General features: G+C 32.9%; 5 protein-coding genes across 12 annotated transcripts in view; 2 read left to right on the top strand and 3 right to left on the bottom strand.

Moving 5' to 3' along the window:
• Positions 1-4,505: 4,505 nt before the first annotated feature.
• On the bottom strand, positions 4,506-14,910 carry LOC145065721 (uncharacterized). Of its 4 annotated transcripts, none has more exons than XM_079012778.1 (4): positions 14,727-14,910; positions 13,148-13,232; positions 12,741-12,785; positions 4,506-7,764 (listed from the first exon to the last, which is right to left on the bottom strand). In XM_079012778.1, exon 4 carries the CDS (start codon positions 7,658-7,660, stop codon positions 4,709-4,711), a length of 2,952 nt encoding a protein of 983 aa, XP_078868904.1. In that variant the 5' UTR covers positions 7,661-7,764; positions 12,741-12,785; positions 13,148-13,232; positions 14,727-14,910; the 3' UTR covers positions 4,506-4,708. The 4 variants fall into 4 exon arrangements, 3 of the variants coding, with proteins under 3 accessions (XP_078868904.1, XP_078868905.1, XP_078868903.1); XR_013688517.1 differs by lacking the exon at positions 4,506-7,764 and adding an exon at positions 9,876-11,357; XM_079012779.1 differs by lacking the exons at positions 12,741-12,785; positions 13,148-13,232; positions 14,727-14,910 and adding an exon at positions 12,537-12,717.
• Positions 14,911-30,168: 15,258 nt separating this feature from the next.
• On the bottom strand, positions 30,169-38,442 carry LOC145065527 (uncharacterized). 3 transcript variants are annotated; one of them, XM_079012527.1, is made up of 5 exons: positions 38,261-38,442; positions 36,618-36,702; positions 36,211-36,255; positions 36,007-36,077; positions 30,169-33,824 (listed from the first exon to the last, which is right to left on the bottom strand). In XM_079012527.1, exon 5 carries the CDS (start codon positions 33,718-33,720, stop codon positions 30,676-30,678), a length of 3,045 nt encoding a protein of 1,014 aa, XP_078868653.1. In that variant the 5' UTR covers positions 33,721-33,824; positions 36,007-36,077; positions 36,211-36,255; positions 36,618-36,702; positions 38,261-38,442; the 3' UTR covers positions 30,169-30,675. The 3 variants fall into 3 exon arrangements, with proteins under 3 accessions (XP_078868653.1, XP_078868654.1, XP_078868650.1); XM_079012528.1 differs by lacking the exon at positions 36,007-36,077; XM_079012524.1 differs by lacking the exons at positions 36,007-36,077; positions 36,211-36,255; positions 36,618-36,702; positions 38,261-38,442 and having other exon boundaries at positions 30,169-34,186.
• Positions 38,443-53,117: 14,675 nt separating this feature from the next.
• Positions 53,118-60,953, bottom strand: LOC145065499 (receptor-like protein EIX2). Of its 3 annotated transcripts, XM_079012493.1 has the most exons (5): positions 60,801-60,953; positions 59,158-59,242; positions 58,747-58,791; positions 58,543-58,613; positions 53,118-56,653 (listed from the first exon to the last, which is right to left on the bottom strand). In XM_079012493.1, the coding sequence occupies exon 5, from the start codon at positions 56,544-56,546 to the stop codon at positions 53,532-53,534; it is 3,015 nt and encodes a 1,004-aa protein (XP_078868619.1). In that variant the 5' UTR covers positions 56,547-56,653; positions 58,543-58,613; positions 58,747-58,791; positions 59,158-59,242; positions 60,801-60,953; the 3' UTR covers positions 53,118-53,531. The 3 variants fall into 3 exon arrangements, with proteins under 3 accessions (XP_078868619.1, XP_078868620.1, XP_078868618.1); XM_079012494.1 differs by lacking the exon at positions 58,543-58,613; XM_079012492.1 differs by lacking the exons at positions 58,543-58,613; positions 58,747-58,791; positions 59,158-59,242; positions 60,801-60,953 and having other exon boundaries at positions 53,118-56,881.
• A 6,331-nt stretch (positions 60,954-67,284) lies between these two features.
• Positions 67,285-71,436, top strand: LOC145066386 (TMV resistance protein N-like). The gene is made up of 3 exons (XM_079013616.1): positions 67,285-67,450; positions 70,098-70,652; positions 71,052-71,436. The coding sequence occupies exons 2-3, from the start codon at positions 70,162-70,164 to the stop codon at positions 71,434-71,436; spliced, it is 876 nt and encodes a 291-aa protein (XP_078869742.1). The 5' UTR covers positions 67,285-67,450; positions 70,098-70,161.
• Positions 71,433-72,089, top strand: part of LOC145066385 (disease resistance protein Roq1-like) — a 9,561-nt gene continuing 8,904 nt past the window's right edge. Inside the window, exon 1 of the mRNA XM_079013615.1 lies at positions 71,433-72,089. This exon is cut by the window's right edge and continues 51 nt beyond it. Coding sequence (XP_078869741.1) covers positions 71,613-72,089 — 477 coding nt within the window. The 5' untranslated portion in view covers positions 71,433-71,612.

Raw genomic sequence — 72,089 nt, 5'->3', positions numbered from 1 at the left:
ACCTCCTTCAGGTACCACACATGGGAGGAGCTTTGACGGTTCTGAACATGATAATCAATTTTCCCGAAGTTGGCTGACCACTGACCAGAAACCATTCCAAAATTCATCCTGAAAACTAACGAGCAGAAAGAACACATAATTTATATCAAGCGATTCTTTTTATATATTGAACTTCAAGTTAAATTTCCATGGGACTCTAAAACATGGAACGAAAAACATTTCTGTAAAATTTGATGATCAGAATCCCTAATAGAAAATCTCAATTTGTTTATACCTAAAATAGAAATAGAGTGATTATGTTCGATGAGAAACTAAACGGACAAAAGACACAATCGAAAGAAGGCATCGAGAAATTGAGGAAAATGTTAGAAATAACTGAATTGAAAAGGAAAGAGATGTGTATGAACACATGCGTCTCCTATGTACGCGTTTCCTAAGTACTTCTTCATTGATCTTCTCTGTATGCACTAGAGTTTTAGTAATGGGGGAGGCAGGGGATGAAACTGAGCAATGTGTATGTGTGTGTATGTGTGCGCCTTTCTCTTGCCTTTATCTCCACATATGGGAAGACTTTATAATTGTTATCCGTTTATCACTAAACCAACCGCCATATGATTGATATGTAGATGAAAGTTTGATAGATGGGAAGACATTAGAATGACGAAGCTACATGTCAACACTTTCTAGCCAAATAAAAAAGCCAAATAACAAACCTAACCGGTTATAATGGGTTTGTTACATAAATTAACCGGTAAAACACAAGTTGATTCCCTTCATATGCAAAATAATAATAATAATAATAATAATAATAATAAATAATAAGATGACAAACATTTTAAAATAAAACTGATAAATTGGTTGGGCTAAAGTGACAATGAAACAAACAGGTTGGGAGCACGTTGAAACTTATCCAAAGTGTAATCTAATACTTACAATCTCTTGAAATGATACACGAAATTGTAAATTTAAATATCGGTATTATGATTTCAATATATCTAAGTCGGAAATGAGATACACGGACTTGTGGATTTGTTAATAGGAAAAGGGAAAATGTCATGTTAGCCTAACGAACTTGTCAAGTTTGTTTTAAAAGGTCACCCAATTAATCTTTTTTGTACATTAAGGGAACGACATATAAATTGACCGGTTGAAATGGTCCCTTGACCTGTAATAAAAAGTTTCCATGACAAATCAGTAAAAAAACGGTGAGGTGGCTGCCAAGTCACAGCTGATGTGGCAATTGACTCTGGTCCACAGTTAACCCTTGTTCCCCATGATTGGACACCCCCTTATATAAATAAAGCGATGTCCTAATGAGTTTATCACGCCCACTTTGTTACCCTTATTAGTCTCTTCGTTTGTTCTTCCTTTCGTTTCCCACTTTGTGAGTCCATCGAACCACCACTTCGAGATCTGCAAGCATTAAAGAACACAACCCATAAATGTTTATTAGAATAATTGCTACAATGCACGTGATGAAACTTAATTGTAAAAAAAACATATATGAATGGAACAAGAATGGTTTGACTTTGACTGTAGATAGCAACTAAATTACAACATAACCTATATATGGTATGTATCTAATACTGACTAACAAAGTATGCAAGTACAACCAGGGACACCCTTTATACCAGAAATGTAACTTCTAGCAACCTTAAAACAGATGTGAGATGAAATATAAGTCATAAGATGAAATGAAGGCATCACCTGAGTGAGTATATAATATTTCTCTTTAAGACTAAACACACTAGGTTTATCAAATGAAGGCATCACCTGAGTTAGCATTCACACACATATCGAGAAGCTGCAAAACAAAGAATCAAGCCAATCAATGCATGATTTTGGGTCAATTATAAAATTAACGACCATAGCTAAACGTGGTGTAGAATATCACCAATCAATGCATGATTTTGGGTCAATTCTTGATTATTTCATCAATAATTGCAAGTTATTGAGCATATTATGGTTTACACATGATACAATTAACATCCACCTAAAAATCCATTACCGATAAACACCAGTATGTCGGTTTATGTATCTGAGTAAAAGATCGACAGAACATAAAAACTCGCAAGGACCTTGAAATAGATGTAATCATCGGCGTTGAAGCACCTTCATAAAGATGAATATAGTACCAATTATTGATTGAAAAATGGAAATTTTCAAACTTCATGGTTGGATTCACAAAACAACCACCATGCTTTTTTTACAAGAATTAGTATACAATACTTACCTAGTTCTTCATGATGTTAATTGGGTCATAAGGGCCTTGTAATGACCGATTGCTTCTTGTAAAACAGCACCCATTTGCTAATTTGTTAGTTATTCCAAAATCAAATGATTTTCGTGAAGAAAAATCACGAATTTACTTCAGAAAGGGAAGAACAGAATATTATCCATAATTGAATTTATTACCCACCCATGTTCAAGGTAAGCTTTTGGACGTTGTACATTGAAATCAAGATCCCATCTTTGCAAAGAGATCAAGGAATTCTACCAGTGAAGTTGTTTTTGTTGAACCTCAAAACTACCAAATATGTAAGTTTTTTCCCGATACATTTGGGAATATTTCCACCGAGTTTATTGTCACCCAAATCTATGACTTCCAAAACTTGTAGATTCCCTAATTCCCAAGGAAGTTTACCAATAAAGCTATTGTTGTTCATAATCCTCTCTAATAAATGAATGTTTTTTTTGCCACTTGTCAAATTCTCAAGAGTTTTGCCACTTGTAATTTTATGGGAGTTTTAGAATTATTATTTTCCACTTGTCATTTTTTAGGAATTTTCATTTTTTTAAAATAAAATTTCATATAAGGAAAGAGAATCATTAATTCTATTAATTTGATAATAAAGTCTAATAAATGCTTTAAAGAATATTTGATTTCTTTTATAAATATTACAAAAGATTATATTATGTTATGTAAAAGTATTATTTTATAAAATATTTAATGATTAAATATTGATATTAAATTTTTATCTTTAATAAACTCGTGTAATACACGGGTCTCACACCTAGTTTAAGCTATATAATAATGAATTACGAGCAATTGAACATGGAATAATACTAGAGAGCTGATTTGAGCTTAATCTCATGGTAGATTCCAAACACAATTGGTAATTTTCTCCTGATACAATAGACAAATTTAATAATTTATTGTTCCATTAAAAATATAACCAAAACTGCAAACAAATTTAATAAAAAGAATGTTCAAAGGCATTTTAATATATATGAACTTACAATATTTTTAGATAAAGGGTAAGATGGTAACTTTACTTGGAACATGACCAAAATTGCTATAAAACATCAAAATAACCACCAAAACTGCAATAAATTCATTTATTGTTTTGGAACAAAAATGCTTTGTTGAGGATAACTAGTCAAATCTATTCATAAGAAGTCTAATTACTTTCACGGTAGACCTCACATATGAATTTGAAGTCGATAAAGTAGCCCCCAAAGTTCACATATTTGTTCTATTATTATTTTTCACACTGTATTAAACCTTAAACATTGGGCTCCTTTAACTGAATGCAACATTTATTTTATTTATTTGTTTGTGTTTATTATTTAATCAGGCTGTGGTATATATTAGACAATGTGTTTTCAAATTATATGGTTCAGGCAAAATATTTTATCCACTTGAAGCAATTCAAAGTACACAACAAAACTCACCAGTAATTAACATGGTTTAATGGAGGAGAGGAGCAATCATGAAGAGCCATGCGATGATGCACTCAAAATGATCTAAATTAAGAAACAAAATGTATAAAGTAAACAACAAGGTTACGCATGATACAGTATATGAAAAACTTAAAACACATAAGTAGAAAGGGGGATGGGTCAAGAAAAATCCAAAATGAAAAAAAACTGACAAAATATCATAAACTTAGAAATAATATAGTATCAGAAGTGACTTTATGACCCTCTTTAAATCTATTGTCAATGATGATATGCCTTGTGGAGGATTACATAACATAAATGATGATGAGAAAAACATAGCTATCTTATCCTATCCAAAACCAACCTACTCTTCAGGAAGGGTAAAATGGACCACCAGTTTAATGCAACAAATACATACAATACAACTTCATGTTGGTCAGAGTGATTGTCTGAATAGACTGAACACCATACAAACAAACACAAAAATATGAGATTAACCCTAATCTAATCTCATAACTTGCAATCTCATGAGAATATAATCAAACAATCAACCAAGATCACTGCCATTGCAGATTCATACTAGACCATAGTCTTATCTAAAAACCAAATCCAACAAAAAAAAAACTCCACCTTTCACCCAAACATCCTCTTTCTATACATGAAAAACTAGAAATTTTACAAATGAAGAAAATAAATAATGAGTCAATTACATGGTTCTTACTTACTTGGACCAATGCAGATGAAAACCGAGGGATGCAACAGCATGTTGGGAGTGAGAGCAGCAGCAGAAGGTCGAGAATTAAAAAGAAAAAAAAAATCTACAACTCAAATACATAGTAATCTAAATCTACAACTTGATCATGTATAAATACCAAATCCAAAAGAAATTTTGTAAATTAGCACCTCTAAACAACACTGATATCACAAAGGCCATACAAATACAAAATCCAAATAGTAATACATTAGAATAAGCATATCTCAAAAGCAAAACTATCACTGATAACATGCATTCAAGAACTACTTGCATTCCACATGATCTATGCAGCTATTCTCTTCCTCTCTTGAACTTGGCAACTCTTACCACAACTGCAACGTATATCTTATCCATGGTTTCCTCAGCAAACATGAAAAGTTTATGTCTCCACTGCTTCTTGAACATCAGAACTCCAATAACACCCCAAAACCCTGTTCCAAAACCACTCATTATATCCACATAAAACAACCATACCTCCATCTTCTCATCAGCTGCTTTGTATTTCTTCTTGCTTGTTGTTGTTGGATCTTGATGATTTGAGCAAGTGTTTGGCAATGGAGGTCCACATAGATGTTTGTTCCCAGCATATATTGATGGATCAGTAAGCGTCTGCAGTTGATTTCCTGTTGGAATTTGACCCGTCAAGTTGTTGTGTGAAAAATTCAAACGGCTCAAAAAAGTCAAAGCTGCCATGCTTGGAGGGATGCTCCCGCTCAACTTGTTTTTTGAGAAATCAAGAGTTTCCAACTTCATCATCTTTCCAATGCTGTCTGGAATACCCCCTCTCAGATGATTATTAGACAGATTCAGACCCACCAACATAGAAAGTGCAGTTAGCTCGACCGGTATTTCTCCCACAAGTTTATTGCTTGAAAGGTCCATGTTATAAACCATATCCCAAGTTGTTGTATATTCAAGATCAACACCTTTCATGACCTGAATCACATTCTTATCATGATCGATATCTAAAAAATGCTCATATATCGAGTGACTCACAACCATGCCATTTAAGTTTCCTACACACGGAGGGATGGTTCCGGTTAAGTTGTTGTATGCAAGATCCAAAATTTGAAGATTTGAATTTTTGCAAAGAGATGGAGGAATTCTACCAGTGAAGTTGTTTTTGTGTAAACTCAAAACTACCAAAGATGTAAGTTTTTTCCCTATCCAATTGGGTATATTTCCATATAATTTATTGTCACCCAAATCTAAGACTCCCAAACTTTGTAGATTCCCTAATTCTGGAGGAACTTCACCAGTAAAGTTATTTTTGTTCAAATTTAACCAAAATAATGATGAAATAAGAGCAATTGAGCTAGGAATGGCACCAGAGAGCTGATTTGAGCTTAATCTCATGGCAGTCAAACCCTGCAGATTCCCCACACAGTTGGGAATTTTCCCACTTAACATGTTTCTTGAAAGATCAAGCCCTTTCAAATTTGTTCTTCTGCATAATGACCTTGGAATTGACCCACTGAAAAGGTTATATTCCAGAAGTAATAGAGGTAAAGGCCCATATACATGATCATTTTTCACATTAGGAAGGTTTTTCAAAGATCCGCTGAGTTTGTTGTGAGAGAGATCTAAGACAGGAATGATGGGCATCTTCCGCAGCCATGTGGGCAGCGGCCCCGAAAGTGTAGCATTGGACAACTCTAACATCTTAAGTTTCCTCTGATGTTGAAGCCACTGCGGAAATCCATTCCTGATATTGCAAGAGCTGAGACTAAGATATATCAACTGGAATGGAGGTATCCACCCACGTGAAACATTGAATGTCAGCTTACTGTTAGAAGAAGCATCCAATTCCTTCAACACTAAAAGATTAGCAAAATGGGCTTCGGTAACCGCTCCTTCCAATGAATTGTCAGAGATAAAGAGATGACGGAGTTTGGCAAGTTGCCCAATTGAAACTGGAATTGAACCATTCAATTTGTTGGAAAAAAGGACAAGTTGGGTAAGGTTCCCAAGGAATTCTGGAATGGGACCAGTCAACTGGTTTTCAGATAGATCAAGTACTTGTAAAAATCTTAATCTTCCTAGAGATTCAGGGATTGAACCAGTCAGTTTGTTGTATGATAGATCAAGGTCTCTTAAGTTTGCCAGTCCTCCAAGTGTTTCTGGAATTCTACCTTTTAAACTCCGACTTAATTCCAGCAACTCCAAAGAATATTGGGAGCATTCTGATGCGTTTTTTGGTGGGTCAGTCATTTCCATACGGAACACATTATTTGTCACACTCAATTGTTTCAGGTGGCACTGTCTCCAGATTCCAACATCCTCAATCTGCTTAAACTTGTTACCAGAAAGATGAAGCTCTAGAAGTTTAGGCATAATAGGAAGAGATGAATTCAACATGGTATATGAAAGGTCAAGGACTTCTAGGGAGCTCATGTTTGTCAAAAAAGATGGAAATATGCCTCCAAGTGGATTATTGCTAAGATCGAGGTGTTGGATGTTAGAAAGTGTACTGTAATTAAGATGTGGAGAAGATAGATGCGTGTTATGGAGCCCACAAACTGACAAATGAAGCTCTGACAAAGAAGGGATCATGCTTAGTAGGTTTGGAAAGTTCCATGCCAAACTAAGATTAAATCCCGAAAGACTGAGGAATGTTAGGGATGTCATGTTTTGAAGAAGGAAGGGGAGTGGACCTTTGAAAGAATTGTAGCCAAGATCGAGGTGTTTTATATTAGGAAGTATTCTACTGGAATTAAGAAAAGGACCAAGATTAACATTGGAAAGTCTACAATGTGACAAACTTAACTCTTTTAAGGAGGGAATCATGTGAAGCATCATGTCCCAGTTTTGTGCTCCACTAAGATCCACATAACTCAAGTAGAGAAGCTCGAGTGACGAAAGGCCAAAAGCCCATGCCATATCATCTGCCTTCAGAAAGTTTTCAAAATAGTATGAACTGAGATCAAGAACCTTTAAATTAGAAAGATTTCCAATGTGAGGAGGAATAATACCATCAAAATTAGCATAAGAGAGATTCAGGTAACTCAGGTGTTTCAAGGATCCAATAAACTCAGGGATCCGACTTCTTTGGAAATCATTCCCACTCAAGTCGAGGTATTTGAGATGCCTCAACTCTGCCAAAGAAGAACTCACCTTGTTAGTAGTTATGTAGTAATAGTCATGTGCTTTGAGATGAAGGCGTTGAACATTTCCAGTGACACCGTCACACTGGATTCCTTCCCACAGGCAACACTCATTTCCAACCCATGATGACAACAACATTCCAGAATAATCATCAACACTGTGTTTGAAGTTGAGAAGAGCAACTCTCTCTTTCTCAGAGCAAAGGACACTAACATTTCCAACCCCCAAACAAGTATATGTGGCTGCAAACAAAAACACACATATGAAAATGAGATGGATCCCCATTATCAACCTTAACTCAGTTTTAGTTTAGAGGAAAGTTGAAGTAGAAAGATGGGTTGTGATGAAGAAGTGATGGGTTATTATGACGAAGCAACGAGTACATTTATAAAGCCATAAATGAATATTGGAAGACTTGGAAGTCAAAGGAGAATTTGTATCCACAACCTTATATTCTTATGCTTTTTTTTTTTTGTCTGTCAATCAAAAAAAGTGATTTGTGGGACAAGACTATTCCACACAGCACATGGAATTCTATTTCGCCACAAATTTTTAACAAAATATGAATTGAATAAAATGCAGTATTTGACAAACAAGCATCTCCATTTTGATAAATCATAGATACATTATAAATATTTTTAAGTGATGGTTACAATTATAAACTGGGAATTTAAAATCATGGCTAAATATGAAACTGCTAGATGGGTTGAGTAAGCCAAATGAGTGGAAATCTAATGCTTACAAGCTTCTAATCACATTATTTAGAAATCATGTTATTATTTTGATGTTATTATTGAGTTTAAATAAAAACAGTGTTCAAGATTACTAATCAATATGTTCACATTTATGATACACAAGAGGCTCCATTTAGTTTTATTATTATTTTTGACATTACTTGTATCAGAACTTGGCCTCCCTAAATCACATGCAATATTCAGTTTCTTTATTCGTCTTATGTTATTATATGAAAATAATAATTTTAATTTATCACAACAAAATTACAAGTTGCAAACTAAACAGTATATCATTCACTACTACAGTATTCAAGTGTTTTAAAAAATGTGATGAAACAAGTTTATCCACATGCTTTTGGTCTTTGTCTATATCTACTTTTCCCCAAAATAGGCATGGAAATCAATGTTTAATTGGTATCCACAAAATTGTATTTTTTGGTCATGAGCTAATACTTCCAATCTCTTGAATCACATTATTTATAAAAACTATATTATTATTTTTATAAATTAAAATACACAAACTTGTGAATTTAAAAACTATATTATTGTTTTAATATATTTAAGTCAGAAATGATACATGTACTTGGGAATTTGTTCACAAGAAAATGATACATAAGACTTTGAAGTCAACATGGAAGTCAACGGACAATTTGTATCCACAAACTTGTATTCTTTTGGTCCAGGTTCACTTTTAATTTTCTCTTAATCAAAATAAGTGGTTTTGGTCTAAGTTTATTCCCCCATAGCACACGTAATTACTTGGTCACAAGTCTTTAACAATTTATGAATTGAAAAAAGCACAATATATATTGACAAACAAGCATTTATGTGTTTGAGAAATCAAAGATAGATTATAACTTTTTGTAAATTATTGTTCTATATTATAAAAATGATTTTTGGTTTCAATGATTTAAAAAACTAGATACAACAGAACAAGTTGTTTTTAGTATTATTTGATGTAACGATGTTAATGTGTCAAGGAAAGGAAACATATTTTAATTTTTGATTTTTTAGCTTGTTCCTAACAGTATGCTGGAGAAGGGTACAAGACTTGACATTGCATTTTGTGGAGTGTATATGAAAATAAAAATAAAAAATAAAAAATAAAAACTAACTTATAACCAAAAATTTACAAGTTACAAATATGATGACTAAGTTGCCCATGCATGTGATGTGATGAAACAAGTTATTGTGATGGGAGACTTGGAAGTCAATTGAAAATTTGTATCCACAAGACAAGACTGCATGCTTATAGTCTATCTATATTTACTTTTCCATTGACCAAAATAAGACATGGAAATCAATTGTTGATTTGTATCCACAAAATTGTATTGATTTGGTCATGGGCTATTTTTCTTTTTAATTCTCTCAATCAAAGAAAGTGATTTTTGGCTAAATCAATTCCCCATGTCACACGTAAATGCATTTGCCCACAAAAACAATATATATGATGGTTTTAAGACTTATCATAATTAAAGATTATAAACTTGATTTTGAAATTTAATGATTTACAGAAATACCTAAAATATATATTTTTATTTTAAAACTTATTCAAAGTGTAATCTAATACTTACAATCTCCTGAATCACATTATTTTAAAACTATATTGTTATTTTTATGTATTAAAGTCAGGAATGATACAGGAACTTGTGAATTTAAAAAACTACATTAAATGATACATGAACTTGTGAATATGTCACCTCAAAACCACCAAAGATGTAAGTTTTTTCCCTATCCAATTGGGTATATTTCCATATAATTTATTGTCACCCAAATCTAAGACTCCCAAACCTTGTAGATTCCCTAATTCTGGAGGAACTTCACCAGTAAAGTTATTTTTGTTCAAATTTAACCAAAATAATGATGAAATAAGAGCAATTGAGCTAGGAATGGCACCAGAGAGCTGATTTGAGCTTATACTCATGATAACCAAACCCTGCAGATTCCCCATACAGTTGGGAATTTTCCCACTTAACATGTTTCTTGAAAGATCAAGCCCTTCCAAATCTGTTCTTCTGCATAATGACCGTGGAATTGACCCACTGAAAAGGTTATATTCCAGAAGTAATAGAGGTAAATGATGGGCATCTTCCGCAGCCATGTGGGCAGCGGCCCCGAAAGTGTAGCATTGGACAACTCTAACCTCCAAAGTTTCCTCTGATGTCGAAGCCACTGCGGAAATCCATTCCCACATGAAACATTGAATGTCAGCTTAGAGTTAGAAGAAGCATACAAGAGCTTCAACACTGAAAGATTAGCAAAATGGGCTTCGGTAACCGCTCCTTCTAAAGAATTGTTATAGATAGAGAGAGTACGGAGTTTGGCAAGTTGCCCAATCGAAACTGGAATAGTCCCGTCTAATAAATTAGATCCTAGATCCAAATCTGTTAAAGATGCTAATTTTCCAAGGGATTCTGGAATCGAACCATTCAATTGGTTATAAGAAAGGAAGAGTTTGGTAAGATTCCCAAGGAATTCTGGAATGGGACCAGTCAACTGGTTTTCATATAGATATAGTACTTGTAAAAATCTTAATCCTGTTACAGATTCAGGGATTGAACCAGTCAGTCCATTCTGCGATAGATCAAGGTGTCTTAAATTCGCCAGTCTTCCAAGTGTTTCTGGAATTCTACCATTTAAACTCCGACTTAATTCCAGCAACTCCAAAAAATATTGGGAGCATTCTGATGCGTTTTTTGGTGTGTCAGTCATTTCCATACGGAACACATTATTTGTTACACGCAATTGTTTCAGGTGGCACTGTCTCCAGATTCCAACATCCTCAATCTGCTTAAACTTGTTAGAAGAAAGATGAAGCTCTAGAAGTTTAGGCATAATAGGAACCGATGAATTCAACATGGTATATGAAAGGTCAAGGGACTTCTAGGGAGCTCATGTTTGTCAAAAAAGATGGAAATATGCCTCCAAGTGGATTATCGCTAAGATCGAGGTGTTGGATGTTAGAAAGTGTACTGTAATTAAGATGTGGAGAAGATAGATGCGTCTTATCTTCAACACTCATTTCCAACCCATGATGGCAACTCGCTCTTGCTCAGAGCAAATGACACTAACATTTCCAACCCCCAAACAAGAATATGTGGCTGCAAACAAAAACACACATACGAAAATGAGATGGAAACCCAAACCCCTCCAATTCCCCATTATCAACCCTAACTTAATTTTAGTTTAGAAGAAAATTGAAGTAGGCAGATGAGTTGTGATGATGAAGTGATGGGTTCTTATGATGAAGTAACTAGTACATTTATAAAGCCATAAATTAAAACCTGATAAAACACCATATATATATATATATATATATATATATATATATATATATATATATATATATATATATATATATATATATATATATATATAAAACCTTCTGGGTAATCCTTTGAGATCAATATATATATATATATATATATATATATATATATATATATATATATATATATATATATATATATATATATAAACCTGATAAAACACCATGTTATATAAATTACAATGTTCAGGCAGAGTCTTTATGGAGGTTTTACATTTTTTTATATTTTCTTAATAGTATGCTGGAGAAGGGTACCAGACTTGACATTGCATTTTGTGGAGTTTATATGAAAATAAATTTTAATTTATAACAGAAAATTTACAAGTTACAAATATGATGACTATGTAGCCCATGCATGTGATGTGTCAAACAAGTTATTGTCATGGGAGACTTGGAAGTCAATTAAAAATTTGTATCCACAAGACTACATGCTTAGTCTATCTATATTTACTTTTCCTTTGACCAAAACAAGACATGGAAATCAATGTTTGATTTGTATCCACAAAATTGTATTACTTTGGACATGGACTATTTTTCTTTTTAATTCTCTCAGTCAATGAAAGTGATTTTTGGCTAAATCCATTCCCCATGTCACAGGTAAATGCATTTGCCCACAAGAACAATATATATGATGGTTTGAAGACTTATCATAACTAAAGATTATAAACTTGATTTTGAAATTTAATGATTTATAGAAATACCTAAACTATATTTTTTTTTTATTTTAAAACTTATTCAAAGTGTAATCTAATACTTACAATCTCCTGAATCACATTATTTAAAAACTTTATTATTATTTTTATGTATTGAAGTCAAGAATGATACATGAACTTGTGAGTTTAAAAAACTACATTATTATTTCAACATATTTAAGTGGGAAATGATACACGAACTTGTGAATATGTTAGCAGGCCAATAGTACATAATAGTTCTAAATAGTTTCACGGTAGACCTCACATATGATTCTTAAAGTCCACAAAGTAGCCCCCAAAGTTTATGTTATATCTTTGACACTTGGGTTCCCTAAATTACAGGAAACATTCGGTTTGTTTATTTGATTATTTTATTAAAGTGTGGTGTATACAAGACATGGTGTTTTTCAACTATTACGAGGTTCACATAGATAACTCACCCACTCGAGTTAGAAAAAACTGACCTGTAACATGGTTATGAGTATAATATATGATGCATCTTCAATGACCTAAAGAAACAAATCAAATAAAGTAAAGGGCAAGGTTAGTCCTTATCTATATATACAATAAAACCCTCAAAACACATAATAAAATTAAAAAGGGGTTACCCTGCAAGAAAAAAGTAAAATTAAAGAAACAAGGAAAGCATCATAACACAAGAGGTAATGAATACATAAAATCTTTTTCATGCTCTGTGGGTTCAACCAACATTAATATAATGATAAAAAAAACCTACAAAATGAGAATGTTTTGGATAGCTAAAATGCATGTATAACCTACATTAAAGTAAGTAATTAACAACATGTAGAACTTTTGAAAGCCCACTAGTCAGCAGATTTAAAAAGAATAATAATATCTTGCAAGAAATTACCTTTCCAATTAAAATGGATTTTGCATTCTTGAAGCTATGACCAAATCTTTGACATTCGCCAGATGCCTATTTGCAATGTTTTCACCTGATAAATTAATTGACAAATTTAATTTGTTGCTCTGTTTTATAATATAAGCTACTTAATTAATAAAACAAAAAGAATACTCAAAGACATTCCAATAAAGACTTATGATTGTAGACTAATCCATCTGAAAGTGTATCTCAATTCAAGCCCGATCCCTTTCCTAAACCAAATTGAAACTTAATGTATGTACTACAGAGGCATTGTCTAGGTATTGAATTCAATCTCATCTCGAGCAGCAACATTATAATTATATACGGCATTTCTACTAATTGATGCTATTCTTTTTATTCTCTTGTCTTACATTCTAGATATGTTTACATTTTGGTAACTAATAGTGTTATAGGAATACAACATTGAATGAAGAGCTACCTTGAAAGTTTTCATTCAACGACTTTGAAGTCAAGACAAAACTATATAAGCAAGTTCAATTTCAAACATATATACCCCTCACTACATAGTACATACACTCTTGCCATAACTATAAAGTATAAAGTATAAACAATCCCCAGTTGTCCTTCTTAATTAAGCTAGAAGTAGTATACCATATATCCTAAATTTGCATAATATTCCACAATTCAATACTAAGTTGGTTGTTTTTAAGTTTTAACAATACTCTACTATATAGTATATACATATACAAGAAGAAAAGTAAACAAATTAGTCAAACAAAAGTCAAAGCTGGAGTCCAAAGTCAACAGAAGTAAGTTGTTAGAATGTAGCTCATGGGTTAGTAACACAGCCATACAGTTACTAGTCTGACTACATATAGAGAGATTGGAGAAGAGATTAGATCATTCTTGAATTATATTTATAGTCATCAAAATAAACATTTTGTCTAGTAATTGGGATGTATATATAAGTAATATGTAACATCAATATTAATTAATTAATTATATATCAGTTTATAAAATACCCAACAAGTATGCCTCAACCCACTTTCCTATCAACAGTCATCAATATCTGATAATAATATATTACAAGGTCGTATAGCCCCTCCAATATGTTCCCTATGTAATCAAAACCTTGTTCCAGCTATCATTTGGTTGATTTTTTATTTGATTTAACATCATTCCATAGTTTTAGCATATGTATATATATAATATTTTCATTTTTATTAACTAACATTATCTAATTCAATTTAATAACCATTCCCCAATTTAACCCGGAATTGACAAAATTAGGTCACTAAACACTATCTCAAGTCTCAACTCAGCTTTCTTCTAACTTAGTTCTATGTCTTGTTTTAGCTAAAATCCCAACAAATGATCATCTTACAACCATTACTTTAACACAACGTAAAAAAATCCAAATTAAAGCTTGACCACAGAAAAGTCAAATCTGTCAAATTAAATATTTAAGTCAATGCCGTTATATAATATTCTTCCAATAATTCAAGTTTCTAGTGACGTTTTAAGATACAAATCTTTACCAAACTGTGAATGCATCACAAAAACTCCAACAATTTCACAATCTTTACTAGGGTTTAGATGTTACCTTCACAATTTGGTTTCAAAACTGAAATTGGAGAGTTATGCTGTCGTTTCTGATCATCCCGGCCACCAATGACCTCTGCCGGCCGCCGCCGCAACCACTGCCATCTGCAGCCACCCACGGCGGCGCTGCTGGCTCCATCGATCCCAACAGCTATTTGCTGCTGCCTTGCGTTTTTTTTTTCCGGCTTGTCTATCTCTTTTCTCGAAATAACCCTTTTATTTTTTTTTATTAAAGACAAAACTAGATTATACCCGCGTTAAACACGGGAAACGCATAAATAAAATATAAATGTATATAGATATTGCAGAATAATTATAAAAAAATTAGGATTATTGATATTATTAAAATGTGTATAAAATACACTGAGGTTGGTAAATATATATAATCGTTGAAGGACCTCTTTATAGACAATATTTTTTGTTTTATTAGTTGAACGACCTTCATCGCCACAAAGTACCTTCAAACCTTTTTTACCTGTGACACCGGAAACAGCAACATATAGTTAACAATGCGCAAAACGGGTCTACGCAAGTATAATCCAACGTTTGACAATGTACTTTCAAAATACATTGTTCTTTTATGGTTATATTGCGAAATAGAATTTTTTATTTTAAAAATAGCAACTTATTTATGTTTATTTGAAATGAACCACATAACCCCCTCCTCCCCACCCCCCCCCCCCCCCACACACACACACACATACAATATTAAATATAAAAAAAAACTCTAACAAAGAAATATAAAAACATTTATGCTTCTTCAATTTAGATATTGCTCATAACTCATTAAAAATATCAAAATACATAATTGGCACAGAACTTACTTGTTATTATGAGACGAATTAAACAATTTAAACAAATGATGATTTTTTACTTTTATTTTATGACAATGATAAAATAATTGAAAAATGAATGCTTACTTCAAGACATTTGCGGACGTTTGAGTAAGGTCTATGGTCTTAACTACTGAGTATTCATATCTTTCAAATATATCTATTAAATGGTTATTCAAAATGAATTAAAAGGTCATTGCTATTTCTTACCAATTTAGAAGTATGTTTCGACCACTTTTGCATCAGATAAAAAACATATAGGTTCTTTTAGTATTACTGCAATCCTACTTTCATATAAAATTACTTTTTTCAAATCAGACCAAACTCGGTGTTTTTAAGCATTATTATCATCATATATTATACATTCTTGATAGTTTTTAGAAGTTAGTTGCAATTTCTCATTTCTTGATACTAATCGGGTTTAAATTTTGAAGCCAAAAACTATAAATAATGGAATTAAATTATGAACGATATTAATTAGGGTTAATGATGACATAGATCGTCAAAAGGTGTTTTGAAGGAGATGCTTGCTTTAGTTTGTAGAGATTTGTGTGAAGCCAAAAAAGAGGTGTGATAATTGGAGATGCAAGGAAGAGGCAATACGCAAATTCTAAGAATCCATGAGAAAAAGGAATCACCTTATGGTGCTACATTCTGTTATGAACACACAAAACATCAATTGGAGCACAACCATTGACATGAAGAAGAAGAAGAAGAAGAAGAGGATTAGGGAATTCTGGTTTAAGAGAAAAATAGAGGAGAAATATGTAGGCGGTTATTCATGTTTTTGGCCAGATTTATGGAGAAACCGATGTCTCATATATAAATAGAATGATATGCTTTAATTGATAACATAATTGTTGATTTTAAAGATTCTACAATTAAATGTAATTATGCCCGAATTATGAAATATATTTTCGAAAGTATGAATAGATTCTATAATTAAATATGAGTAGATTCTATAATTAAAGATACCATAATTTAATGTAATTGTGTATGAAATGTAATTGATAAATTTAAAGATTCTATAATTAGATGTTTAAATTCTATTTTGAGAAGATGATGTCATCAATTTGATCTAATGGTGAAAATCATATGATTGAAATACAATCAATGGCCTTGATTGCTTCATTGGTGAATTAAAGGTTCTCTTTTAATAATATTTAGAAATTAATGGTTTCCTAATAAAAATGGATTTTATATTAATGGTTTGCTAATATAAACAGATTTATATTAATGGTTGATATTTAATGTCTTAATTGAAATGGTTTTCAGTAATATGTTTTTAAAGTTGACTATTTTAAAACCTTTATAACCGAAAATTCAAGATTTAAAATAGGGGAAATTTATTAAAATTAAATACATTCTATTTCAATGGATTTAAGTTAATTTTGTTTGACAATTGGAAAGCTTTTATTAGAATTAAATACATTCCATTTAGGGAAGATGATGTCACCAATTTGATCTAAGGGTGGAAAACATAAGATTGAAATGCAATCAATGACCTAGATTGTTTCAGATGATATCATAAGATTTTTGTTTTAATATATATTAAAGATAACATAATTATTGATATGCTTATTTAATGAGTTTTTTTTTAAAGAAAAAACTAATCAGGTTTAAATTTTGAAGCCAAAAACTATAAATAATGGAATTAAATTATGAACAATATTAATTAGGGTTAATGATGACATAGATCGTCAAAAGATGTCTTGAAGGAGATGCTTGCTTTAGTTTGTAGAGATTTGTGTGAAGCCAAAACAGAGGTGTGATAATTGGAGATGCAAGGAAGAGGCAATACGCAAATTCTAAGAATCCATGAGAAAAAGGAACCACCTTATGGTGCTACATTCTGTTATGAACACACAAAACATCAATTGAAGCACAACCATTGACATGAAGAAGAAGAGGATTAGGGAATTCTGGTTTAAGAGAAAAATAGAGGAGAAAGATGGAGGCGGTTATTCATGTTTTTGGCCAGATTTATGGAGAAACCGATGTCTCATATATAAATAGAATGATATGCTTTAACTGATAACATAATTGCTGAATTTAAAGATTCTACAATTAAATGTAATTATGCTTGAATTGTGAAATATATTTTCGAAAGTATGAATAGATTCTATAATTAAATATGAGTAGATTCTATAATTAAGGATTCCATAATTTAATGTAATTGTGTTTGAAATGTAATTGGTAAATTTAAAGATTCTATAATTAGATGTTTGAATTCTATTTTGAGAAGATGATGTCATCAATTTGATCTAATGGTGAAAATCCTATGATTGAAATACAATCAAGGGCCTTGATTGCTTCATTGGTGAATTAAAGGTTCTCTTTTAATAAAGGTTCTCTTTTAATAATATTTAGAGATTGCTAAAACGGACTATGTTAAAATTAATCGGTGGTTTTGAATTATAGATATAACAAAATTTCTAATCCCTTTGCAGAAAATAGCTAAAAATAACCTATAATTATAAAAACTAGACGAATTCTCGTGCGTTGCGCAACGAAGTTTAAAAATATATTGTTAAAATATTAAAAGATATATGTTTAAAATGGTTATGTTATTGACATTAACTTTGAGATAATATTTTTACACTAATATATATATATATATATATATATATATATATATATATATATATATAATTATTTTGAACAATAATATTAATTGACATCAACCCACATTCCTTATTAATATAATTAAATATAATTATCTATTTAGTATTATTTTTAACAATTATTATTATTGATTAGTTATATTTTTACTTATGCGATCATTTTTTAATTTCAATAATGATGTTCATTTAAAATACAATTTATTTATAGCTAAATGTAGTTTATAATTTGATGTTATTATCATTTAAATTTGTTATTCATTAATTTTAAACCACTTATTATTAATAATAAGTTAAATAAGACTTTTAAGAAACACTTAATATTATTATTAAAATTTGAAACATACACTAAATAATAAAGTGATAAGATAGACAATTTGCATTTCAAAAAAGACTTGGATGGATAATATGACATATCCATGTAATTTGATTTTATTATTTATAATCGTTGCTTATTATATATTTAAAACAAATCTTATATAAACATCCAACCTAAATATTCATCTTCAAGTTTTCTTTCTTCGACACGTAAACAAACTTTTGTTATAAAGCCAAAAATGGAATAAAAGACACACTTAATTGTATGATCATGATATTTTGTATTTTGATTGGGGCTTGTACAAAACATGCATGAGCATATATTATTAATTTATCTTTTGTTTGGCATTGATGTAACATTTGAATAAGGAAAATAAGAGTTTGGGTAATTCAAATAAGATAGGTTCAAATCCAACGTATCAAACGGATTACCCATTTACTAAAGTCTAAAACCCAAAAACTCAAACATGTTCTAATACCATACAAATGCATGAGGTTTTAGCAAATTATTATCTCATATGAATTACCATTGATTATGTGTGATTAATTATTAAGAAGGTGAAAAGGTTTCGGGGTTTCAAATGCATGAGGTTTTAGCAAATTATTGTGGGGGGTTTCAAATGCATGAGATTCAAGGGAAAATGCAAGCTTTATAAGTATGTAAGATAGCCACTAAAATTGCAGATGGATTAGGGTAATCTGCGATTTTGTCTTCTCATCTTTGAATATATAAGCGCTTAAAGCATAGGCGTGCATTGTAAGTTGTATGTTCGTAGATTAACCATGTCCATCTGCGACCATCTGCAATTTTCTCTTTTTAAGAATATAAATTCCTAAATTTTTTTTAGAACCCTCATTTTTCTTCACTTTTGTTTGGGAAACTCTCTCAAGTCTCTTAGAGGAAGCTATAGACGATCGTATGTACTCTCCTGAAAACATGGTAAGATCTTTACTATTTTGGTGTTATAATCATCATTTATCATGTTTAGGGTATGTTTGTTTACGACTTATTCATAAAAAGTACGAAAAAACATAAATCGAAGGTGTTGCCTTTCTGATTTTCGTAGATGTATAAGTTATATCCGATATTTAGAGCATTTCATAAGTAGCATTGTGGTTTTGATGCATCGGTAGCCTTGGTATTGTTAGTATAATGCAGATATGTGATTGTACAAGTACATGATGCATAAATCGTGCATTGTGAGGCTATATATTTGGTTTTCATGCATTATATTTGTAGTAAACAGATTTTCTGATGCATCTTCAAGTTGTACATTTGCCATTTGTAAGGCTGTACAGTTGGTTTTCATAATTTATATTTGTAGCCAAATGATTTTTGATGCAAGTGCAAGTATTATGTGAATATGTTAGACAATTGTGATATAAATATGATTTATGTTATAAAACTTATTTACGATGCATCTTAAGGTTGTACCTTAGCATTTCATAGTATGTTATTGCAAGTGAATTGTCATATGTATATGTTTTTTTTTGATAGTTTTGTGAATTTTTAGTATAGTTAGAAATCCATTAACTAACTCTTTTAAGTTCTTATTCTAGATTCTTAATACATGATGTGATAAGATTACATTTTGATGTTTTATAGAATTGAAGAAAATAGAGGAAGCTTAAGGGAAGACGCGAGCTGAATCTAATCGTGAAGAAATGGATTTCGATTGCATTGCTTGAAGATTAGAATTTTGAGCTACTACTTGGAGTTAGAATAGATTGCTATGAAATATGTATTAACATAGTTTTCAATTGAATTGCATTGTAAGGACAAATTTTTCCGCAATAAAATAAATTTTGATTTTATATTATTTATTTATCCTTGCAATGGCGTGTATGAAAAATTGATGTTTGAATGTTTTAGTTATTAGCAATAATGGATTATGTTATTTGTGGAAATGTCAAGAATTTACCAAATAGGGAGAGTTTCTCATCGCCCAAGTTTCAATTGGACAGAAACTTGGAATCATGCAACTTGGTTGCATGATTAATGAGAAATTTCATATTTGGAAATTAGACTAATTCGTTGACAAAGTGTCAAGTGAAGGACTATGAGATCAAGTACACAAAGTTGTGTGTTGATCAAGTCCACCACAAGAGTGACAAAGATATTCGTCATGATTTACTAAAGGTTTAGTAAATATGATTATACTTATAAGATTAAGTGTAATTCTGAATTGATTGAAAGAGTTTCAATCAATAGCAGAACGGATAAGAAGAATCAAGTAGGCAGAAAGATAAAAGTTTCTCTATTCTAAGAAGAAGGGAGAGTACCTTTTATTATGTTTTATGATAGGTCTTTATGATTAAGAACCATATCTCAATTGATCCTCTAAATGAATCTTAGTACAATTGTATGTCTGAGAAGAGGAATCAAGAATTGAAGAAATGGTTAAATCAAGAAGTCAATCATACTTCGTTCCAAAAACAAGTCTTAGAGTTAAGATTGTGACATTGAGTGACAAGTCTTAAGAAGGTTTATAACATTCATCAAATGTGGAATTTGAAAAGGTTTTCTTATTCTTGCACATTTGAAATTGGAAAGTTGTGATGTCTTGGAGAAGACAAAGACCAACTAGGACCAATTTTGTGAAGTGTTTTGTCTTGATAAAAGCTACACTAACTCTTGAATATTTGTTTGTCGAGAAATGTTTATTGACAAGAGAATCTTATATGTCAAGGAGTCAGTGGGAGTCTCAATGGTCTTGAAAGGTCTCAAGAACAAATCAAGAATAAACCTTATCGATCATCACTAGCACACAATTTGAGGTTTATAACCTATCGTGTTGACATTATTTTGTTTCTATGCCATTCCAATTGAGTTAATTATGCATGTGAGTTCTATGAGTTCTCAATTGAACGCATAAAAGGCAAGCACCTTGATCAATGAAAAGTACATTGATAGGAAAGGGTGAGTTGCTTAACTACTTGGAAGACATGATGGGCACTCGTGTTACCATAAGGCAAGAAATCAAGATTGAGAAAGTTCGGTTCATATGAGTTTGGATTTGCGCAAACTTTGGTATTGACAAATTCGCATGGATAGGAACATATACACCATTAAAATCTAAGTGTCATAAGATTCCCTCCTTCATGAAAATGACTGAGGAAATGCTTTCACTAAGAGAGATTTTAAGAAGATAGTGATTATGAAAATTGCATTCTTAAATTCGATTATGGTTACGGTATCCCTTTCCATGATTTGAATTGTGAGATTTGGCAATTAGTCTGAATTGTTTAGACACACATATGAGCTATCTAAGGCAAAGGTGTATAAGATTAAGAAGCTTAGATAAAGGATTATCAAAGCATTAGGTATTATAAATATGAACTTAAGAAATTCAATAGGTATTGTTTTTCTGGAAGTTAAGTTGGTTTCTGAATACACGTCAAAGCTAGTGGGAGCATAAGTGTTATGCTTATATGATAATAATCATCATGATAGTGGGAGCATAAATGTTATGATTGTATGATTATTAAGGCAAGTATTGCAAGTTAACAATATTAATTATAGAAAACAAGAGTTATACTTTGCAAAGTCGTAAGGGTTGAATAGTTGTTTTGCTATAATTAAGGGAGAGAATATTATGCTTCATTTCAAATCTAAAGGCTTAGATTGTGGAATGTTAATAAATTTAGTCAACGATACATAGTGCGTTCTCAAAATTTCGATTATGATTATGGCATCCCTCTTCATAATTCGAATTATAAGAACGTGACACATAAGATATTATGGCAGCAGATTAATAAAGTATCGTATCTTTATGTAAGACATTATGCATCGTGTCTCATACGCTTCGGGTATAGGATCGATTGCAAATGCTATAATATTTGACCATTCTAAAATTTTCCAAATGTCTAGCGCATTAAGAGGGAAAAAGGACAAGAATCCATTTTGACTAAGATAATTAAACAACTATCAAAGGACGATCCAAAGCTCGCTGAGAATTGGTCGCTTGTGAGTAGTTGGAAGTATGGTATTGGATGGACCATATCGACATTATTATGAATAGATAAGATTATATTAAGAATGAGTTGTCATATGGCAAATATGGAAATGTTTCCATTTTGGGAGCTGAATATTGAGAATCTATGTCTAGATTAGAAACTTTTATGCAAGAAGGATGTTCAAAGGAATGTACTTTGAGTGAGAGACATCATAGAGATTGGCCAAGTCTTGATGATTTTGAGATATAACTTTACGAAAGGATCATTGCATAAAATGTTAGAATCTAGCATATTCTATAAGTGGCAAGAATTTGATATTCTTACATTTGTGATAAGGATTGGGAGTTGTGAAATGAGTATGATTGGAAATGTGTTCATTTGATCTGTTTCACAAAGTAAGGACCATAAGTAAACATTGTGTGCATGCTAAGAGCATGGGACAAGTGTAGTAATAATTCAAGAAAGAAGTTGATTACCCGAAACAACAAATAATGAGTAATCAATATGGTGATTAAATAAAATGTTTTTATTTATACCCAGAGTTTGGGGCCATATGGGATTAGTATTATTCTTGTGTTTCACTTTGCATGTTTTGACTTCCTGAATAATTAATTATTTCAGAATATTCAAATTATTCGAACGGACCACAGTGGTTCATATTTTGGAAGTAGGTATGAATGAAGACTGTCGTGAATTGGTGTGTGGATTGTCTAAAGTGTATTAGACATAAGCAAATGTTTGCTGCAATGTTCATGAGTGCTTATGAATATGATTTGAGCATTGGATTAAACCCACGCTCACTTGGATCACTTCATGAATTGTATCATGAGTGATTGGTGAGACGATAACATCTTATATTCTTGAAACCGAGATGTGTGAGTTGTATCTTGCGAGTCGGATACACATTGATAATATGTAAACGCACCAGTAACTTGGTGTTATAAAACATATTGTTGTGTGTGATTCGGTAAGTGAGTGCAAGCAAGCACTGAATCAAAGTTTATCCGTTCCTTTTATCCAAAGTAGGATGAAAGCGATATCTGTGGCCCCTCGATGATTTAGTGATGACACATAAGCGCTTGGCCAAACTGAGACTAATTTGATGTGTTCAATTGTAGTCTGTTATCATTTGTCATAAATCGGGGAACAGTATAGAAAGGAATGGTTTAAATCCATGTCTCAGTCTATACGATATCTAGAATGGAGGAATATATGATCCCTTATCTAAAGGACATGCTTCTGATAAGATCAGAGTTGATAGCGGCTTTTGAAAGCTACGATTGCAGACCAGGATCTGAAGTCATATGCAGAATAGTTATTAGACTTATCCAAGTGGGAGACTGTTGGATTAGTGTCTAAGTCCATAACTATTTTGGTATGTACTTGACCCGATGGTGCATGGTCCTTTTGGGTTGCCTTCACACCGGTGACTAGACAAGATGATTGTTGAGGAGAGAGGCTGGTTTATTGTTAAGAATAATAAATTAGGGTATAAATATGATTTGTTAATATATTATATGATTAATATATTAATTTGGAATCATATTATTAATTAGTATTTAATCAGAAATTAATTAGGAATTAATTTTGGGATTAAAGGAACTAACTAAAAGTGTAGGGGCCATTTTGTAATTATTCAATAGTTGAGGCTTTGGGCCATTGGATCACCTTTATTAAGGCTTGAACGAAAATACTAGAAGGATCTAGGAGTTGTCGTCCAAGGGCTTAAGGAAAGGAGTCCATGGACTTGCTTAGGCCCTAAGCTAAGGGATTAGGGTTTACACCTGGAAACCCTAGTTAGCCTTAAGTATAAATAGCACCCTAAGGCACTAAGATTTCGTCCAAGCTTTGGGAAACCCTAAATGGGACGAAATCTAGGTCAAGATACCCTTTTCTCCTCTCAACAATATTCATCCTTTCACCTAGTGTGTTTGTGAGCCATTAGAGGTACTATAATTGTGGTACTTGCTTTTAAGAGCTAAGGAAATTCAAGGAACTAGTTGTTATTACTATATAACAACAAAAGGTATGTATTCTATTCTTTTATATGGATTTCAAAAATAATAGTAGCATGCCAGGTTTCTTTTTGTGTTCATAAAGTTGTATAACTAATAGTGAAAACATAGATCCAACTCTAGGGTTGCATGCACACATAGGATTGTTTGTATAAACCCATCAGTTTCAAGTTGTGTTTGAAGTCTTTCCAGGATGGATGCAGTTTGTCAATGATGGTTGACACAACAATGGACTCATCCATATTCATATGGTGCAGTTTAAAGTAACTGTATATGGCAAGGAGTTCATTGAATTGTTCAGTAACAGACCTTGAGTCGTCCATCTTATAATTGTTAAAGTTACTTACCAGAAACTTCTTGCTAGAAGCATCCTCAGTGATATACTTCAACTCAAGGGTGCCCCACAACTCCTTGGCACACAAGGCTTCACTATGGATATCAAATAAAGCATCAAACATACCGTTAAGAATGTGACCTTTGCAGATGTAGTCATTGTTGTCCCACTTCTATCTCCTTCTTATCTCTTCAATAGTCTCAACAACACCTTCCTCTGGCTCTGCTGGTCTTGGAGTACCAGCACCTATGCTGCTTTCAGAGTTGTCAGCATGAAGTACATCTTCTTCTTCCAGCTCCTGAATTCGACGCCTTCGAACTTCTCCAGCATTGCAAACTTGGTAGTCATCTCGCGGATTAAGTCACCCATCTCCAAGAATAGTAAATATCAGTTTGAATGTTGGGAAATTTAGGGTTTATGGTGGAGATCTGGATACCAACTTGGATCGTAATATCACTTTCCGAACTGATATTTCTACCCTATGCCTGGGTTACAAGAAATTCATCCTAGGATAATCATAGTGGACACTTACGATTCTAGGCACAGAAATCGTAAGCCAGTATGCTAGAGAATTTTTGAAAGTATGATGAAAACGAGAGCTTAAGATCGTCCCATTTTTCTGAAAAGAAGAGTCGTTTATATAATAAATGATATTAGGGTTTCATTAGGGTTGGGCCGCTATAAATTCCTTTGGAAGGAATTTAGGGTAATCCGGATTTTAATGAGGATTTAGGGTTACCAAAACTAACGAGTTTCGTTAGTTTTACCATAATCACTCTCAAGAATCGAAATATCACACTAACGGGACACCAGCCAAGGGCTATGCCCCTTGGATCCCGCTAGGGGCGCTGCCCCTAGACCCCGCCAAAGGGGTGTTGCCCCTTTGGAAACCCCGGACCCAGGGGCGCTGCCTCTAGACCCCCGACTAGTCGTCGAACCGGCTATTAAGTTGATCTTATACATGCGTGCACTCCGTACCAACCCGTACACATATTAGAAAACAAATTAAGATGCCCCTTAGCTCACATGATAATTCAAGTTACATAAAATGACATGGTGAAACTAAAATCACCAACATCTTACTCCTCTGCATATTGTTCTTTACACGAGAACCACAATGATTCTTTGTATCCTGGCTGCCACTGCAGGTAGCAACGCTGACACCAAATGTTCCGACGATGTAAGAACTTTATTTTGCTATTGTGATGACCAGATATGTCCTCTGCACTGTCAACAACCATTCTCACACACTCTGAGACCAAAATACTCGTTGTAGATCATCAACTACTCGAAATTGCTTTGCTTGTGATCAATCTTCTCAAAAAACAATGTCTCCTTGTTATCATCTCCAACAACCCCCATTGATGTCGCCCTCTGATCTAACCACCACCTCCTACGATTACAAAAGCCTAGTATAGGGTGGAGTTACCAGATTCAGATTCTTTGTAGGGGTTGTTTATCACCGTTGTGTGTAACTCAACTCAATCGCCATCGCCACCGTGTTTGGACAACATTAACCTCCTTCAAGTAACACACATGGGAGGAGCTCTGACGGTTCTGAACATGATAATCAATTTTCCTGAAGTTGGTTGACCACCGACCAGAAACCATTCCCAAATTCATCTTGAAAACTGACAAGCAGAAAGAACACATAATTTATATCAAGCGATTCTTTTTATATATCGAACTTCAAGTTAAATTTCCATGGGACTCTAAAACATGAAACGAAAAACATTTCTATAAAATTTGATGATCAGAATCCCTAATAGAAAATCTCAATTTGTTTATACCTAAAATAGAAATAGAGTTATTATGTTCGATGAGAAACTAAACGGACAAAACACACAATCGAAGGAAGGCGTCGAGAAATTGAGAAAAATGTTAGAAATAACTGAAATTGAAAAGGAAAGAGATGTGTATAAACACATGCGTCTCCTGTGTACTTGTTTCCTAAATACTTCTCCATTGATCTTCTTTGTATGCACTAGAGTTTTGGTAATGGGGAGGCAGGGGATGAAACTGAGCAATGTGTATGTGTGTTTGTGCGCGCCTTTCTCCTGCCTTTATCTCCACATATGGGAAGACTTTTTAATTGTTATCGGTTTATCACTAAACCAACCGCCATATGATTGATATGTAGATGAAAGTTTGACAGATGGGAAGAAATTAGAATGACGAAGCTACATGTCAACACTTTCTAGCCAAATAAAAAAGGCAAATAACAAACTAACCGATTATAATGGGTTTGTTACATAAATTAGCGGTAAAACACAAGTTGGTTCCCTTCATATGCAAAATATATAAATAAATAAATAATAAGATGACAAACTTTTTAAAATAAAACGATAAATTGGTTGGGCTAAAGTGACAATGAAACAAACAAGTTGGGAGCACGTTGAAACTTATCCAAAGTGTAATCTAATACTTACAATCTCTTGAAATGATACACGAAATTGTAAATTTAAATACCGATATTATGATTTCGATATATCTAAGTCGGAAATGAGATACACGAACTTGTGGATTTGTTAATAGGAAAAGGGAAAATGTCATCTTATCCTAACGAACTTGTCAAGTTTGTTTTAAAAGGTCACCCAATTAATCTTTTTTGTACATTAAGGGAACGACATATACATTGACCAATTGAAATGGTCCCTTGACCTGTAATAAAAAGTTTCTATGACAAATCAGTAAAAAAGAAACGATGAGGTGGCTGCCTAGTCACAGTTGATGTGGCAATTGACTCTGGTCCACGGTCAACCCTTGTTCCCCAAGATTGGACACCCCCTTATATAAATAAAGCGATGTCCTAATGAGTTTATCACGCCCACTTTGTTACCCTTATCGGTCTCTTTGTTTGTTCTTCCTTTCGTTTCCCACTTTGTGAGTCCATCGAACCACCACTTCGAGATCAGAAAGCATTAAAGAAAACAACCCATAAACGTTTATTAGAATAATTGCTACAATGCACGTGATGAAACTTAATTGTAAAAAATCATATATGAATGGAACAAGAATGGTTTGACTTTGACTGTAGATAGCAACTAAATTACAACATAACCTATATATGGTGTGTATCTAATACCGACTAACAAAGTATGCAAGTACAACGAGGGACACCCTTTATACCAGAAATGTAACTTCTAGCAACCTTAAAACAGATGTGAGATGAAATATAAGTCATAAGATGAAAGATACATAACCTAAAACAATTTCATTAAAACAGAGGGAGTATATAATATTTCTCTTTAAGACTAAACACACTAAGTTGAATCAAATGAAGGCATCACCTGAGTTAGCATTCACACACAGATCGACAAGCTGCAAAACAAAGAATCAAGCCAATCAATGCATGATTTTGGGTCAATTATAAAATTAACGACCATAGCTAAACATGGTGTAGAATATCACCAATCAATGCATGATTTTGGGTCGATTCTTGATTATTTCATCAATAATTGCAAATTATTAAGCATATTAAGGTTTACACATGATATATATATATATATATATATATATATATATATATATATATATATATAACATCAACCTAAAAATACATTACCCATAAACACCAGTATGGCGGTTTATGTATAATCTGAGTAAAAGATCGAAAGAACATAAAAACTCACAAGGACCTTGAAGTAGATGTAATCATGGGCGTTGAAGCACCTTCATAAAGATGAATATAGTACCAATTATTGATTGAAAAATGGAAATTTTCAAACTTCATGGTTGGATTCACAAAACAACCACCATGCTTTTCTTACAAGAATTAGTATACAATACTTACCTAGTTCTTCATGATGTTGGGTCATAAGGGCCTTGTAATGACCAATTGCTTCTTGTAAAACAGCACCCATTTGCTAATTTGTTAGTTATTCCAAAATCAAATGATTTTCGTGAAGAAAAATCACGAATTTATTTAAGAAAGGGAAGAACAGAATATTATCCATAATTGAATTTATTACCCACCCAAGTTCAAGGTAAGCTTTTGGACGTTGTACATTGAAATCAAGATCCCATCTTTGCAAAGAGATCAAGGAATTCTACCAGTGAAGTTGTTTTTGTTGAACCTCAAAACTACCAAATATGTAAGTTTTTTCCCGATACATTTGGGAATATTTCCACCGAGTTTATTGTCACCCAAATCTATGACTTCCAAAACTTGTAGATTCCCTAATTCCCGAGGAAGTTTACCGATAAAGCTATTGTTGTTCATAATTTAAGCAATATAATAATGAATTACGAGCAATTGAACATGGAATGCTACTAGAGAGCTGATTTGAGCTTAATCTCATACAGATTCCAAACACAATTGGTAATTTTCACCTGATACAATAGACAAATTTAATAATTTATTGTTCCATTAAAAATATAAACAAAATTGCCAACAAATTTAATTAAAAGAATGCTCAAAGGTATTTTAATATATATGAACTTACAATATTTTTAGATAAAGGGTAAGATGGTAACTTTACTTGGAACATGACCAAAATTGCTATAAAACATCAAAATAACCACCAAAATTGCAACAAATTCTTTTATTGTTTTGGAACAAAAATGCTTTTTTGAGGATAACTAGTCAAATCTATTTACTTTCACGGTAGACCTCACATATGAATTTGAAGTCGATAAAGTAGCCCCCAAAGTTCACATATATTTGTTCTATTATTATGTTTTCACACTGTATTAAACCTTAAACGTTGGGCTCCTTTAACTGAATGCAACATTCATTTTATTTATTTGTTTGTGTTTCTAATTTAATCAGGCTGTGGTATATATTAGACAATGTGTTTTCAAATTATATGGTTCAGGCAAAATATTTTATCCACTTGAAGCAATTCAAAGTACACAACAAAACTCACCAGTAATTAACATGGTTTAATGGAGGAGAGGAGCAATCATGAAGAGCCATGCGATGATGAACTCAAAATGATCTAAATTAAGAAACAAAATGTATAAAGTAAAGAAAAAGGTTACGCATGATACAATATATGAAAAACTTAAAACACATAAGTAGAAAGGGGGATGGGTCAAGAAAAATCCAAAATCAAAAAAACCGACAAAATATCATAAACTTAGAAATAATATAGTATCAGAAGTGACTTTATGACCCTCTTTACATCTATTGTCAATGATGATATGCCTTGTGGAGGATTACATAACATAAATGATGATGAGAAAAACATAGTTATCCTATCCTATCCTATCCAAAACCAACAGTTTTCTGTAACAAATACCAACAATACAACTTCATGTCAATCAGAGTGATTGTCTGAATAGACTGAACACCATACAAACAAACACAAAAATATGAGATTAACCCTAATCTAATCTCATAAGTTGCAGACTCATGAGAATACAATCAAACAATCAACCAAGATCACTACCATTGCAGATTCATACTAGACCATAGTCTTATCTAAATACCAAATCCAACAAAAAAAAACTCCACCTTTCACCCAAACATCCTCTTTCTATACATGAAAAACTAGAAATTTTACAAATGAAGAAAATAAATAATGAGTCAATTACATGGTTCTTACTTACTTGGACCAATGCAGATGAAAACCGAGGGATGCAACAGCATGTTGGGAGTGAGAGCAGCAGCAGAAGGTCGAGAATTAAAAAGAAAAAAAAATCTACAACTCAAATACATAGTAATCTAAATCTACAACTTGATCATGTATAAATACCAAATCCAAAGGAAATTTTGTAAATTAGCACCTCTAAACAACACTGATATCACAAAGGCCATACAAATACAAAATCCAAATAGTAATACATTAGAATAAGCATATCTCAAAAGCAAAACTATCACTGATAACATGCATTCAAGAACTACTTGCATTCCACATGATCTATGCAGCTATTCTCTTCCTCTCTTGAACTTGGCAACTCTTACCACAACTGCAACGTATATCTTATCCATGGTTTCCTCAGCAAACATGAAAAGTTTGTGTCTCCACTGCTTCTTGAACATCAGAACTCCAATAACACCCCAAAACCCTGTTCCAAAACCACTCATTATATCCACATAAAACAACCATACCTCCATCTTCTCATCAGCTGCTTTGTGTTTCTTCTTGCTTGTTGTTGTTGTTGTTGAATCTTGATGATTTGAGCAAGTGTTTTGCAATGGAGGTCCACATAGATGTTTGTTCCCAGCATATATTGATGGATCATCAGTAAGCGTCTGCAGTTGATTTCCTGTTGGAATTTGACCCGACAAGTTGTTGTGTGACAAATTCAAATGGCTCAAAAAAGTCAAAGCTGCCATGCTTGGAGGGATGCTCCCGCTCAACTTGTTTTTTGAGAAATCAAGAGTTTCCAACTTCATCATCTTTCCAATGCTCTCTGGAATACCCCCTCTCAGATGATTATTAGACAGATTCAGACCCACCAACATAGAAAGTGTAGTTAGCTCGACCGGTATTTCTCCCTCAAGTTTATTGCTTGAAAGGTCCATGTTATAAACCATTCTCCAAGTTGTTGTATATTCAAGATCAACACCTTTCATGACCTGAATCACATTCTTATCATCATCGATATCTAAAAAATGCTCAGATATCGAGTGACTCACAACCATGCCATTTAAGTTTCCTACACACGGAGGGATGGTTCCGGTTAAGTTGTTGTATGCAAGATCCAAAATTTGAAGATTTGAATTTTTGCAAAGAGATGGAGGAATTCTACCAGTGAAGTTGTTTTTGTGTAAACTCAAAACTACCAAAGATGTAAGTTTTTTCCCTATCCAATTGGGTATATTTCCATATAATTTATTGTCACCCAAATCTAAGACTCCCAAACTTTGTAGATTCCCTAATTCTGGAGGAACTTCACCAGTAAAGTTATTTTTGTTCAAATTTAACCAAAATAATGATGAAATAAGAGCAATTGAGCTAGGAATGGCACCAGAGAGCTGATTTGAGCTTATACTGATGATAACCAAACCCTGCAGATTCCCCATACAGTTGGGAATTTTCCCACTTAACATGTTTCTTGAAAGATCAAGCACTTCCAAATCTGTTCTTCTGCATAATGACCTTGGAATTGACCCACTGAAAAGGTTATATTCCAGAAGTAATAGAGGTAAAGGACAATATGCATCACCATTTCCTGCATTAGGAAGGCTTTTCAAAGATCCGCTGAGTTTGTTGTGAGAGAGATCTAAATAAGGAATGATGGGCATCTTCCGCAGCCATGTGGGCAGCGGCCCCAAAAGTGTAGCATTGGACAACTCTAACTCTTCAAGTTTCCTCAGATGTCGAAGCCACTGCGGAAATCCATTCCCGATATTGCAAGAGCTGAGACGAAGATATCTCAACTGGAATGGAGGTATCCACCCACGTGAAACATTGAATGTCAGCTTAGTGTTAGAAGAAGCATCCAAGAGCTTCAACACTGAAAGATTAGCAAAATGGGCTTCGGTAACCGCTCCTTCTAAAGAATTGTTAGAGATAGAGAGAGTACGTAGTTTGGCAAGTTGCCCAATTGAAACTGGAATGGTCCCATCCAACAAATTAGATCCTAGATCCAAATCTGTTAAAGATGCTAATTTTCCAAGGGATTCTGGAATTGAACCATTCAATTGGTTAGAAGAAAGGGCAAGTTGGGTAAGATTCCCAAGGAATTCTGGAATGGGACCAGTCAACTGGTTTTCATATAGATATAGTACTTGTAAAAATCTTAATCCTGTTACAGATTCAGGGATTGAACCAGTCAGTCCATTCTGCGATAGATCAAGGTGTCTTAAATTCGCCAGTCTTCCAAGTGTTTCTGGAATTCTACCATTTAAACTCCGACTTAATTCCAGAAACTCCAAAGCATATATGGAGCACTCTGATGCATTTTTTGGTGTGTCAATCATTTCCATAGCAAACTCATTATCTGTTACACTTAATTGTTTCAGGTGGCACTGTCTCCAGACTCCAACATCCTCAATCTGCTTAAACTTGTTAGAAGAAAGATGAAGCTCTAGAAGTTTAGGCATAATAGGAAGCGATGAATTCAGCATGGTATCTGAAAGGTCAAGGACTTCTAGGGAGCTCATGTTTGTCAATACAGATGGAAATATACCTCCAAGTGGATTATTGCTAAGATCGAGGTGCTGGATGTTAGAAAGTGTACTGTAATTAAGATGTGGAGAAGATAGATGCGTCTTATCCAGCCCACAACCTGACAAATGAAGCTCTGACAAAGAAGGGATCATGCTTAGTAGCTTTGGAAAGTTCCATGCCAATAAACTATGATTAAATCCAGAAAGACTGAGGAATGTTAGGGATGTCATGTTTTGAAGAAGGCCAGGGAGTGGACCTTTGAAAGAATTGTAGCCAAGATCGAGGTGTTTTATATTAGGAAGTATTCTACTGGAATTAAGAAAAGGACCAAGATTAACATTGGAAAGACTACAACGTGACAAACTTAACTCTTTTAAGGAGGGAATCATGTGAAGCATCATGTCCCAGTTGTGTGCTCCACTAAGATCCACTGAACTTAAGTACAGAAGCTCGAGTGACGAAAGGCCAAAAGCCCATGCCATATCATCTGCCTTCAGAAAGTTTTCAGAATCGTATGAACTGAGATCAAGAACCCTTAAATTAGAAAGATTTCCAATGTGAGGAGGAATAATACCATCAAAATTAGCATAAGAAAGATTCAGGTAACTCAGGTGTTTCAAGGATACAATAAACTCAGGGATCTGACTTCCTTGGAAATCATTCCCACTCAAGTCGAGGTATTTGAGATGCCTCAACTCTGCCAAAGAAGAACTCACCTTGTTACCAGCTAAGTAATTGTAGGAGTAGGGCCAATCTCCTTTGAGATGAAGGCCTTGAACATTTCCAGTGACACCGTCACACTGGATTCCTTCCCACAGGCAACACTCATTTCCAACCCATGATGACAACAACATTCCAGAATAATCATCAACACTGTGTTTGAAGTTGAGAAGAGCAAGTCGCTCTTGCTCAGAGCAAAGGACACTAACATTTCCAACCCCCAAACAAGTATATGTGGCTGCAAACAAAAACACACATATGAAAATGAGATGGATCCCCATTATCAACCTTAACTCAGTTTTAGTTTAGAAGAAAGTTGAAGTAGAAAGATGGGTTGTGATGAAGAAGTGATGGGTTATTATGACGAAGCAACGAGTACATTTATAAAGCCATAAATGAATATTGGAAGACTTGGAAGTCAAAGGAGAATTTGTATCCACAACCTTATATTCTTATGCTATTTTTTTTTTTTGTCTGTCAATCAAAAAAAGTGGTTTGTGGGACAAGACTATTCCACACAGCACATGGAATTCTATTTCGCCACAAATTTTTAACAAAATATGAATTGAATAAAACGCAGTATTTGACAAACAAGCATCTCCATTTTGATAAATCATAGATACATTATAAATATTTTTAAGTGATGGTTACAATTATAAACTGGGAATTTAAAATCGCAGCTAAATATGAAACTGCTAGATGGGTTGAGCAGGTCAAATGAGTGGAAGTCTAATGCTTACAAGCTTCTAATCACATTATTTAGAAATCATGTTATTATTTTGATATTATTATAAAGTCTAAATAAAAACAGTGTTCAAGATTACTAATCAATATGTTCACATTTATGATACACAAGAGGTCCATTTAGTTTTATTATTATTTTTGACATTACTTGTATCAGAACTTGGCCTCCCTAAATCACATGCAATATTCAGTTTCTTTATTTGTCTTGTGTTATTATATGAAAATAATAATTTTAATTTATCACAACAAAATTACAAGTTGCAAACTAAGCAGTATATCATTCACTACTACAGTATTCAAGTGTTTTAAAAAATGTGATGAAACAAGTTTATCCACATGCTTTTGGTCTTTGTCTATATCTACTTTTCCCCAAAATAGGCATGGAAATCAATGTTTAATTTGTATCCACAAAATTGTATTTTTTGATCATGAGCTAATACTTCCAATCTCTTGAATCACATTATTTATAAAAACTATATTATTATTTTTATAAATTAAAATACACAAACTTGTGAATTCAAAAACTATATTATTGTTTTAATATATTTAAGTCAGAAATGATACATGTACTTGGGAATTTGTTCAGAAGAAAATGATACATAAGACTTTGAAGTCAACATGGAAGTCAACAGAGAATTTGTATCCACAAACTTGTATTCTTTTGGTCCAGGTTCACTTTTAATTTTCTGTTAATCAAAATAAGTGGTTTTGGTTCAAGTTTATTCCCCATAGCACACGTAATTACTTGGTCACAAGTCTTTAACAATTTATGAATTGTAAAAAGCACAATATATATTGACAAACAAGCATTTATGTGTTTGAGAAATCAAAGATAGATTATAAATTTTTGTAAATTATTGTTCTATATTATAAAAATGATTTTTGGTTTCAACGATTTAAAAAACTAGATACAACAGAACAAGTTGTTTTTAGTATTATTTGATGTAATAATGTTAATGTGTCAAGGAAAGGAAACGTGTTTTAATTTTTGATTTTTTAGCTTGTTCCTAACAGTATGCTGGAGAAGGGTACAAGACTTGACATTGCATTTTGTGGAGTGTATATGAAAAAAAAAAAAAAAAAACTAACTTATAACCAAAATTTTACAAGTTACAAATATGATGACTAAGTTGCCCATGCATGTGATGTGATGAAACAAGCTATTGTGATGGGAGACTTGGAAGTCAATTGAAAATTTGTATCCACAAGACAAGCCTGCATGCTTATAGTCTATCTATATTTACTTTTCCATTGACCAAAATAAGACATGGAAATCAATTGTTGATTTGTATCCACAAAATTGTATTGATTTGGTCATGGGCTATTTTTCTTTTTAATTCTCTCAATCAAAGAAAGTGATTTTTGGCTAAATCAATTCCCCATGTCACACGTAAATGCATTTGCCCACAAAAACAATATATATGATGGTTTTAAGACTTGTCATAATTAAAGATTATAAACTTGATTTTGAAATTTAATGATTTACAGAAATACCTAAAATATATTTTTTTTAATTTTAAAACTTATTCAAAGTGTAATCTAATACTTACAATCTCCTGAATCACATTATTTTAAAACTATATTGTTATTTTTATGTATTAAAGTCAGGAATGATATAGGAACTTGTGAATTTAAAAAACTACATTAAATGATACATGAACTTGTGAATATGTTACCTCACATATGATTCTTAAAGTCCACAAAGTAGCCCCCAAAGTTTATGTTATATCTCTGACACTTGGGTTCCCTAAATTACAGGAAACATTCGGTTTGTTTATTTGATTATTTTATTAAAGTGTGGTGTATACAAGACATGGTGTTTTTCAACTATTACAAGGTTCACATAGATAACTCACCCACTCGAGTTAGAAAAAACTGACCTGTAACATGGTTATGAGTATAATATATGATGCATCTTCAATGACCTAAAGAAACAAATCAAATAAAGTAAAGGGCAAGGTTAGTCCTTATCTATATATACAATAAAACCCTCAAAACACATAATAAAATTAAAGAGGGGTTACCCTGCAAGAAACAAGTAAAATTAAAGAAACAAGGAAAGCATCATAACACAAGAGGTAATGAATACATAAAATCTTTTTCATGCTCTGTGGGTTCAACCAACATTAATATAATGATAAAAAAAACCTACAAAATGAGAATGTTTTGGATAGCTAAAATGCATGTATAACCTACATTAAAGTAAGTAATTAACAACATGTAGAACTTTTGAAAGCCCACTAGTCAGCAGATTTAAAAAGAATAATAATATCTTGCAAGAAATTACCTTTCCAATTAAAATGGATTTTGCATTCTTGAAGCTATGACCAAATCTTTGACATTCGCCAGATGCCTATTTGCAATGTTTTCACCTGATAAATTAATTGACAAATTTAATTTGTTGCTCTGTTTTATAATATAAGCTACTTAATTAATAAAACAAAAAGAATACTCAAAGACATTCCAATAAAGACTTATGATTGTAGACTAATCCATCTGAAAGTGTATCTCAATTCAAGCCCGATCCCTTTCCTAAACCAAATTGAAACTTAATGTATGTACTACAGAGGCATTGTCTAGGTATTGAATTCAATCTCATCTCGAGCAGCAACATTATAATTATATACGGCATTTCTACTAATTGATGCTATTCTTTTTATTCTCTTGTCTTACATTCTAGATATGTTTACATTTTGGTAACTAATAGTGTTATAGGAATACAACATTGAATGAAGAGCTACCTTGAAAGTTTTCATTCAACGACTTTGAAGTCAAGACAAAACTATATAAGCAAGTTCAATTTCAAACATATATACCCCTCACTAAATAGTACATACACTCTTGCCATAACTATAAAGTATAAAGTATAAACAATCCCCAGTTGTCCTTCTTAATTAAGCTAGAAGTAGTATACCATATATCCTAAATTTGCATAATATTCCACAATTCAATACTAAGTTGGTTGTTTTTAACAATACTCTACTATATAGTATATACATATACCAGAAGAAAAGTAAACAAATTAGTCAAACAGAAGTCAAAGCTGGAGTCCAAAGTCAACAGAAGTAAGTTGTTAGAATGTAGCTCATGGGTTAGTTACACAGCCATACAGTTACTAGTCTGACTACATATAGAGAGATTGGAGAAGAGATTAGATCATTCTTGAATTATATTTATAGTCATCAAAATAAACATTTTGTCTAGTAATCGGGATGTATATATAAGTAATATGTAACATCAATATTAATTAATTAATTATATATCAGTTTATAAAATACCCAACAAGTATGCCTCAACCCACTTTCCTATCAGCAGTCATCAATATCTGATAATAATATATTACAAGGTCGTATAGCCCCTCCAATATGTTCCCTATGTAATCAAAACCTTGTTCCAGCTATCATTTGGTTGATTTTTTACTTGATTTAACATCATTCCATAGTTTTAGCATATCTATATATATATATATATATATATATATATATATATATATATATATATATATATATATATATATATATATATATATATATATATATTTTCATTTTTATTAACTAACATTATCTAATTCAATTTAATCACCATTCCCCAATTTAACCCAGAATTGACAAAATTAGGTCACTAAACACTATCTCAAGTCTCAACTCAGCTTTCTTCTAACTTAGTTCTATGTCTTGTTTTAGCTAAAATCCCAACAAATGATCATCTTACAACCATTACTTTAACACAACGTAAAAAAATCCAAATTAAAGCTTGACCACAGAAAAGTCAAATCTGTCAAATTAAATATTTAAGTCAATGCCGTTATATAATATTCTTCCAATAATTCAAGTTTCTAGTGACGTTTTAAGATACAAATCTTTACCAAACTGTGAATGCATCACAAAAACTCCAACAATTTCACAATCTTTACTAGGGTTTAGATGTTACCTTCACAATTTGGTTTCAAAACTGAAATTGGAGAGTTATGCGGTCGTTTCTGATCATCCCGGCCACCAATGACCTCTGCCGGCCGCCGCCGCAACCACTGCCATCTGCAGCCACCCACGGCGGCGCTGCTGGCTCCATCGATCCCAACAGCTATTTGCTGTTGCCTTGCGTTTTTTTTCCTGCTTGTCTATCTCTTTTCTCGAAATAACCCTTTTATTTTATTTTTTATTAAAGGCAAAACTAGATTATAACCCGCGCATTAAACGCGGGAAACGCATAAATAAAATATAAATGTATATAGATATTGCAGAATAATTATAAAAAAATTAAGATTATTGATATTATTGAAATGTGTATAAAATACACTGAAGTTGGTAATATATATAATCGTTGAAGGACCTCTTTATAGACAATATTTTTTGTTTTATTAGTTGAACGACCTTCATCGCCACAAAGTACCTTCAAACCTTTTTTACCTGTGACACCGGAAACAGCAACATATAGTTAACAATGCGCAAAACGGGTCTACGCAAGTATAATCCAACGTTTGACAATGTACTTTCAAAATACATTGTTATTTTATGGTTATATTGCGAAATAGAATTTTTTTATTTTAAAAATAGCAACTTATTTATGTTTATTTGAAATGAACCACATAACCCCCTCCTCCCCACCCACCCACCCCCCCCCCCCCCCACCACACACACACACACATACAATATTAAATATAAAAAAAAAAAAAAAAAAAACTCTAACAAAGAAATATAAAAACATTTATGCTTCCTCAATTTAGATATTGCCCATAACTCATTAAAAATGTCAAAATACATAATTGGCACAGAACTTAATTGTTATTATGAGACGAATTAAACAATTTAAACAAATGATGATTTTTTACTTTTATTTTATGACAATGATAAAATAATTGAAAAATGAATGCTTACTTCAAGACATTTGCGGACGTTTGAGTAAAGTCTATGGTCTTAACTACTGAGTATTCATATCTTTCACATATATCTATTAAATGGTTATTCAAAATGAATTAAAAGTTCATTGCTATTTCTTGCCAATTTAGAAGTATGTTTCAACCACTTTTGCATCAGATAAAAAAACATATAGGTTCTTTTAGTATTACTGCAATCCTACTTTCATATAAAATTACTTTTTCAAATCAGACCAAACTCGGTGTTTTTAAGCATTATTATCATCCTATATTATACATTCTTGATAGTTTTTAAAAGTTAGTTGCAATTTCTCATTTCTTGATACTAATCGGGTTTAAATTTTGAAGCCAAAAACTATAAATAATGGAATTAAATTATGAACAATATTAATTAGGGTTAATGATGACATAAATCGTCAAAAGGTGTCTTGAAGGAGATGCTTGCTTTAGTTTGTAGAGATTTGTGTGAAGCCAAAACAGAGGTGTGATGATTGGAGATGCAAGGAAGAGGCAATACGCAAATTCTAAGAATCCATGAGAAAAAGGAACCACCTTATGGTGCTACATTTTGTTATGAACACACAAAACATCAACTAAAGCACAACCATTGACATGAAGAAGAAGAAGAGGATTAGGGAATTCTGGTTTAAGAGAAAAATAGAGGAGAAAGATGGAGGCGGTTATTCATGTTTTTGGCCAGATTTATGGAGAAACCGATGTCTCATATATAAATAGAATGATATGCTTTAATTGATAACATAATTGTTGAATTTAAAGATTCTACAATTAAATGTAATTATGCTTGAATTGTGAAATATATTTTCGAAAATATGAATAGATTCTATAATTAAATATGAGTAGATTCTCTAATTAAGGATTCCATAATTTAATGTAATTGTGTATGAAATGTAATTGGTAAATTTAAAGATTCTATAATTAGATGTTTGAGTTCTATTTTGAGAAGATGATGTCATCAATTTGATCTAATGGTGAAAATCATATTATTGAAATACAATCAATGGTCTTGATTGCTTCATTGGTGAATTAAAGGTTCTCTTTTAATAATATTTAGAAATTAATGGTTTCCTAATAAAAATGGATTTTATATAAATGGTTTGCTAATATAAACAGATTTATATTAATGGTTGATATTTAATGTCTTAATTGAAATGGTTTTCAGTAATATGTTTTTAAAGTTGACTATTTTAAAACCTTTATAACCGAAAATTCAAGATTTAAAATAGGGGAAATTTATTAAAATTAAATACATTCTATTTCAATGGATTTAAGTTAATTTTGTTTGACAATTGGAAAGCTTTTATTAGAATTAAATACATTACATTTAGGGAAGATGATGTCACCAATTTGATCTAAGGGTGGAAAACATAAGTTTGAAATGCAATCAATGACCTAGATTGTTTCAGATGATATCATAAGATTTTTGTTTTAATATATATTAAAGATAACATAATTATTGATATGCTTATTTAATGAGTTTTTTTTTAAAGAAAAAACTAATCAGGTTTAAATTTTGAAGCCAAAAACTATAAATAATGGAATTAAATTATGAACAATATTAATTAGGGTTAATGATGACATAGATCGTCAAAAGATGTCTTGAAGGAGATGCTTGCTTTAGTTTGTAGAGATTTGTGTGAAGCCAAAACAGAGGTGTGATAATTGGAGATGCAAGGAAGAGGCAATATGCAAATTCTAAGAATCCATGAGAAAAAGGAACCACCTTATGGTGCTACATTTTGTTATGAACACACAAAACATCAACTAAAGCACAACCATTGACATGAAGAAGAAGAAGAGGATTAGGGAATTCTGGTTTAAGAGAAAAATAGAGGAGAAAGATGGAGGCGGTTATTCATGTTTTTGGCCAGATTTATGGAGAAACCGATGTCTCATATATAAATAGAATGATATGCTTTAATTGATAACATAATTGTTGAATTTAAAGATTCTACAATTAAATGTAATTATGCTTGAATTGTGAAATATATTTTCGAAAGTATGAATAGATTCTATAATTAAATATGAGTAGATTCTATAATTAAGGATTCCATAATTTAATGTAATTGTGTTTGAAATGTAATTGGTAAATTTAAAGATTCTATAATTAGATGTTTGAATTCTATTTTGAGAAGATGATGTCATCAATTTGATCTAATGGTGAAAATCCTATGATTGAAATACAATCAAGGGCCTTGATTGCTTCATTGGTAAATTAAAAGGTTCTCTTTTAATAATATTTAGAGATTGCTAAAACGGACTATGTTAAAATTAATCGGTGGTTTTGAATTATAGATATAACAAATTTTCTAATCCCTTTGCAGAAAATAGCTAAAAATAACCTATAATTATAAAAACTAGACGAATTCTCGTGCGTTGCGCAGCGAAGATTAAAAATATATTGTTAAAATATTAAAAGATAAGATATATGTTTAAAATGGTTATGTTATTGACATTAACTTTGAGATAATATTTTTACACTAATATATATATATATATATATATATATATATATATATATATATATATATATATATATTTGAACAATAATATTAATTGACATCAACCCACATTCCTTATTAATATAATTAAATATAATTATCTATTTAGTATTATTTTTAACAATTATTATTATTGATTAATTATATTTTTACTTATGCGATCATTTTTTAATTTCAATAATGATGTTCATTTAAAATACAATTTATTTATAGCTAAATGTAGTTTATAATTTGATGTTATTATCATTTAAATTTGTTATTCCTTAATTTTAAACCACTTATTATTAATAATAAGTTAAATAAGACTTTTAAGAAACACTTAATATTATTATTAAAATTTGAAACATACACTAAATAATAAAGTGATAAGATAGACAATTTGCATTTCAAAAAAGACTTGCATGGATAATATGACATATCCATGTAATTTGATTTTATTATTTATAATCGTTGCTTATTATATATTTAAAACAAATCTTATATAAACATCCAACCTAAATATTCATCTTCAAGTTTTCTTTCTTCGCCACGTAAACAAACTTTTGTTATAAAGCCAAAAATGGAATAAAAGATACACTTAATTGTATGATCATGATATTTTGTATTTTGATTGGGGCTTGTACAAAACATGCATGAGCATATATTATTAATTTATCTTTTGTTTGGCATTGATGTAACATTTGAATAAGGAAAATAAGAGTTTGGGTAATTCAAATAAGATAGGTTCAAATCCAACGTATCAAACGGATTACCCATTTACTAAAGTCTAAAACCCAAAAACTCAAACATGTTCTAATACCATACAAATGCATGAGGTTTTAGCAAATTATTATCTCATATGAATTACTATTGATTATGTGTGATTAATTATTAAGAAGGTGAAAAGGTTTGGGGGTTTCAAATGCATGAGGTTTTAGCAAATTATTGTAGGGGGTTTCAAATGCATGAGATTCAAGGGAAAATGCAAGCTTTATAAGTATGTAAGATAGCCACTAAAATCGCAGATGGATTAGGGTAATCTGCGATTTTGTCTTCTCATCTGCGAATGTATAAGCGCTTAAAGCATAGGCGTGCATTGTAAGTTGTATGTTCGTAGATTAACCCTGTCCATCTGCGACCATTTGGAATTTTCTCTTTTTAAGAATACAAATTCCTAAATTTTTTTTAGAACCCTCATTTTTCTTCACTTTTGTTTGGGAAACTCTCTCAAGTCTCTCAGAGGAAGCTATAGACGATCGTATGTACTCTCCTGAAAACATGGTAAGATATTTACTATTTTGGTGTTATAATCATCATTTATCATGTTTAGGGTATGTTTGTTTACAACTTATTCATAAAAAGTAAGAAAAAAAAACATAAATCGAAGGTGTTGCCTTTCTGATTTTCGTAGATGTATAAGTTATATCCGATATTTAGAGCATTTCATAAGTAGCATTGTGGTTTTGATGCGTCGGTAGCCTTGGTATTGTTAGTATATTGCAGATATGTGATTGTACAAGTACATGATGCATAAATCGTGCATTGTGAGGCTGTATATTTGGTTTTCATGCATTATATTTGTAGTAAACAGATTTTCTGATGCATCTTCAAGTTGTACATTTGCCATTTGTAAGGCTATACAGTTGGTTTTCATAATTTATATTTGTAGCCAAATGATTTTTAATGCAAGTGCAAGTATTATGTGAATATGTTAGACAATTGTGATATAAATATGATTTATGTTATAAAACTTATTTACGATGCATCTTAAGGTTGTACCTTAGCATTTCATAGTATGTTATTGCAAGTGAATTGTCATATGTATATGTTTTTTTGATAGTTTTGTGAATTTTTAGTATAGTTAGAAATCCATTAACTAACTCTTTTAAGTTCTTATTCTAGATTCTTAATACATGATGTGATAAGATTACATTTTGATGTTTTATAGAATTGAAGAAAAGAGAGGAAGCTTAAGGGAAGACGTGAGCTGAATCTAATCGTGAAGAAATGGATTTCGATTGCATTGCTTGAAGATTAGAATTTTGAGCTACTACTTGGAGTTAGAATAGATTGCTATGAAATATGTATTAACATAGTTTTCAATTGAATTGCATTGTAAGGACAAATTTTTCCGCAATAAAATAAATTTTGATTTTATATTATTTATTTATCCTTGCAATGGCGTGTATGAAAAATTGATGTTTGAATGTTTCAGTTATTAGAAATAATGGATTATGTTATTTGTGGAAATGTCAAGAATTTACCAAATAGGGAGAGTTTCTCATCGCCCAAGTTTCAATTGGACAGAAACTTGGAATCATGCAACTTGGTTGCATGATTAATGAGAAATTTCATAATTGGAAATTAGACTAATTCGTTGACAAAGTGTCAAGTGAAGGACTATGAGATCAAGTACACAAAGTTGTATGTTGATCAAGTCCACCACAAGAGTGACAAAGATATTCGTCATGATTTACTAAAGGTTTAGTAAATATGATTATACTTATAAGATTAAGTGTAATTCTGAATTGATTGAAAGATTTTCAATCAATAGCAGAACGGATAAGAAGAATCAAGTAGGCAGAAAGATAAAAGTTTCTCTATTCTAAGAAGAAGGGAGAGTACCTTTTATTATGTTTTATGATAGGTCTTTATGATTAAGAACCGTATCTCAATTGATCCTCTATATGAATCTTAGTACAATTGTATGTCTGAGAAGAGGAATCAAGAATTGAAGAAATGGTTAAATCAAGAAGTCAATCATACTTCGTTCCAAAAACAAGTCTTAGAGTTAAGATTATGACATTGTGTGACAAGTCTTAAGAAGGTTTATAACATTCATCAAATGTGGAATTTGAAAAGGTTTTCTTATTCTTGCACATTTGAAATTGGAAAGTTGTGATGTCTTGGAGAAGACAAAGACCAACTAGGACCAATTTTGTGAAGTGTTTTGTCTTGATAAAAGCTACACTAACTCTTGAATATTTGTTTGTCGAGAAATGTTTATTGACAAGAGAATCTTATATGTCAAGGAGTCAGTGGGAGTCTCAATGGTCTTGAAAGGTCTCAAGAACAAATCAAGATTAAACCTTATCAATCATCACTAGCACACAATTTGAGGTTTATAACCTATCGTGTTGACATTATTTTGTTTCTATGCCATTCCAATTGAGTTAATTATGCATGTGAGTTCTATAAGTTCTCAATTGAACGCATAAAAGGCAAGCACCTTGATCAATGAAAAGTACATTAATAGGAAAGGGTGAGCTGCTTAACTACTTGGAAGACATGGTGGGCACTCGTGTTACCATAAGGCAAGAAATCAAGATTGAGAAAGTTCGGTTCATATGAGTTTGGATTTGCGCAAACTTTGGTTTTGACAAATTCGCATGGATAGGAACATATACACCATTAAAATCTAAGTGTCATAAGATTCCCTCCTTCATGAAAATGACTGTGAGGAAATGCTTTCACTAAGAGAGATTTTAAGAAGATAGTGATTGTGAAAATTGCATTCTTAAATTCGATTATGGTTACGGTATCCCTTTCCATGATTCGAATTGTGACATTTGGCAATTAGTCTGAATTGTTTAGACACACATATGAGCTATCTAAGGCAAAGGTGTATAAGATTAAGAAGCTTAGATAAAGGATTATCAAAGCATTAGGTATTAGAAATATGAACTTAAGAAATTCAATAGGTATTGTTTTTCTGGAAGTTAAGTTGGTTTCTGAATACACGTCAAAGCTAGTGGGAGCATAAGTGTTATGCTTATATGATAATAATCATCATGATAGTGGGAGCATAAATGTTGTTATTGTATGATTATTAAGGCAAGTATTGCAAGTTAGCAATATTAATTATAGAAAACAAGAGTTATACTTTGCAAAGTCGTAAGGGTTGAATAGTTGTTTTGCGATAATTAAGGGAGAGAATATTATGCTTCATTTCAAATCTAAAGGCTTAGATTGTGGAATGTTAATAAATTTAGTCAACGATACATAGTGCGTTCTCAAATTTTCGATTATGATTATGGCATCCCTCTTCATAATTCGAATTATAAGAACGTGACACATAAGATATTATGGCAGCAGATTAATAAAGTATCGTATCTTTATGTAAGACATTATGCATCGTGTCTCATACGCTTCGGGTATAGGATCGATTGCAAATGCTATAATATTTGACCATTCTAAAATTTTCCAAATGTCTAGCGCATTAAGAGGGAAAAAGGACAAGAATCCGTTTTGACTAAGATAATTAAACAACTATCAAAGGACGATCCAAAGCTCGTTGAGGATTGGTCGCTTGTGAGTAGTTGGAAGTATGGTATTGGATGGACCATATCGACATTATTATGAATAGATAAGATTCTATTAAGAATGAGTTGTCATATGGCAAATATGGAAATGTTTCCATATTGGGAGCTGAATATTGAGAATCTATGTCTAGATTAGAAACTTTTATGCAAGAAGGATGTTCAAAGGAATGTACTTTGAGTGAGAGACATCATAGAGATTGGCCAAGTCTTGATGATTTTGAGATATGACTTTACGAAAGGATCATTTCATACAATGTTAGAATCTAGCATATTCTTTAAGTGGCAAGAATTTGATATTCTTACACTTGTGATAAGGATTGGGAGTTGTGAAATGAGTATGATTGGAAATGTGTTCATTTGATCTGTTTTACAAAGTAAGTACGATAAGTAAACATTGTGTGCATGCTGAGAGCATGGGACAAGTGTAGTAATAATTCAAGAAAGAAGTTGATTACCCGAAACAACAAATAATGAGTAATCAATATGGTGATTAAATAAAATGTTTTTATTTATACCCAGAGTTTGGGGCCATATGGGATTAGTATTATTCTTGTGTTTCACTTTGCATGTTTTGACTTCCTGAATAATTAATTATTTCAGAATATTCAAATTATTCGAACGGACCACAGTGGTTCATATGTTGGAAGTAGGTATGAATGAAGACTGTCGTGAATTGGTGTGTGGATTGTCTAAAGTATATTAGACATAAGCAAATGTTTGCTGCAACGTTCATGAGTGCTTATGAATATGATTTGAGCATTGGATTAAACCCACGCTCACTTGGATCACTTCATGAATTGTATCATGAGTGATTGGTGAGACGATAACATCTTATATTCTTGAAACCGAGATGTGTGAGTTGTATCTTGCGAGTCGGATACACATTGATAATATGTAAACGCACCAGTAACTTGGTGTTATAAAACATATTGTTGTGTGTGATTCGGTAAGTGAGTGCAAGCAAGCACTGAATCAAAGTTTATCCGTTCCTTTTATCCAAAGTAGGATGAAAGCGATATCTGTGGGCCCCTCGATGATTTAGTGATGGCACATAAGCGCTTGGCCAAACTGAGACTAATTTGATGTGTTCAATTGTAGTCTGTTATCAGTTGTCATAAATTGGGGAGCAGTATAGAGAGAATGGTTTAAATCCATGTCTCAGTCTATACGATATCTAGAATGGAGGAATATATGATCCCTTATCTAAAGGACATGTTTCTGATAAGATCAGAGTTGACAGCGGCTTTTGAAAGCTACGATTACAGACCAGGATCTGAAGTCATACGCAGAATAGTTATTAGACTTATCCAAGTGGGAGACTGTTGGATTAGTGTCTAAGTCCATAACTATTTTGGTATGTACTTGACCCGATGGTGCATGGTCCTTTTGGGTTGCCTTCACACCGGTGACTAGACAAGATGATTGTTGAGGAGAGAGGCTGGTTTATTGTTAAGAATAATAAATTGGGGTATAAATATGATTTGTTAATATATTATATGATTAATATATTAATTTGGAATCATATTATTAATTAGTATTTAATCAGAAATTAATTAGGAATTAATTTTGGGATTAAAGGAACTGACTGAAAGTGTAGGGACCATTTTGTAATTATTCAATAGTTGAGGCTTTGGGCCACTGGATCACCTTTATTAAGGCTTGAACGAAAATACTAGAAGGATCTAGGAGTTTTCGTCCAAGGGCTTAAGGAAAGGAGTCTATGGACTTGCTTAGGCCCTAAGCTAAGGGATTAGGGTTTACACCTGAAAACCCTAGTTAGCCTTAAGTATAAATAGCACCCTAAGGCACTAAGATTTCGTCCAAGCTTTGGGAAACCCTAAATGGGACGAAATCTAGGGCAAGATACCCTTTTCTCCTCTCAACAATATTCATCCTTTCACCTAGTGTGTTTGTGAGCCATTAGAGGTACTATAATTGTGGTACTTGCTTTTAAGAGCTAAGGAAATTCAAGGACCTAGTTGTTATTACTATATAACAATAAAAGGTATGTATTCTATTCTTTTATATCGATTTCGAAAATAATAGTAGCATGCCAGGTTTCTTTTTGTGTTCATAAAGTTGTACAACTAATAGTCAAAACATAGATCCAACTCTAGGGTTGCATGCACACATAGGATTGTTTGTATAAACCCATCAATTTCAAGTTGTGTTTGTAGTCTTTCCAGGATGGATGCAATTTATCAATGATGGTTGACACAACAATGGACTCATCCATATTCATATGGTGCAGTTTAAAGTAAATGTATATGTCAAGGAGTTCATTGAATTGTTCAGTAACAGACCTTGAGTCGTCCATCTTATAATTGTTAAAGTTACTTACCAGAAACTTCTTGCTAGAAGCATCCTCGGTGATATACTTCAACTCAAGGGTGCCCCACAACTCCTTGGCACACAAGGCTTCACTATGGATATCAAATAAAGCATCAAACATACCGTTAAGAATGTGACCTTTGCAGATGTAGTCATTGTTGTCCCATTTCTATCTCCTTCTTATCTCTTCAATAGTCTCAACAACACCTTCCTCTGGCTCTGCTAGTCTTGGAGTACCAGCACCTATGCTGCTTTCAGAGTTGTCAGCATGAAGTACATCTTCTTCTTCCAGCTCCTAAAGTCGACGCCTTCGAACTTCTCCAGCATTGCAAACTTGGTGGTCATCTCGCGGATTAAGTCACCCATCTCCAAGAATAGTAAATATCAATTTGAATGTTGGGAAATTTAGGGTTTATGGTGGAGATCTGGATACCAACTTGGATCGTAATATCACTTTCCGAACTGATATTTCTACCCTATGCCTGGGTTACAAGAAATTCATCCTAGGATAATCATAGTGGACACTTACGATTCTAGGCACAGAAATCGTAAGCCAGTATGCTAGAGAATTTTTGAAAGTATGATGAAAACGAGAGCTTAAGATCGTCCCATTTTTCTGAAAAGAAGAGTCGTTTATATAGTAAACGATATTAGGGTTTCATTAGGGTTGGGCCGCTATAAATTCCTTTGGAAGGAAGTTAGGGTAATCCAGATTTTAATGAGGATTTAGGGTTACCAAAACTAACGAGTTTCGTTAGTTTTACCATAATCACTCTCAAGAATCGAAATATCACACTAGCGGGACACCAGCCAAGGGCTATGCCCCTTGGATCCCGCTAGGGGCGCTGCCCCTAGACCCCGCCAAAGGGGTGTTGCCCCTTTGGAAACCCCGGACCCAAGGGCGCTGCCTCTAGACCCCCGACTAGTCGTCGAACCGGCTATTAAGTTGATCTTATACATGCGTGCACTCCGTACCAACCCGTACACATATTAGAAAACAAATTAAGATGCCCCTTAGCTCACATGATAATTCAAGTTACATAAAATGAATGGTGAAACTAAAATCACCAACATCTTACTCCTCTGCATATTGTTCTTTACACGAGAACCACAATGATTCTTTGTATCCTGGCTGCCACTGCAGGTAGCAACGCTGACACCAAATGTTCCGACGATGTAAGAACTTTATATTGCTATTGTGATGACCAGATATGTCCTCTGCACTGTCAACAACCATTCTCACACACTCTGAGACCAAAATACTCGTTGTAGATCATCAACTACTCGAAATTGCTTTGCTTGTGATCAATCTTCTCAAAAAACAATGTCTCCTTGTTATCATCTCCAACAACCCCCATTGATGTCGCCCTCTGATCTAACCACCACCTCCTACGATTACAAAAGCCTAGTATAGGGTGGAGTTACCAGATTCAGATTCTTTGTAGGGGTTGTTTATCACCGTTGTGTGTAACTCAACTCAATCGCCATCGCCACCGTGTTTGGACAACATTAACCTCCTTCAAGTAACACACATGGGAGGAGCTCTGACGGTTCTGAACATGATAATCAATTTTCCTGAAGTTGGCTGACCACCGACCAAAAACCATTCCCAAATTCATCTTGAAAACTGACAAGCAGAAAGAACACATAATTTATATCAAGCGATTCTTTTTATATATCGAACTTCAAGTTAAATTTCCATGGGACTCTAAAACATGAAACGAAAAACATTTCTATAAAATTTGATGATCAGAATCCCTAATAGAAAATCTCAATTTGTTTATACCTAAAATAGAAATAGAGTTATTATGTTCGATGAGAAACTAAACGGACAAAACACACAATCGAAGGAAGGCGTCGAGAAATTGAGAAAAATGTTAGAAATAACTGAAATTGAAAAGGAAAGAGATGTGTATAAACACATGCGTCTCCTGTGTACTTGTTTCCTAAATACTTCTCCATTGATCTTCTTTGTATGCACTAGAGTTTTGGTAATGGGGAGGCAGGGGATGAAACTGAGCAATGTGTATGTGTGTTTGTGCGCGCCTTTCTCCTGCCTTTATCTCCACATATGGGAAGACTTTTTAATTGTTATCGGTTTATCACTAAACCAACCGCCATATGATTGATATGTAGATGAAAGTTTGACAGATGGGAAGAAATTAGAATGACGAAGCTACATGTCAACACTTTCTAGCCAAATAAAAAAGGCAAATAACAAACTAACCGATTATAATGGGTTTGTTACATAAATTAGCGGTAAAACACAAGTTGGTTCCCTTCATATGCAAAATATATAAATAAATAAATAATAAGATGACAAACTTTTTAAAATAAAACGATAAATTGGTTGGGCTAAAGTGACAATGAAACAAACAAGTTGGGAGCACGTTGAAACTTATCCAAAGTGTAATCTAATACTTACAATCTCTTGAAATGATACACGAAATTGTAAATTTAAATACCGATATTATGATTTCGATATATCTAAGTCGGAAATGAGATACACGAACTTGTGGATTTGTTAATAGGAAAAGGGAAAATGTCATCTTATCCTAACGAACTTGTCAAGTTTGTTTTAAAAGGTCACCCAATTAATCTTTTTTGTACATTAAGGGAACGACATATACATTGACCAATTGAAATGGTCCCTTGACCTGTAATAAAAAGTTTCTATGACAAATCAGTAAAAAAGAAACGATGAGGTGGCTGCCTAGTCACAGTTGATGTGGCAATTGACTCTGGTCCACGGTCAACCCTTGTTCCCCAAGATTGGACACCCCCTTATATAAATAAAGCGATGTCCTAATGAGTTTATCACGCCCACTTTGTTACCCTTATCGGTCTCTTTGTTTGTTCTTCCTTTCGTTTCCCACTTTGTGAGTCCATCGAACCACCACTTCGAGATCAGCAAGCATTAAAGAAAACAACCCATAAACGTTTATTAGAATAATTGCTACAATGCACGTGATGAAACTTAATTGTAAAAAAACATATATGAACGGAACAAGAATGGTTTGACTTTGACTGTAGATAGCAACTAAATTACAACATAACCTATATATGGTGTGTATCTAATACCGACTAACAAAGTATGCAAGTACAACGAGGGACACCCTTTATACCAGAAATGTAACTTCTAGCAACCTTAAAACAGATGTGAGATGAAATATAAGTCATAAGATGAAAGATACATAACCTAAAACAATTTCATTAAAACAGAGGGAGTATATAATATTTCTCTTTAAGACTAAACACACTAAGTTGAATCAATGCATGATTTTGGGTCAATTATAAAATTAACGACCATAGCTAAACATGGTGTAGAATATCACCAATCAATGCATGATTTTGGGTCAATTTTTGATTATTTCATCAATAATTGCAAATTATTGAGCATATTATGGTTTACACATGATATATATAGTAACATCAACCTAAAAATCCATTACCCATAAACACCAGAATGGCTGTTTATGTATAATCTGAGTAAAAGATCGAAAGAACATAAAAACTCACAAGGACCTTGAAGTAGATGTAATCATGGGCGTTGAAGCACCTTCATAAAGATGAATATAGTACCAATTATTGATTGAAAAATGGAAATTTTCAAACTTCATGGTTGGATTCACAAAACAACCACCATGCTTTTCTTACAAGAATTAGTATACAATACTTACCTAGTTCTTCATGATGTTGGGTCATAAGGGCCTTGTAATGACCAATTGCTTCTTGTAAAACAACACCCATTTGCTAATTTGTTAGTTATTCCAAAATCAAATGATTTTCGTGAAGAAAAATCACGAATTTATTTCAGAAAGGGAAGAACAGAATATTATCCATAATTGAATTTATTACCCACCCAAGTTCAAAGTAAGCTTTTGGACGTTGTACATTGAAATCAAGATCCCATCTTTGCAAAGAAATCAAGGAATTCTCCCAGTGAAGTTGTTTTTGTTGAACCTCAAAACTACCAAATATGTAAGTTTTTTCCCGATACATTTGGGAATATTTCCACCGAGTTTATTGTCACCCAAATCTATGACTTCCAAAACTTGTAGATTCCCTAATTCCCGAGGAAGTTTACCGATAAAGCTATTGTTGTTCATAATTTAAGTAATATAATAATGAATTACGAGCAATTGAACATGGAATGCTACTAGAGAGCTGATTTGAGCTTAATCTCATGCAGATTCCAAACACAATTGGTAATTTTCACCTGATACAATAGACAAATTTAATAATTTATTGTTCCATTAAAAATATAAACAAAATTGCCAACAAATTTAATTAAAAGAATGCTCAAAGGCATTTTAATATATATGAACTTACAATATTTTTAGATAAAGGGTAAGATGGTAACTTTACTTGGAACATGACCAAAATTGCTATAAAACATCAAAATAACCACCAAAATTGCAACAAATTCTTTTATTGTTTTGGAACAAAAATGCTTTTTTGAGGATAACTAGTCAAATCTATTCATAAGAAGTCTAATTACTTTCACGGTAGACCTCACATATGAATTTGAAGTCGATAAAGTAGCCCCCAAAGTTCACATATTTGTTCTATTATTATTTTTTCACATTGTATTAAACCTTAAATGTTGGGCTACTTTAACTGAGATTAACCCTAATCTAATCTCATAACTTGCAGACTCATAAGAATATAATCAAACAATCAACCAAGATCACTGCCATTGCAGATTCATACTAGACCATAGTCCTCTCTAAATACGAAATCCAACAAAAAAAAACTCCACCTTTCACCCAAACATCCTCTTTCTATACATGAAAAAACTAGAAATTTTACAAATGAAGAAATAAAGAACGAGTCAATTACATGTTTCTTACTTACTTGGACCAATGTAGATGAAAACCGGGGGATACAACAGCATGTTGGGAGTGAGAGCAGCAGCAGAAGGTCGAGAATTAAAAAGAAAAAAAAAATCTACAACTCAAATACATAGTAATCTAAATCTACAACTTGATCATGTATAAATACCAAATCCAAAAGAACTTTTGTAAATTAGCACCTCTAAACAACACTGATATGACAAAGGTCATACAAATACAAAATCCAAATAGTAATACATTAGAATAAGCATATCTCAAAAGCAAAACCATCACTGATAACATGCATTCAAGAACTACTTGCATTCCACATGATCTATGCAGCTATTCTCTTCCTCTCTTGAACTTGGCAACTCTTACCACAACTGCAACGTATATCTTATCCATGGTTTCCTCAGCAAACATGAAAAGTTTGTGTCTCCACTGCTTCTTGAACATCAGAACTCCAATAACACCCCAAAACCCTGTTCCAAAACCACTCATTATATCCACATAAAACAACCATACCTTCATCTTCTCATCAGCTGCTTTGTGTTTCTTCTTGCTTGTTGTTGTTGGATCTTGATGATTTGAGCAACTGTTTGGCAGTGGAGGTCCACATAGACCTTTGTTCCCAGCATAAATTGATGGATCATCAATAAGCGTCTGCAGTTGATTTCCTGTTGGAATTTGACCCGACAAATTGTTGTGTGACAGATTCAAATGGCTCAAAAAGTTCAGAGCTGCCATGCTTGAAGGGATCCTTCCGCTCAACTCGTTTTTTGAGAAATCAAGAGTTTCCAACTTCATCATCTTTCCAATGCTCTCTGGAATACCCCCTCTCAGATGATTATTAGACAGATTCAGACCCACCAACATGGAAAGTGCAGTGAGCTCAACAGGTATTTCTCCCACAAGTTTATTGCTTGAAAGGTCCATGTTAAACACTATATCCCAAGTTGTTGTATATTCAAGATCAACACCTTTCATGACCTGAATCACATTCATATCATGGTCGATAACTGTATAATCTACATTCATCAAGTGACCCACAACCATGCCATTTAAGTTTCCTACACACGGAGGAATGGTTCCGGTTAAGTTGTTGTATGCAAGATCCAAAATTTGAAGATTTGAACTTTTGCAAAGAGATGGAGGAATTCTACCAGTGAAGTTGTTTTTGTGTAAACTCAAAACTACCAAAGATGTAAGTTTTTTCCCTATCCAATTGGGTATATTTCCATATAATTTATTGTCACCCAAATCTAAGACTCCCAAACCTTGTAGATTCCCTAATTCTGGAGGAACTTCACCAGTAAAGTTATTTTTGTTCAAATTTAACCAAAATAATGATGAAATAAGAGCAATTGAGCTAGGAATGGCACCAGAGAGCTGATTTGAGCTTATACTCATGATAACCAAACCCTGCAGATTCCCCATACAGTTGGGAATTTTCCCACTTAACATGTTTCTTGAAAGATCAAGTCCTTGCAAATCCGTCCTTGTGCACAATGACCTTGGAATCGACCCATTGAAAAGGTTATATTCCAGAAGTAATAGATGTAAAGGCCCATATACATGATCATTTTTCACATTAGGAAGGTTTTTCAAAGATCCGCTGAGTTTGTTGTGAGAGAGATCTAAGAAAATGATGGGCATCTTCCGCAGCCATGTGGGCAGCGGCCCTGAAAGTGTAGCATTGGACAACAATAACCATTTAAGTTTCCTCTGATGTCGAAGCCACTGCGGAAATCCATTCCTGATATTGCAAGAGCTTAGATAAAGATATCTCAACTGGAATGGAGGTATCCACCCACGTGAAACATTGAATGTCAGCTTACTCATTTCCAATTTCTTCAACACTGAAAGATTAGCAAAATGGGCTTCGGTAACCGCTCCTTCTAAAGAATTGTTAGAGATAGAGAGAGTACGGAGTTTGGCAAGTTGCCCAATCGAAACTGGAATAGTCCCGTCTAATAAATTAGAATGTAGATACAATTTTGTTAAAGCTGCTAATTTTCCAAGGGATTCTGGAATTGAACCATTCAATTGGTTATAAGAAAGGATGAGTTGGGTAAGATTCCCAAGGAATTCTGGAATGGGACCAGTCAACTGGTTTTCAGATAGATCAAGTACTTGTAAAAATCTTAATCTTCCTAGAGATTCAGGGATTGAACCAGTCAGTCCATTCTGCGATAGATCAAGGTGTCTTAAATTCACCAGTCTTCCAAGTGTTTCTGGAATTCTACCATTTAAACTCCGACTTAATTCCAGAAACTCCAAAGCATATATGGAGCACTCTGATGCATTTTTTGGTGTGTCAATCATTTCCATAGCAAACTCATTATCTGTTACACTTAATTGTTTCAGGTGGCACTGTCTCCAGACTCCAACATCCTCAATATGCTTAAACTTGTTAGAAGAAAGATGAAGCTCTAGAAGTTTAGGCATAATAGGAAGCGATGAATTCAGCATGGTATCTGAAAGGTCAAGGACTTCTAGGGAGCTCATGTTTGTCAATACAGATGGAAATATACCTCCAAGTGGATTATTGCTAAGATCGAGGTGCTGGATGTTAGAAAGTGTACTGTAATTAAGATGTGGAGAAGATAGATGCGTCTTATCCAGCCCACAACCTGACAAATGAAGCTCTGACAAAGAAGGGATCATGCTTAGCAATTTTGCAAAGTTTGATCCCAAACTAAGATCAAACCATGAAAGATCCAGGAATTCTAGAAATGTCATGTTTTGAAGAAGGAAGGGGAGTGGACCTTTGAAAGAATTGTAGCCAAGATCGAGGTGTTTTATATTAGGAAGTATTCTACTGGAATTAAGAAAAGGACCAAGATTAACATTGGAAAGTCTACAATGTGACAAACTTAACTCTTTTAAGGAGGGAATCATGTGAAGCATCATGTCCCAGTTTTGTGCTCCACTAAGATCCACATAACTCAAGTTGAGAAGCTCGAGTGACGAAAGGCCAAAAGCCCATGCCATATCATCTGCCTTCAGAAAGTTTTCAGAATCGTATGAACTGAGATCAAGAACCTTTAAATTAGAAAGATTTCCAATGTGAGGAGGAATGATACCTTCAAAACCAGCATAAGAGAGATTCAGGTAACTCAGGTGTTTCAAGGATCCAATAAACTCAGGGATCCGACTTCCTTGGAAATCATTCCCACTCAAGTCGAGGTATTTGAGATGCCTCAACTCTGCCAAAGAAGAGCTCACCTTTTTACCAACTAAGTAGTCATAGAAGTAATCTCCTTTGAGATGAAGGCCTTGAACATTTCCAGTGACACCGTCACACTGGATTCCTTCCCACAGGCAACACTCATTTCCAACCCATGATGACATCATTCCTGAGTCATCTTCGACAATACTGTGTTTGAAGTTGAGAAGAGCAAGTTGCTCTTGCTCAGAGCAAAGGACACTAACATTTCCAACCCCCAAACAAGTACATGTGGCTGCAAACAAAAACACACATATGAAAATGAGATGGATCCCCATTATCAACCTTAACTCAGTTTTAGTTTAGAAGAAAGTTGAAGTAGAAAAGATGGGTTGTGATGAAGAAGTGATGGGTTATTATGATGAAGCAACGAGTACATTTATAAAGCCATAAATGAATATTGGAAGACTTGGAAGTCAAAGGAGAATTTGTATCCACAACCTTATATTCTTATGCTATTTTTTTTTTTTGTCTGTCAATCAAAAAAAGTGGTTTGTGGGACAAGACTATTCCACATAGCACATGGAATTCTATTTTGCCACAAATTTTTAACAAAATATGAATTGAATAAAACACAGTATTTGACAAACAAGCATCTCCATTTTGATAAATCATAGATACATTATAAATATTTTTAAGTGATGGTTACAATTATAAACTGGGAATTAAAATAATAATTTTAATTTATCACAACAAAATTACAAGTTGCAAACTAGGCAGTATATCATTCACTACTACAGTATTCAAGTGTTTTAAAAAATGTGATGAAACAAGTTTATCCACATGCTTTTGGTCTTTTTCTATATCTACTTTTCCCCAAAATAGGCATGGAAATCAATGTTTAATTTGTATCCACAAAATTGTATTTTTTGGTCATGAGCTAATACTTCCAATCTCTTGAATCACATTATTTATAAAAAACTATATTATTATTTTTATAAATTAAAATACACAAACTTGTGAATTTAAAAACTATATTATTGTTTTAATATATTTAAGTCAGAAATGATACATGTACTTGGGAATTTGTTCACAAGCAAATGATACATAAGACTTTGAAGTCAACATGGAAGTCAACGGACAATTTGTATCCACAAACTTGTATTCTTTTGGTCCAGGTTCACTTTTAATTTTCTGTTAATCAAAATAAGTGGTTTTGGTCCAAGTTTATTCCCCATAGCACACGTAATTACTTGGTCACAAGTCTTTAACAATTTATGAATTGAAAAAAGCACAATATATATTGACAAACAAGCATTTATGTGTTTGAGAAATCAAAGATGGATTATAAATTTTTGTAAATTATTGTTCTATATTATAAAAATGATTTTTGGTTTCAACGATTTAAAAAACTAGATACAACAGAACAAGTTGTTTTTAGTATTATTTGATGTAATAATGTTAATGTGTCAAGGAAAGGAAACGTATTTTAATTTTTGATTTTTTAGCTTTGTTCCTAACAGTATGCTGGAGAAGGGTACAAGACTTGACATTGCATTTTGTGGAGTGTTTATGAAAATAAAATTTTAATTTATAACAGAAAATTTACAAGTTACAAATATGATGACTAAGTTGCCCATGCATGTGATGTGATGTGATGAAACAAGTTATTGTGATGGGAGACTTGGAAGTCAATTGAAAATTTGTATCCACAAGACAAGACTGCATGCTTATAGTCTATCTATATTTACTTTTCCATTGACCAAAATAAGACATGGAAATCAATTGTTGATTTGTATCCACAAAATTGTATTGATTTGGTCATGGGCTATTTTTCTTTTTAATTCTCTCAATCAAAGAAAGTGATTTTTGGCTAAATCAATTCCCCATGTCACACGTAAATGCATTTGCCCACAAAAACAATATATATGATGGTTTTAAGACTTGTCATAATTAAAGATTATAAACTTGATTTTGAAATTTAATGATTTACAGAAATACCTAAAATATATTTTTTTTTAATTTTAAAACTTATTCAAAGTGTAATCTAATACTTACAATCTCCTGAATCACATTATTTTAAAACTATATTGTTATTTTTATGTATTAAAGTCAGGAATGATATAGGAACTTGTGAATTTAAAAAACTACATTAAATGATACATGAACTTGTGAATATGTTACCTCACATATGATTCTTAAAGTCCACAAAGTAGCCCCCAAAGTTTATGTTATATCTCTGACACTTGGGTTCCCTAAATTACAGGAAACATTCGGTTTGTTTAATTGATTATTTTATTAAAGTGTGGTGTATACAAGACATGGTGTTTTTCAACTATTACAAGGTTCACATAGATAACTCACCCACTCGAGTTAGAAAAAACTGACCTGTAACATGGTTATGAGTATAATATATGATGCATCTTCAATGACCTAAAGAAACAAATCAAATAAAGTAAAGGGCAAGGTTAGTCCTTATCTATATATACAATAAAACCCTCAAAACACATAATAAAATTAAAAAGGGGTTACCCTGCAAGAAAAAAGTAAAATTAAAGAAACAAGGATAGCATCATAACACAAGAGGTAATGAATACATAAAATCTTTTTCATGCTCTGTGGGTTCAACCAACATTAATATAATGATAAAAAAAAAAAACCTACAAAATGAGAATGTTTTGGATAGCTAAAATGCATGTATAACCTACATTAAAGTAAGTAATTAACAACATGTAGAACTTTTGAAAGCCCACTAGTCAGCAGATTTAAAAAGAGTAATAATATCTTGCAAGAAATTACCTTTCCAATTAAAATGGATTTTGCATTCTTGAAGCTATGACCAAATCTTTGACATTCGCCAGATGCCTATTTGCAATGTTTTCACCTGATAAATTAATTGACAAATTTAATTTGTTGCTCTGTTTTATAATATAAGCTACTTAATTAATAAAACAAAAAGAATACTCAAAGACATTCCAATAAAGACTAATCCATCTGAAAGCGTATCTCAATTCAAGCCCTCCCTTTCTTAAACCAAATTGAAACTTAATGTATGTACTACAGAGGCACTGTCTAGGTATTGAATTCAATCTCATCAACAGCAAAACATTATAATTATATATAGCATTTCTACTAATTGATGCCATTCTTTTATTCTCTTGTCTTACTAGATATGCTTATATTTTGGTAACTAATAGTGTTATAGGAATACAACATTGAATGGCTGATTATGTTGTATATAGTGATTTGATGTTTTCTTACTTGTTTTTAAAGTAGTTAAAATAAGCATAATTAAGCACTTTCAGTTAGCAGCAGATGGGGATGGTCCAAACATTGGTATGTTTCTTTGAAAGAAATGAAAGTAGGATGCTATAAAGTATAAACAAATAAATGAAAGTAGGTTGCTACTTCTTGCATTTATCCCTTTCGCTTTTGAGCATAATAACATATATAGTGGCACTTTATGGTTCTATATCAACACTTGTTCTGCTACGAAGCTGTTATATTATCTCGGTTTCCAATACTTAAGAGAGGTTAAAATGGTAATTATGAGCAAAAACGATAAAGTTGGTCCAAATGGAAAAGTTCGTAAAATTTGAGGGTGATCCCATTGGTCCAGAGCACATAGTGTGGTGGTGTTTGGTTCGAAGAAAGTGATTGTCAACAAAGCATTACTACATTTATAAAATAAGGAAACCAAAATGAAGAATATTCACAGTCTCTGTCACTGTTCCAAAAAGAAGAAGAAGAAAGGAAAAAGGTGTAAGCAGGAGATGTTTTCAGGGAAAGTAAAAGAAAGAGTATTTGAAGTGTCTGGGGATCAAAACTGGAATTCAGACTCTGAATCCAATATAAATGAAAAAGAATGGTGTCTTTAAGAAACAATGTTAAAGTGCTTATCTATCAATATAAATGGAGTGGAGAAGGATTTTAAGAGAGCTTGGGTTAGAAATATGGTGCTTAAAAATCAGGTTACTTTTGCTGGGGAAAAAGAACATGCAATTATGCAGTAGCTGAGGCAATTGAAAGATCTGGTGAGCTTGTGTCAATGTGGGACCCAAATCTTTTTGATGTTATCAAATTAAAGGAAGAAATTATATTGTTGCAACTTGCAAGTAACTGAGATATGGAAAACCTGCAACACAATACGTCACCTCATCATTTAGTTGATTCTTTTTTATTTAAGTTGACATCATCCCATAGTTTTAGCATAATATATAATATTCTCAATTTCATTACTTAACATTGCCTAATTCACTCAAATCACCATTACCCATTTTAATCGAGAAATTGACAAAATTAGGTCAGGAAACACAATCTCAACTCAACTTTCTTCTAAGTTAGTTCTATGTCTTGATTTAGCTTACATCCCAACAACTAAACATCTTACAACCATTAATTTAACACAACTTAAGCAAACTTTACAAATGTAATCAACATACCTCGACTAAATCGGCACCCAGTTCAACCCAGAATGATTTCTCCTCAATATTACAAGCCATATGCTTAAATCGACTGTACTATGATTTTCAATTCACTGATTGACTTCATGAATTCTCCTTCTTTCGTCTTTCGCTTTACTCGAACTTCCTCGTTTTCATCTGATACGAGATCTGGTCATATTTCCGTTATTTAATATATATTTAATTCATTTTAGAGTAAAACACTTTTTTGGTCCCTATGGTTTTGCCAAAATAGCGCTTTTGGTCCTACTATTCGCTTTTTGTTATGGGTGATCCCTATGGAGGGTTTTGTTACCACTTGTGGTCCCTGCATTGCATTGTTAAATCTAACAGTTTAGATGTTAGGACTAGTTTTCCCTAGTTTTATCTTTTCTTTATTGCTTATTATCTACTACTAATCACTATTACTAATTAGGTATGTTGATTGGGTAAAATTTTTGAGCTTCGGGTAGTTCGAGTTTTTTCATAAAATAATATGAACCGAAACCTGAACTATTTACAATTCAGGTCTTATAGTTCGGGTATCCGGGTTGATGATTCGGGTTGGGTATTTTCGGGTATACCAGAAATATACTTTAATGAAATTTATTTATGAATAATTTGGGCATTGTTCCTTGTTGTATGAATAAGATTGAAAAAACATTGTGATAATAGATTTTTTTTATAAGCTAGTAATATCATCACCAAATGAATAAAAAACATGTAACAAATAATCATATTACTTTTACCATCTTACAAGTTATAATAGGTTTCTTTTTAGGATATTATATGATATATTCATGAAATTTTATGTTTTAGGACCATATCAAACGAGTAATGTATCTCGTGAATTTAATCATATTTTGTCATTGTTAACTTATATAAGATATTGATAGGTTTTACATGTAATAATACGGAAAAATCATTATATTCTTAAGGGTACGTGCAGCCTACTTTGATCTATGGCATAACACTATTTAAGCAACATATTATTGAACACCAAATCTTCTAAACCCTAATGGAAAGCAAAATTCACAAAATTGCATACCTTTTATTTGTTATTGTAAACAAATCTTTGATTCCAACAAAGCAATCTAGAATTATCTTTGAAAACAAGCTCTATTTGTGTGCGAGCCTCTAATGGTTCACACCCATAACACAAGAACCGTAGAAAGATTAGGAGAGAGGCGAGAGAGGATCAATTTTTGGATCTAGTATCTAAAAATAGAGTACTTGAAAATTCCAAAGTATAAGGTTCTATTTATAGTTGAGTAGGAGACATGTAGAAACCATGATTTGAACATAAAATAATATTATTTCAAATAAGACAGTTATCTAGTTCATTGATTATTTAAATATAAGCTACCTGAAACGCTTTTAAGGTCTCCAAATCCCCATCATGTAGCCATACACCACCACCGTATTGCTCTTTTTGCCACGATCACAACCAGCACTACCCCACAAATTTCCTAATCATCACAAAAATCTGCCACAAAAAAAGTAATATACATATCTTCTAAAACCATATTTGAATCTTCCAATCTCTTTGCTTTGGATAGCCCATCTATGAGTGTTGTGTAAGTATATTAATCATAAATCATGACCTTTGTAACACCCGTGTTCAAGACTAGTTTAGCTTTATATTTTTAGGAGGTAAAGATGGAGTTTTGGGGGAAAACCTGTGGCACGGCATGGTGCAAGGATGCCCACAGCGTGGCATTGAATAAAAGCACATATATTTTATTGGACCGCCACGGCGTGGGCAAGGGTTGCTAGTGTGTGGCATCTGTTGTAACAATTGGTAAAAATTAGTTAGTGTTCGATGGTCAAACCTCCACGAATCGCTATGTATTAAAGACCAATTGTGTGTAATCTTATGTTTATAATGTATATTAAAGATATCATATTCATAATTACTTTCAGAATGTCTCAAGCTACTAAAATCATCTATCGTTGAAGATCGAATCGAAAATCACCGAAAATTATTTTTAGAGTAAATTACACCAATGGTCCCTATGGTTTAGGGTAATTTGCGTGTTTGGTCCCTAACTTGTTTTTTAGCTCGAAAGGTCCCTACTGTTTGTTTTTTTTACGTGTTTGGTCCATGTCTTACCTAAAAAGACTATTTTGCCCTTGATTTTTTTATTTACTTAAATAAATACACCCCCAACCCCACCCCCTCACCTTACGTTACCTACCTCACCATTTTTTCCTATTTAAATAATAGTCTTTTAGCATAGCAAACGAGCAGATCACTTCAGCATAACAACATCATATATACCAGGATACAGATATAACAGATCACTATAGCATAGCAGCATCTTACATACCAGGATACCAATTTAACAGATCACTTCAGCATAGGAACATCCTACATACTAGGATACAAATCTAACATATCACTATAACATAACAACATCCTACACACCAAGATATAGATCTAATAGATCACTACAGTATAGTAACATACTCGATACAAGGATACAGATCTAGCAGTTCACTACAACATAACAACATACTAAATATTACCGCACCAAGAATGGATAACCATATATACTCAGAGGTAAGATAGCCACCCAGACATGTGGTCCTACTCTAGAACCACAACGAAACAAGGAACATGTAAGAGAGCCTAGACCAAGAGTCCTCAATCTATCCTACATGACTATATATAGTTCGTAAGGCATCCTTCTATTAACATATAACTAGAACTAGTGGGCTGACATTGGTGCCTTCGACCTACAGTACAATGAGGTGAAACTCACCTAAAATGAAGGAACCCGAGAACATTGTGATACGCTCCCTGATACACTGCTTGCTCCCGCAGATCCACTAACATCAGAACCATATAAAATCTTATTCACCAGTTAAAACCATCAAGTTTGACCTAAAGTCAAACTTGGTCAAAAGTCGGCAGTCAACGGAGTCAACAAAAGTCAAAGCCCAAGGTTAGTTGAGTACACCCCTCTATAGGTCACCTATCCATCCGAATGACCAATTCTTAAACACAATCCAAAATACCCTTAGATCAAACTTGTTCAAATTCAGGTAAAACTCAAAATTCCAAAAAGTCAACTAAGTCAACCCAACTGAGTATGCCCAGCGTACTCGATGGTTGACCAGGCACGTGCTTGTTGATTGTGTACGCACGTCGTACGCCTTGTACGCCCAACGTACGCAACTGACTGCCAATCCACTCATTAAGAGCTTAATCCTTAAGCCCTTAAGTCCAATTTCAAAATCTAAGTCCAAAATGATGTCGTTGACCATAAAGTTTCCAACTTTATGATCTTACATGGCCATCAATTGCCCAACACCAAAGATCGTGTTATGTCGCATGTTTTTTTCGTTTGAGACACTTTTTTTGCTCTTTTTTTATACCTTTTCTAATCGGACATACAAGTATTGTGTTTTTGTTAACTTTTTGTTATTATTTGTTGACGTAACACTTCTAAAAACTAGTTATATTTGATATAAATCTATCTATATATAATTATAAATTAATACAAAATCGCCACCTTACATCACGCCTTGAAACACGACATGGCTCGCTATAACTCGTTATGCTTGAGGCTCGGCCTTGCCGCCACGCCACACCTCATGCCTTTTAGAACCTTGGTTCTAATCATTTTCCACAACATGATACTATCATGTCTTGACTAACTGGAGTTACAGAGAAGCGTAGTGAGAATAAAGAAAGATTTTAGGGTTTGAGTAGTATCAATTTGATGAATCGGTCGATTGAAAACATGGAGAAGGTGATTGGGGTCGACAAGTTTGGTTTTGGTGAAGACCATGTTGAGTCAGAGATGGCGTAGTAGTGACCATTGTTGATATCGACGAAAGAGGTTGGCGTGTTAGTGGTGATGTCGACATGCCTTTAGTGGAGCTTAACAGAGAGGTGGATAATAAAGGAAATGATCAAAGCCTATGGTGGTGTTGAGAGGTTTGAATGTATGTGGTTAGGAAGAACAAAACAATATCTACCTTCTTCCATAATATAGCTTGAGGGCATTTTAGTCCTTTCATAATGTTAGTAATTAAGCTTAACGGATGGTATTAGTCTCAAAGGTCACCAACAGTGTTTAGTACTGTAAACGAATTGAACAAATACAAATGATGGTTTGTTCATGGTCATGTTCATTTAAGTTAGCCGAACAAACGAACATGTTTTCTTGTTCATGTTTGTGAACATACTAAACAAACATAACCAAATGGAAACAAACAAACATAATTGAACATATATGAACATAAACAAACATATAATAGAGTAATGTAATAAAAACAATTGAACATGCATGCGCATAAAAGAAACTTAAATGAACAAGCATAAATGAAAATAAACGAACAACACAAATGACGCGTGTTTTTTCGTTTGAGACACTTTTTTGCTCTTTTTTTATACTTTTTCTAATCGGACATACAAGTATTGTGTTCTTGTTAACTTTTTGTTATTATTTGTTGATGTAACACTTCTAAAAATTAGTTATATTTGATATATATATATATATATATATATATATATATATATATATATATATATAGAATTAAGTTCAAATGAGAACACTATTTAATGTGAGAACGTGAGAACACTACTTTATGTTACTATTCTACTATGAATTTAATATGAATTGTATTGTAGTAATTATAATATAAATATATTCAATTTTATATTGCTATTCTATTATAAAATTTATATATATATATATATATATATATATATATATATATATATATATATGTAGTAATTTAGTAAATTCTAATGTAAATGTTAAATATGTGATTGTTCATATATTCAGTGATGAATAATGTCATAAAGTTATACATACAAAATTTTAATGTGTGATTGTTCGTATATTTGTTGATGAATAATGTCATATCGTTGTATATACAAAATTCATAGTAGAATAGTAACATAAAGTAATGTTCTCACGTTCTCACATTAAATAGTGTTCTCATTTGAACTTAACCCTATATATATATATATATATATATATATATATATATATATATATATATATATATAAATTAATACAAAATCGCCGCCTTACATCATGCCTTGAAAAACGCCATGGCTGGCCATAACTCGTTAAGCTTAAGGCTCGGCCTTGCCGCCACGCCACACCTCACGCCTTTTAGAACCTTGGTTCTAATCATTTTCCACAACATAATACTATCATGTCTTGACTGCTGGAGTTACAGAGAAGCGTAGTGAGAATAAAGAAAGATTTTAGGGTTTGAGTAGTATCAATTTGATGAATCGATCGATTGAAAACATGGAGAAGGTGATTGGGGTCGACAAGTTTGGTTTTGGTGAAGACCATGTTGAGTCAGAGATGGCGTAGTAGTGACCGTTGTTGATATCGACGAAAGAGGTTGCGTGTTAGTGGTGATGTCGACTTGCCTTTAGTGGAGCTTAACAGAGAGGTGGATAATAAAGGAAATGATCAAAGCCTATGGTGGTGTTGAGAGGTGTGAATGTATGTAGTTAGGAAGAAGAAAACAATATCTACCTTCTTCCATAATATAGCTTGAGGGCATTTTAGTCCTTTCATAATGTTAGTAATTAAGCTTAACGGATGGTAATAGTCTCAAAGGTCACCAACGGTGTTTAGTACTGTAAACGAATTGAACAAATACAAATGAGGGTTTGTTCGTGGTCATGTTCATTTAAGTTAGCCGAACAAACGAACATGTTTTCTTGTTCATGTTTGTGAACATACTAAACAAACATAACCAAACGGAAACAAACACACATAATTGAACATATATGAACATAAACAAACATATAATAGAGTAATGTAATAAAAACAATTGAACATGTATGCACATAAAAGAAGCTTAAATGAACGAGCATAAATGAAAATAAACGAACAACACAAATGAACGTTTATGAATATAATTAAACGAACGAGACCATTGTTCATGTTCGTTCGTTTAACTAAACAAACGATATTTTTTGTTCATAAACGAGCTTCATGCCAAACGGTTCTTGGAAAAGTTATTGGAACGACTGTGCTAGTGTTACCAAAAATCCTGAACCATTAATAGCAAAAAAGCCAATAATGGGATCAAAATTTAGAATTTTGGTAAACAAAAGGAACCAAAACTACATTTTACATCAAGCATGATATAAAAAAAATTTTTTTTTTTGATATAAAACAAATTAAGTCTCAACTGATAACTAAAACATAAAATTTTCTTAGTTAAATAAAAAAGGTTCCAAATTATATTGGTTTTTATAAAATTCGGAGCCGGAGTAAATAATGAAATTTGGAGGTGTAAATATAAGGATAAATAATTTTACAAATTAGCACAATAGATAGGGCAAAACAAAATTTTAAGGATATATTATCAAAATTTAAGGTTCTGGTGGCGAGAACGTTGAATACAGAAATCTAGGGACTAGATATTGAAACTCCATAACTTGAGTAAATACATAAAGGAAATTATAACTACTTTCTCATTAATTGAATCCCCTCGATAACTGATCTAGAGAATTGAGAGAAAGAAGTCAACGCTAGAGGAAAGGTATCGATCCACGCTGAAAGAAACTAGAGGAAGAACGCTATGAAAATTGAAGTACGTATAAGCTTGCCAATAAGTTGACTGCAGAAAAGGAGTCTACTAGGTATTGCTGAGAATTTGAGGTACGTTGCTCAAACTGATAACTTGATGAAGTTTAAATCATCGATAATGAAATTGAAGTGTTAATGAAATTTATATGAGTTTTTAATTAAACTTTATCAACGAGTTAAAAAAAAGTCGATCTGGATTGTGAGAAGCGTATTTTGGCCCAAATTAGTCAAATGTTGTGAAGTTTTTAATTTCTATTGTTAGATGATTAAATTAAAGAATTTGTGAAGTTAATATGCTGATTTGTATGTTATAAGGGTATGTAATTGGAGGGATTAAGCACCAGATAATTGGGGATTATATCATTAGTGCATAACATTGTAATCAGATCAAAGATACTCTTTTTTTGAGTGGGATATGATGCAAGTCTTATTTCAAAAACATAAATAATACCTAAACCATAGGCACATGATAGATTGTTGTTAACATATGTTGAATGATACGGTGTTTCAAATTGAAACTCTAGGCATCGTTAGTTGATAATGATATTAAGTTATAGGAAATTGTTTATTATTCACATGATGATGTTCTTTGTTGGAATTGATAGATAACTACAAACATGCTGGATTATGACGCTGGTATATATAGGTAAAGAGTCTGATACAATTTGATTGCAAATTGCAGAAAGAAATTGATAAAAGAATAAGAACGGATAAAAGAAGGAAAATAGTTGTATCTAAAAACTTGTCAACTTTCAAGAGGTTGACTCTCTATCTCCCACCAAAAGTTTCTTACAAAAAAAGTGGTCGTCCCCTCTCTAATCTGTATACACACACACACACATCTCAGCACTCCTAACAAACCCGAAAAAAGCTGAAACTGACACTCACTTTCACTGTTCAGGCCTAAACCAAGTGTCACCACCTCCTCAATTATCATCTATTTGATGTGGTACAAAAGGAAAATAATGAATGCATGATCCATCGATTATATGAATTGGGAACCTATTTATTTAAAGAAGGATAATTGATGCAAAATCTCCAAACCCATCCTTCTTTTTCACTAGCAAAAATGGGCTCGAGAAAGCGCCCCATCTATACTTAATCATTCCGCCTCTTACAACTCTGTTACCAGCCTTTCTTTTAATCTTTCTACATCATATTTTTGAAATTAGGATATCAATACGGACGGATATTTAATGGTTCTTTTATGTCCTTCAATACAATTCCATGTTTACGTCCGTGATCGGATGGTAACCCTTTGCGTCTTTGAAATACTTCATCAAATGCGTCCAATACCCCCGATCTCTTAGAACATACTATCGTTTCTTCATAGTGTCTCTCCATAAACTTTTTTATGAGACCAAGGATCTCCTTAACGACGTGCTCTCTCTCAAAGTTACATGTTCACTTCTCCACTCGAACTTCATTCCCTATGTTTTCCATTTTACTTGAATCGAACCTAATGAAGCCAACTATTGAATCACCATGACAATGCAACCCAACGAGCAACGAGGGAAGAAATCGTTTAGCATTTTGATCCCTTTCATCCAAAGTTTTATGGATTTACACACGCCTTCGCCTTCTACCGTCTCGCCACTCCCATTGGAGGGTACTCCAGATTGCTAATCCCTCCTTTTCCACTAAAATTTCATTAAAGTGAAGTTATGGGATGCCCCGCTATCAATTAGTACCACCCAAGGTTATAAAAAGCTCACCATGGCTCCGCCATGGCACGCCATGACTCCAAGGCTTGCATGTGCCGCCAAGCTTTGCCAAAACGCCGCCTTGACCGATATATGTGTATAAAAATGAATAATAGTAGAAAATACATATAAAAATATGAATTATATACAAAATTGCCGCCTTAAGTCACGCCTTACAAACGACATGACTCGCCAAGGCTCGGAAAAGCTTGAGGCTTGACATTGCCGCCAAGTCACGCCTTACGTTATTTAAAACCTTGGACTACCACCAACTATTTGTTTCCCCACCATGAATCCTCCTACTAAATTTAAGAACACTTTTATGGCACCGTTTTCCTTGATAGAGAGATAGAGAGGTGGATTTCTTTTACGAGCCAAAAAATTAAAAGTAACCGATTTAGAAGATCATAACGCATGTTTTGGCACTAACATGAAACTTTATTGTCTATTTTGTATTAAAATTAACAATGTTGCATGAGGTCCAAAAAAGTTAAAACATCGTTGCATAAATAAGTATCTAACCCTTTTATTATTAGTCATAATAACAATAATAATGCTAATAACTTTAAGATAATTTGAATTGTAGAACTTTATTCCTCATCATGTTTTGTATACTTAGAAAATGATGTGGAGGATGAAATGACAACAACTTGGGCCAAATATCATCTTATAAGGTTTTAGATTACAAATTGGGTAATTTTGGTGAATAAAATGTAAGTTTTTGCTAATGTGGATAATAAATAAAGTGCCTTGCTTATATTGGCATATCATCAATCTGAAATCAACTCGATTCATCTTTTTTTTTTTAAAGCTTTTGGGAAATTGGAATTCTTTTGGAAACTCAAATCTCTCTCTCTCTCTCTCTCTCTCTCTCTCTCTCTCTCCATATGTGTGTGTGTGTGTTTGTATATATTATAGCTATCTCAACAAGTCAACATGTCAAGTGGTGAGATATTTCTTGAGCTTTCATTAATTGGAAATTTCTTGGAAACTCATCTCTCTCTCTCTTTCTACAGACATAGTTTGTTTCATTGAGGTGCTGGAACTGCATACATTCTCTCACAACAAATCAACATACCAATGGCATCTTCATCATCATCTCCGGCCTTTTCTTCTCAATCATGGAATCATGATGTTTTCCTAAGTTTTAGAGGAGAAGATACTCGCAAGACGTTTGTGGATCATCTCTACACAGCTCTTGTACAAAAAGGGATATACACTTACAAAGATGATGAGACACTTCCTCGGGGCGAATTGATCAATCCATCTCTTATGAAGGCTATAGAAGAGTCACAGATTGGCGTCATCGTATTCTCTGAAAACTATGCCGATTCTTCATGGTGCTTAGATGAACTTGCACATATCATGAAATGCAAAGATACGAGAGGCCAAATAGTTATACCCATATTTTATGGCGTTGATCCATCTGAAGTTCGAAAACAGAAACAAAAATATGGAGAAGCATTTGTTAAGCATGAGTTGGAGAACAAAACAAAGGTTGAATCATGGAGAAAAGCACTTGTGGATGCAAGTAACATTTCTGGATGGGAACCAAAGCACATTGCCAACGGGTAATCTTCTTTCTCTTTCTGCACTGTTTATGCTTAAATCATGTGTGCTCTATCAGCAGCAACCTCAACCAAAACTCCAGCATATCCTGGTCTACCTGAACTGTTATAGACTTAATTGAGTTCTAATTCTAATTTTAATTCTGAATTTAATCCCTTGCTTCAATTTACAACAACAAACCCATCTTGCTTTACTTTTAACTATTTGATATCATTTGCTTTTCCTAAGAAAATAGTTACAAACTACTTGTGCTATTGACTTTACAACTTCTAAGAAATATAAAGGGTGATTAATACTCCTTTTCTTCATTTTAATGGAGCATGGAGCATAAAGCAAATTTACCTCTATTGTAATGTGAGCATGTTTTAATTATTGTTGTATGTCCAAATTTCAACATGTAGGCATGAATCAAAGGTTATCATAGAAATTGTTGAAAAAATTTCACAGAGGTTGCAGCTAGTAAGTCCAAGCACAAATACCAACCTTATTGGAATAGCGTCTCGTGTGCAAAGTTTGAAATTGAAGTTACAAATTGGTTCAGGTGGTGTGCGGATGATTGGAATATGGGGTGTTGGAGGTGGTGGTAAGACTACTCTTGCATCTTCTGTTTATGAGGAAATATCTAGAAAGTTTGATGGTTGTTGCTTTCTAGAAAATATCCGGGAGAAATCAAGTAAGAAAGGGTTAGAAGAATTGCAACAAAAAATTCTTTATGGTGTTTTGAGAGAGAAGATAGTGCAGGTAGAGAGAGTTGAGGAAGGAAAACACATCGTAGAAAGGTGCTGATTGTTCTTGATGATGTCGATCAGCTTGACCAATTAAAAGCTTTAGCTGAATCACATGATTGGTTCGGTGAAGGAAGCCGAATAATAATCACAACAAGAGATGTACATGTAATATCAACTACTGCGCCTAGAGTAGATGAGATACACAATATTAGTTTGTTAAACGATGATGAGGCTATGGAGCTCTTTTGCAAGCATGCACCATGTGGTCACAAACATAAAAAAGATTATGAGCTCCTTTCAAAAAGTGTGGTTTCTTATGCTGGTGGACTCCCATTAGCACTTACAGTTCTTGGTTGTTTTCTATGTGGAAAAGACATTAATGGGTGGAGGAGTGCAATAGCCAGATTGAAAGACATCCCAGATACAAATATTGTGGAAAAGCTAAAAATCAGCTTTGATGGACTTACAGCGGTTGAGAAAGAGCTGTTTCTTGATATTGCATGTTTCTTTAGAGGTCGGTATAAAAATGAAGGGATAATGTCGATGCTTGATGCTTGTGGTTTTTACCCTCATTTAGGCATAAAGGTGTTGTTAGAAAAGGCGCTCGTAACTATTTCAGATGGAATGTTTGATATGCATGATTTGGTGCAAGAAATGGGACACTACATTGTTAGAGAGGAACACCCTGAGAATCCAGAAAAACATAGTAGA

Source organism: Lactuca serriola, chromosome 8, assembly GCF_051521515.1.
Source record: "Lactuca serriola cultivar US96UC23 chromosome 8, Lser_US96UC23_V15, whole genome shotgun sequence".
NCBI classification, from domain to species: Eukaryota; Viridiplantae; Streptophyta; class Magnoliopsida; order Asterales; family Asteraceae; genus Lactuca; species Lactuca serriola.
This window is presented reverse-complemented; position numbering and strand designations above follow the sequence as displayed.

Coding starts and splice junctions, on each gene's coding strand:
- LOC145065499 (XM_079012492.1), bottom strand. CDS start 56,696: ATGGGGATCCATCTCATTTTCATATGTGTGTTTTTGTTTGCAGCCACA.
- LOC145065527 (XM_079012524.1), bottom strand. CDS start 33,867: ATGGGGATCCATCTCATTTTCATATGTGTGTTTTTGTTTGCAGCCACA.
- LOC145065721 (XM_079012777.1), bottom strand. CDS start 7,807: ATGGGGATCCATCTCATTTTCATATGTGTGTTTTTGTTTGCAGCCACA.
- LOC145066386 (XM_079013616.1), top strand. CDS start 70,162: ATGGCATCTTCATCATCATCTCCGGCCTTTTCTTCTCAATCATGGAAT. Junction 70,653..71,051: donor CCAAAGCACATTGCCAACGG/GTAATCTTCTTT, acceptor TTCAACATGTAG/GCATGAATCAAAGGTTATCA.